Source organism: Humulus lupulus, chromosome 2, assembly GCF_963169125.1.
Source record: "Humulus lupulus chromosome 2, drHumLupu1.1, whole genome shotgun sequence".
Lineage (NCBI taxonomy): Eukaryota > Viridiplantae > Streptophyta > Magnoliopsida > Rosales > Cannabaceae > Humulus > Humulus lupulus.
The window spans coordinates 134,171,094-134,243,182 of NC_084794.1; the positions used below are offsets into that span (position 1 = coordinate 134,171,094).

The 72,089-nt window shown below is 39.9% G+C and overlaps 1 protein-coding gene and 1 long non-coding RNA gene across 2 annotated transcripts; both read right to left on the bottom strand.

Moving 5' to 3' along the window:
* Positions 1–33,980: 33,980 nt before the first annotated feature.
* On the bottom strand, positions 33,981–35,228 carry LOC133816312 (uncharacterized). Its single transcript, XM_062248871.1, has 2 exons — positions 34,872–35,228; positions 33,981–34,786 (listed from the first exon to the last, which is right to left on the bottom strand). Exons 1-2 carry the CDS (start codon positions 35,169–35,171, stop codon positions 34,496–34,498), a joined length of 591 nt encoding a protein of 196 aa, XP_062104855.1. The 5' UTR covers positions 35,172–35,228; the 3' UTR covers positions 33,981–34,495.
* A 4,585-nt stretch (positions 35,229–39,813) lies between these two features.
* LOC133818528 (uncharacterized) lies at positions 39,814–43,338 on the bottom strand. Its single transcript, XR_009885933.1, has 3 exons — positions 41,125–43,338; positions 40,313–41,030; positions 39,814–40,023 (listed from the first exon to the last, which is right to left on the bottom strand). It is a non-coding gene; the product is annotated as an uncharacterized LOC133818528 (long non-coding RNA).
* Between the last annotated feature and the right edge of the window lie 28,751 nt (positions 43,339–72,089).

Sequence of the window (72,089 nt, forward strand, 5' to 3'; positions counted from 1 at the left end):
CTAAAACTAATTCGTGTGCTTACAAATTCGTGAAGCCTGGGTAAAATCAGAATTTTTCTACTGCAACCTTCTGCGAAATTTCTGAAATGATGTGTCTATATAAACAACTCCACGGCAAAATTAAAACATCTATTTTGTGGTAAGTTACCTTGTTCTTATATTTTTTCTTGGTATGTCTTGCATCTAGAATAGATAATTAGTTTAGAACTTTCGAAACTCACTAAGACAATCTAGCAAAATCATATATTTTGTCTCAGATCTCCGCAGAATCATAGACAAATCTTAACATGGTAACAATTGTAAAACAGGAAAACATTTGCATCCATTGAAGATCAATAGTGATAGCTCTACACAATTCTACTTGGAGTGCAAAATAAATTACTGAACACTCACAAAATACCCTTCGATAGTTTCTATAACAGAGAACAACCAAACAATCACTTGTGGAGCACTAAGGATGAGGTCTAATGTTGCTTCAAGTAGTAACATTCTCATTTCTACAGTGAATGTTATTTCATACACATCAACATTATCTCTATATGAAACTCAAGAACTACCAAATTTCATTCAATTGGCAAATCAAATTACAAATTTGATTTTGGAGAAGGAACAACATGAATCAATTCCTGAACACATCATAATAGAAACTACAGTTATAACACATGCAATTTTTTATGGAATAAGAGAAAAATAGGTAAACAAAAAAAAAAGGTCTTACAACAACAATTGACCTTTATGCCATAAAAAACAATTTCCAATTCAGGTCCACAAATCTTGCAAAAAATAATATTAGTTGAAGTGTCTTGATTCAGAATGTACATGGTCATTTTAGGTTGCAAGATTTGGAAAGATATATATATTCCAAGTTAGAAAGTTCAATCGTGCCCACACATGTTCCTTGGACATATTCTTGGAGATCTCCTCGAAGCTTCAAGTAGTATGGTTGGGAATGTTGTGAAGACCAAGTTCACAGATCCAAAAAAAAAATTATAGACCTAAAGATATAGGTAAAGACATTTTGGACATATATGGAGTTTCCATGAGTTACCAAAAAGCGTGGAAATCTAAGGAAAAAGCAATTAATTTTTTGTACATGGGTCAAGTCAAGATTCTTACCTAGACATTCCACGATATTTGTACATTTTGAAGCAGAAAAATACAGGTACTGTAACAGATTTTGAAATCGATAGCTAAATAGATTCAAATATCTTTTTATGGCTATGGGACGATCAATTTTAGGTTGGAAACATTGCATTTCGATAATTTTTGTTGATGGGACATTCCTAACAGTTGCATTTGGGGGTACACTTCTCACAGCTTCAACACAGGATGCAAATAGACACATCTTCCCATTGACATTTGCTATAACAGATTCTGAAAACAATGATTCAAGGGAGTGGTTTTTAAGAAAATAAAATAATGTTATGGAGAAAGAGAAGAGTGGATAGTTTCAAATAGACATGAAAGCATAGAGAATGCTATCAAAAATGTATATCCAAATGTAACTCATGGAGTGTGCTCTTACCATCTTTTCTGCAACATATAGACCAAGTTTAGAACAGATGCAGAAGCAACCAACATTGAATTTCATGCAGCTGCAAAAACTTATAACATGGAAGATTTTGAGAAATACAGGAAGGACTTGGAAAGTTTACATGCAAGAATTTGCCATTTTCTGGCCAATGAGTTTAAATATGAAAAATGGGCAAGAATCTACTCCAAAAGTCATAGATATGCAGCTATGACTTTAAACATAGCTAAATCAATTAATGCGGCACTAAAAGAAATGAGAGAGCTTCCAGTAACCACATTACTTGACTTTCTTAGAAACCTCATTCAAAAATGGAGCTACAACAAAAAAAAAAGAGGCAAAAGAAACCTTTACAGACTTTCCAAGGAAACAAGAGGGATACTTAAAAAAAAAACTTTGTCAAGTCACTAAAAATGATTGTAAGTACAACTATTTTCATTTGTAAATAGCATTATATTAAAATACTTCCTTATTCATTATTTATTACTTCAATACATGTTGACCCAGCTAGCACACTCATTTAAAGTGTACATAGTGGTTTAACAACAAACACTGTAGACATTGCAAAGAAATCATCCACTTGTAAAAAGTTTGATTTGGATGAATTTCCTTGTGAACATGCATTGGCAGCCATTAGAAAGATGAACCTTCAATATAAAAAATATTGCTCATTTGCTCAGGATACCCTTTTTTAGCTTCTTGAACCTATTTCTTAGTTCAAGATACCTCTTACTAACTGGAATCAAAGAATTAGTAGATCTGTTCCGCCCAAAATGGGAATGGGCTAGGGTTATGAACTTATAATCGATAATCTTATGATTGAGTCAATTCCATGATTATAAGTTCATTCCATACCGGACCAAACCAGAATAGGGTTATATACATTCTAATTATGTTCTAATTATGAGAAGGGGACATTCGAGCGTATCTAAATAGATACTATGTTTACATATGGATCCCTACGTCGTTACATTCCATTTAGGATTAGGAATAGGCGTAATCAGACCTGCTTTCTACATATCTCTCGTTATTTGGGACCCTATTCACCTCTTTGGGCTTCTATTGAATTGAGAAATAGGTTTGATTGTCCATATTTTTTATATAATATATATAAATATAAGGCATCCTCTGGATAATTCAAATTGAAGCAAGTAGATGTCCAACTCGGGCCTATATGACATGACCGATCAATAGAAATACTCTAACACTTCGCCTTTGTCATATATTCCATATATTTCACAAAACAATCAATGTTGAACACCTCTAATGCTTCATTAAATCCATTGGGAGATCCATAAACATGGAGAGTCCCACCTGATGTTGAGGAAATTAAAGTACTACCTCCAAAGGGAAACAAAAAAAGTGGATGGCCAAGGAAAAATGGGTTCGTTTCAGCAAGATAAAGGTCTTATCATCTTAAATGTGTAAGGTGTGGAGAGCTTGGGCACAACTAGAAAACTTGCACAAACCATCCACTATTGAAAACAAAAAAACAAAAAAAAAAACAAAAACTTGAAGAGCTTTTTCTATTTAATGAGGAGTTTATAGATTGAAAATACTTATTATTTGAATTTTGTAACTTTGTATGTTTCAGAACAGTGGTTGGAACACTACTTATCACTATTACTTGTGATAAAACATTATGGAATTTTATTGATTTTATGGACTATTATTAGAACTTATTAAAAAAAATTGTATCAATATATGAGGATTAATGTTTAGGGAATTATCTGTAAATTTTTGTTACATATTTGTTACAGGTCTGTCTTAAATGAATATTGTTCATATGTTTTTTGATAAAATTTGTTACATAATGAAACATATATTATCATAAATATTAATGAACATTCAGCAATGCACAACCAAGCATGGAACAGACATTTCCAAGCACAAATACTTAGGAAATAATTTCATTTATTAATTTATGTTACAGGTTTGAAACATAAGTCTTTGATTTTCATTTTTAAGTTTCCAATCCATTAAAAATTATTAACTTTAAAGTTTGTAATGATTTGACACATATTTGAAACTCAAGTTATCGTGACTATTAATAAGATCATGTATGAGTATTCCCAATAACTGGTCACAGAGCCATTGGTAATCTTTATTTTCATGCATGAACAAGGTAAAAATTGAATTATTTGATGTGTTGAGTAATTTGATGGATTTCATGTTGTTTTACGAAGCCTGTTATTTTTTGTGTCTATTAGCAAATTTGGGTTATTTTATTGTGTTTTCTATGCAATTAGTTTTTATAAATGCTTTATTTGGTGTAAAACATGGTAAAAATTATTTACTAAACGTTTTTGGGTTGAAAAATTACACAAATTTTTTTTAAAATCATATTTTGGGCTATGGCCGCGACCACCAGGTTTCCTTGCCCGAGGCCAGCGTCAAGTGGACGCGGCCACCATAAACCCCTGGCCACAGCCAGAGCACAAAAACTACCGTCACGTGGCCACAGCCACCAACATTCATTGGCCACGGCCTGCGATAATTTTTTTCCTAAATTTTGAATGTATTTTTTAATGGGTCAATAAAAAAATATCATATTTTTTTATCATTTAAAAATATCTTTATTGAAATACGATATTTTTGTTGTTAGATATTTTCTATAAACATTCAAATTCAAATTTAAAAATAGGTGAACTAATTAACTTTATATCTTTTAAAATATGAAAATATTAGAATTAAGTTATCAGATATAAAAGATATTTTTTTAATACTTGATATTTATGAAATCTTTTATTTGAAAATAGTAATATCTGACAATTCTATAGATTTTATATTTAAATTATTTGAAATTTGAAAATTTGTTCACTAGATATTTGTATGGGTATTTAAATTTGTTTAATTGTTTAAGATATTTTTTCAAAAAGAGTTGATGATATTTGTTTCAAAATTTTATAATTGGTTAAATTTTTAAAAATATCACGTTTTTCAAACCAATTGATAAAATATTTTTTTAGTAAATGAGATTTAAATTTACTTTTGTTAATTGTTTATAAATCCTATTTAAATTAAATTAATATTTTTTGTAATGGCCTAAACTAAGTTGATTGTTGATAAATGAAATTTAAATTAACTTTTGTTAATTATTGATAAATTTCATTTAAATTGTCTTATTTATTTTTGTAAAAATTTAATTAATTCCAATTTTGGATAAATTCTAAAAAAATTAATTGTGGTATTTTTGCAAATGAAATAAATTGTGGTACTTTTGCATAAATTCGTAGACTTGCTCATATAGTAACATGATTAGGCCCATCCAATTATAACTTGTCTATTTGCACTATATGTGCTATTTTTGCAATTGAGCTTAGATACATCTAGTGGCACGTATGTTTGTTTAATGTATGGTATTTTGCTAAATAAAACATTCATAAAATGATAGGTTTTATTTGGGCCCATTAGAAAATGTAAAATTTAAATTCCTCTCTTGTGGGTGGTTCCACTTGTGAAGGCCCATTTGCTTTACATGACTATAGTGGGTCTAATCAATTATTAAAACAAAGGTTTAAATTCTTGTCTTTTTGACCTTGTATGGAAGTATGGGAGCCTTAGTAGTGGTGGACTCAACCCTCCTCCATACAACCACAATTGTTAAGGCCCATTTGCCTGAGTTGGACTTAATTGTATAGTTTCAATAAAATAGTTAAACCTAATATTGATTAGCAACAAATTAATTCTAATTTAATTGAATTTGTTTCAATGTGACAATTTAGAATTAATATTAAATTATAGGAGTTTGGTTTTAAAAATTTATTTTTTACAATTTTTTGGAGAACCATAGTCATTAATTTTTCGAAAAATTAATTGTTTACCAAGATTTTCGGAAACTATATTAATAAAAAGTAAGCGAGAATAATGATATGGGATTTAGAAGACGTAAACAAGGTTTTTTTACGTGGTTGGGGCGTTAATGAGCCTTAGTCCACGAAACAGTTTTATTAGAGCTTGGAAAGCCTTTAACAATGGAGTTTCTCTCTATGTTTTAGCAGAGTAACTGTATACAAGCAAAAAGGATCCCTTCTCCAGTGCTCTGTCACCTGTATTTATAGGCTCACAGGAGCACTGGGCTTGGGCCGGGCTGACCCGGGCCCAACAAGGATGTAAATACCCTTGGCTTCTCTGTCGAAAGCCCAATACAAAGGATAAAAATACAAAAGACTAAGAATGATCAAAGCCCACTAGGGCAGCCCAAGGCCTATATTTCGCCCGACAAAATGGGGCTTTTGGTCTGGGCATTCCGAGTTACGAGGCAGATTCAGGGGACAAAATCAGTCAGTCTCGAGGCAGCGCAGGTCTGAACCAGCGGCGTGCAATCCCGAGGTGGCCTTTTCCGTAGGGGAAAAGTGGGGACAACCCCCATGCATCCTAGGGCGGCTTCTGGGTCACGGATGCTTTTTTCTGCCAACCTTGAGGACTTGACCCAGGTTTGCTTACCTCTGTCCCTCTTCGTTTACTGTAGGCCCAGATCATCTACCAGACTTCGGGTCCGTTTGCGTGCACTTCGACCGTAACCCCAAATAGCTATACATCTCCCGGATGGTCGTCCTGGATCATCTTTCCTGGACACCATCCAGGTCTGGACCAACACTTGGGCCGTCGTTCCCGGTCTTTCCCTGCCAAGAGGGCTTGGGCTGGGCCCAAACCCAATTGCCTAGATATTGGGCCTGGACGACCATCCCGGGCCCAAGGCAGGAAATGGGGATAACATTTACCCCCCAAGCCTCCGCCTGGGACTGCAAGGTGGAGGCTTGTCTTGCTCCCGGATACTCCACGGTTGCCTTCCTAGTTCCTGCTCAGAATCGTGGGTCCGTGGCAACGGGCAGTGACGCTGGGCGCACGGGCCATTTACCAATGTCCGGGTCTGTTTACTAAAGTCCCGTTTCGCGGTGAGGGATACACGTGTCGCCAAGCGACTGCTGCAACGATTGCACTTGACCTCGAAAGGTCACCTAACCACCTCAAGGGTCACTAGGCCTAGGCTAGTGTGTCAGCACGGATTCCAAAGAGTCCCATCCGCATGGGGGTCCTTCATTAATGCTTCTGCGGTGAGGTGGACCATAGGATGGGGCGAATTTTGAAATTCCCCTTTTCTGGGACGTTGGATTGAAATGGTGAGGATCCAGCACTCAAGTGCTCATTGATGCCCCTACACGATCTTGGACCGTCCGATGAGGGATTTTCTATCCGCTGGATCAGAGACCAGGATTCGGGTCTCTATAAATACTCCTCCGACATTTATTTGAAACTTTTACACTCTCGAGCCATTCTAAGAACTGAGGATCTATTTATGTCTGATCTCGCCGACGACATCTTTCACCGCCTGCTCACTCTGTGTCTGTCCTATCGTTGAGTTGCTGAACCGTCTTCACCAGTTCAAGAACGAAGTTCTGCCGTCCTCACTGTTAGACAACCACCATCTTTCACGGCCAGCTATTTACAGTAAGTCTTCCTGTCCTTCTTGGTAGATACATGAACGTAGGCTATTTTTTTTGTTCATCTGCTTAGGCTACCAGAACTTGCTTTCGCTTAGGAATAGTGCTAGGAAGGCCACCTTGTCCAGATTCCTCCGGGTCCGAATGCTTCCTGGACAGACGGTGGAGCCTATTTAGTAGCCCATTTTTCGTTCCCGATCTGAGTCTCGTGGTTCTCTGGTGAACCCAGTCTTGATCCGGAGGGGACTCCAAGCAGTCCGTAGGAGGCCCCCCGTACCTTAACCGACTTTCTTGGGTTTTGGTATTGACTGCTTGGTTTCTTTTCTTTGCTCCCAAATCATTAGCCATGACGTCGGGTGTCACCCTTCATTCGGAGGAGGAAGTCGACAGGGCCCCCTTCGCCCTCCTCGAGTCCTGGACCCCCAAAGACAACAGATGGGAGATGGATACGGTGCCAAATCTGTTCCGGAACTACCAGATGATGTATGTCCTGGAGAATCGCCTAGGCAAAGAGTCCACTCCCGGGCTCTTCCACAACTGCCTGGCCAGGATAGAGGAGCGGGCGCACACTTCCGTGGAAGGGTTCGGGGCCTGGAGCGCTGGCCACATCAGTGCGAGTGCCACACTTCCGCTTCACGACTACTTCGTGCGGTTCCTAACATACGTGGGAATCACACCCTCCCAGCTTCTGCCTCAAGCCTACCGACTGCTTGCGGGATGACGTGTCTTCTGCGTCGTGAAGGAGATCGCAGAGCCGACCCCCGCGGAAATGTTGTACTTCTACAAGATGGAACCGTAGGTCAATGCTAAGGACAAGACCTTAGATGGCTTCTATAGACTGAAGTCGCGGGGTAGCTACCCCGCTCCCACAAGCTCCTAGAAGCACCCCACACTGGTTTATGACGTCCGGGTTCCTCGTGGAAAAGAACCCCACACTGCTGCTGGACTTCCAGCGAGTGGGTAAGTGCTTCCCCGACTCTTAGCAGGATTTTCTTTTTGTTTTCCTCTTTTTTTTTTTCTTTTTTTTTCTCATCATGCTACTTCAGGTGGCAGGACCTTTTGCTCAGACTCCTCTCACCCAGTTCATCTTGGACCGGAGGAGGTTTTACTCCGGGCTGAGTGCAGAAGACCTGGACATAGGAGGCTACGTCAATACGGACAACCTCCGACTGGTCGGGATGCTTGCGGCCCACCAGACTATCGTTGTCTCGAGCCTTCGGGGGATTCAGTGCGAGAAGAATTCCATCATAAAGGAGTAACTGGCCCTGGAGCACATCGGGGAGGGGGAGGCTGCGGCACGAGCGGACACGGCCAAGCGGAAGAAGGACTTGGCCCAGTCAGAGGTGGCCGCTTCAGAGGAGCTGGAAACCTTCTTCGAGGAGACCCTGCCGAAAATGGGTACCCCTGGGGCTAGCATATCAGGGCGAGGTAACTCACCTTTGATCTTAACTTATGCTCCCCAAGTTGGGGACTTAGCTAGGGATAGGCTAGCACTTCAAGGCCCCGCGTTCGGGGCTGACGGGGAGATGAGACCTTCGTCTCCCGTTCCCGTAAGCTCGGAAGTTCTCATGTTCTCGTCTGGGTTCCTTCAGTATGGGAATTTCTTGAACCTGGACGACATGGGGGATTGAGTCTACTTTTTCGCGTTAGATGAGTTAAATCACGCCCGGGGCTTAGATAAGGGTTCGTCCCGGGTCACTCTTAGTTTTGACTCCTATTTTCTCGTTTAATCGTACTAACTCTTTTTCATTTGCGTTTGTTGCAGGAGAATCCGACATGTCTACCCCCGTGGACGAGATGAGGTAACTCCTCGAAGTCCGGGCCACAGCAAAACAGGCTTCCCAGAGAAAACCAAAGGCGCAGAGCCCGGACCCATCCCGCAATAAGGAGACGCCAAGGGCGGATCCTCGACCCGACGAGGGTGCAAATGCCACGGTCCCTACCACGGCCGCCATCCCCGACCTTGCCCAACCCCCGGTGATCGATCTGGAGCTGGAACCCACGGTAAGCCAGAGTTCTGGGAAGAGGGCCTTGGACTTTGGCGCGGCGGAGGCCGAGACCGGGAACAAGAGGCCCCGGACGAGGCGGGCTGGCTCAGCCGGTGAGTCACACGGGGAAAGCCGCCTCCCCACGAAGGAGATTCCCGCATTACCAGCCCTCCCCATACATCCGGCACTACCCGAGGAGGGGGAAGTCGTCATGTGGGACGAGCAGTCCCGACTCATTTCCCGGACCTGGGAGAGTGGCCGGGAAAGGAGAGATGAGACGTACAAGGCCCTGATGATTCGTCGTCAGGTTGAGTTCGCTGAGCGCCCGGCGGTGTTTAGTGTCCCCCAGCCGATCGTGGATCGGCCAGCTACCGAGACATGCTTTCACCTTAAGCTAGGGTAGGACACGGCCCCTTTCGTGGCGGACTTGCTGGACCAGGTGGGGAACACCATGTCCAACCTCCAACTGAAACGGTATGCCACCATCGCCAACCCAGACATGTTGTTCATCTCCCAGGCCCTCCGCCATCAGGCCACCGCTGTAAGTTTTCTTCGTGTTTTTTCTTCCCCCTTTTTATTTGTTTGTAAGGATTCTTATAACTTTGCTCTATTCTAGGACGCTCTGTTGTCCCATTGGAATGTTGATCTGGTGGCCGAGGCGGCCATGAAGATGGAGACGCTCCAGTTGGAGCTGGAGGCGGCTGTGAATCAAAGGGAGGCTGCCAAGGAGGCCCTATCCAGGGAGATGGCCCAAGCTCGGGAGACCTTGAACAAAGCGGTTGCTCAGGCCGACGCAGACCGCACCGAGTTTGACCGAGTCAGGGCTGGGCTTAAAGAGGCCTTGTCCTGGAAAGAAATCGAGGATAACGAGAAGGTAGCCTTTCTGGAGACGGCTGCGGCTCAATCCGTTCGGGATGGGGAGAAGATCCAATGCTTGGAGGCCCGGGTCCGTGAGCTGGACAGCTCTCTTCGTGAAGAGATGATGGCGCATGAGGTGGCCCGCCGCGGAAAGGAGCAGGCGGATGACTTGATGCACGTCACCTTTGAGGAGGCCATTTACATGGCTTGGCGCAAGGATAAAAGCATGAACCTCCTGATCTTTCCCGACCCGGACTCGAAGAGGGCTGAATTCGAGGCCAAGGAGAAGGAAGACGCGGAGCTTCTGGAGGATGAAGCCTAGGCCCGGATCTTCACCTCGTCTTTTTTTTCTTTCATTTTTTTTTTATAATTTTGTAACTTTTTCGGGCGCGTACGTGCCCAAGAAAATGTATTATCTTGTTTATGTTATTTATGTTTAGTCTCGGTTCCAACGGCCTGGGCTAGACTATTTCTGACTTTAGCTTGTCAAATTGTCTCGATCCTACTCGCCTAATTTTCAACTTCGAAAACCTGATGGCTTGGGCCAACGAGGTTCAAACAGTAAGCTTCGAAACCTAGCTCCCTTACTCTACCAGTCACGGACCACAGCCCCGCCCTGGGGTGTAACGGATGCACTATACCCCCGGACATCGTTCGTCCGGGGCGGGATCGCCCGAGGCTCGGTCCTCTTTTAATTTATACCCCCGGACATCGTTCGTCCGGGGTGGGACCAGCCTGAGGCTCGGTCCTCTTTTGGTTTATACCCCCGGACATCGTTCGACCGGGGCGGGACCGACCCAAGGCTCGATCCTCTTTTAATTAATACCCCCGGACATCGTTCGTCCAGGGCGGGACCAGCCCGAGGCTCGGTCCTCTTTTAGTTTATAACCTCGGACATTATTCGTCCAGGGCAGGAACAGCCTGAGGGTCGGTCATCTTTTCATTTATACCCCCGGACATCATTCGTCCAGGGCGGGACCAGCCTGAGGCTCGGTCCTCTTTTAGTTTATACCCCCGGACATCGTTCGTTCGGTGCGGGACAAGCCTAAGTCTCGGTCCTCTTTTAATTTATATCCCCGGACATCGTTCATCTGGGGCGGGACCAGCCTGAGGCTCGGTCCTCTTTTAGTTTATACCCCCGAACATCGTTCATCCGGGGCGAGACTGACCCGAGGCTTGGTCCCACGGGGTTTGTATCTCCCGGACCTTGTCAGTCCGGGCTGGGACTAGCCTGAGGCTTGCACCCCGCTTGGTATTTGTTCGTACCCGGGATACCCCCCACAAGTGAGCAGAGACTGGTCTGGGGTCACTTGAGTAAAATTTTCATTGATTGATAACATTTCTCTATGGCGTTTTGCACACGCCATTTTTATTATTCAAGGGATCGCCCTGAGGCGTACATTATTTACAACGAAAATACAAAAATTGGACCACGCTCTCCTAACTACTAATAGTATTTACAGAGATGTTCCGCATTCCAGGCTCTTGGGAATTCCGAGCCATCGAGCCGCTTTAAGAGGTACGTCCCGGGGCACACTTCATGTTGGATCTCGTACGGCCCTTCCCAATTCGGGCCCAGAACCTCTACTCCTGGATCTTGAGTAGTAGGGAAGACTCTTCGCAGGACTAAGTCGCGGGTTTCGAACCTTCGGCTTTTTACTTTTGAGTTGAAATGCCATGCGATCTTGCCTTGGTACATCTTCAGCTGTACTTGCGACTCCTCCTGGATCTCCTCTATGAGATCTAGTGATTCCTGGAGTCAAGCATGGTTCTAGGCGGGGTCATATGTGTCTCTTCAGTGAGACGGGGTGGTCATTTCGATATGGATGAGGGTTTCGCATCCATAGACCATGGAGTAAGGAGTGTGCCTGGTGGATGTCCTCTCGGTGATCTGGTAAGCCCACAACACGCAGGGCAGCTCTTGCAGGCCTAGAGTTTTTTCTTTAGCATCTGTTTCAAGATTTTGTTGACGGCTTCCGCCTACCCGTTTGCTTGGGGCCTGGTGACCGCGGAGAAGCTTTTGGCGATGCCATGTCTCTCACAAACATTTCTGAAGTGGACGCTATCGAACTGCTTCCCATTATTGGATACAATTTTGTAGGGGAGGTCGTATCGACACACTATATTGTTGATGAATAATCCAGGGCCTTCTTCAAAGTGATCGTGTTCATGGGCTCCGCCTCAACCCACTTGGTATAGTAGTCCACGACCACGATGGCGTATTTCACTCCTCCTTTCCCGGTCGAGAGCGATCCAACCAGATCGATCCCCCACACCGCGAAAGGCCAGGGGCTTGTCATTAAGGTTATCTCTGTCAGCGGGGCCTGCGGGACCTTCGCGTATCTTTGGCACTGTTCGTACTTGCAGACGTAGTCAATACAGTCTTTCTTCATGGTCGGCCAGAAATATCGTTGGTACAGGATCTTTTTGGACAGACTGGGTCCGGCTGTATGATCTCTGCAGAAGCCTTCGTGCACTTCGTGCATGATGGCGCTTAGTTCTGTCCCGGACACACACCTGAGGTAAGGCATGGACAACCCCCGGATGTAGAGCTCCCCATCCATCATCCATACCTGTGGACCTAGTACTAAAGCTTCCTGGCTGCGGTCCTGTCTGCGGGCACCTCACCGGTTGTCTGATAGCGGATAAGAGGTCCCATCCAAGATGTCGAGTGGTCAACGGCGTTGACCACAGAGGCTTGGATGCTTGGGGTAGGGAGATGTTTAACGGGGACTAGCCCGGCCAGCTCTACTTCGGCTTCGGTGGCTAGCTTTGCTAGTGTGTCCGTGAACACATTTTGCTCTCTGGGGATCTGGCGGATGGAGTGCTTTTTGAACGCCTGCAGCATCTCTCTCGTCTGAGTCACATAAGCCGCCATTCTCTCTCCTTTGGTTTGATATTCCCCTGAGACTTGCCTGACGACCAGTTGGGAATCGCTGTTGATCTCCAGGTTCATGGCCCCTACCTCCAGGGCCAGGCGCAACCCGACCAGCATGGCTTCGTGCTCAGCTTCGTTGTTCGATGCCTTGAACTGGAAACACAGGGCGTTTTGCAACTGGTGCCCCTGGGGTGATACCAAGATGATCCTGGCTCCAGCCCCATTCTCATGTGAGGCCCCGTCCACGAACACCTTCCATACGGGCGCCGCAGGATCGTCTTCCCGGGATATCCCAGAACACTCCACGAGGAAGTCGGCTAGGGCTTGCCCCTTGATGGAGACCCTAGGAATGTACGCTATATCAAACTGACTTAGTTCCATGGCCCACTTTAGGAGTCTTCCCGATGACTCGGGCTTCTGCAACACTTGCCGCAAAGGGTGGTTGGTTAGGACTTTTATGGCGTGGGACTGGAAGTAAGGCCGGAGTTTTTGGGATGCCATCAGCAGGCAAAAAGCCATCTTTTCGATTAGCGGATATCAAGACTCAACACCCAATAATCGTTTACTCACGTAGTATACCGGGAGCTGAGTCCTTTCCTCCTCCCGTACTAATGCGGCGCTGATCACGTGCTTGGTCACTGCCAGATAGAGGTATAGAGGCTCCCCGTCCACCGGATTTTCCAGGATCGGCGCTTGGGCCAGGTGCTCTTTCATCTTTCGAAAATCTTCTTTGCATTCGACTGACCATTCGAACCGTTGGCTTCCTCGAAGGACGTTGAAGAATGGGATGCACTTGTCCATGTCTTTGGAGACGAAACGGCTTAGGGCAGCTATCCGCCCGGTCAGACTTTGCATGTCCTTATGCTTCCAGGGAGAGGGCATATCAACCAGTACCTTGATCTTATCCAGATTGGCTTCTATTCCCCAGAATCTCACTATGAAGCCCAGGAACTTCCCGGAGGCCATGCCGAAAGTGCATTTTTTGGGATTCAGCTTCATCCCATACTTCCGAATGACTGCGAAAGCTTCGGCCAGGTCGTCCGAATGCTTCCCGGATGTCTTGGACTTGACCAGCATATCGTCGATATAGACTTCCATATTTCGCCCCAGCTGGGCTCGGAACATTCGATTGACGAGCCATTGATAGGTTGCCCCGGCGTTTTTCAGCCCGAAGGGCATGACGATGTAGCAGTATATCCCCTTGTCGGTTTGGAAACTGGTGTGTTCCTGATCTACCACATGCATGGAATTCTGATTGTAGCCAGAGTAAGCATCCATGAAGCTTAAGATCTCGTACCCGGATGTCGCATCCACCATTTGGTCGATCGTGGGAAGCCGAAAACAATCCTTCGGACAAGCCTTGTTGAGATCTATGAAATCGATGCATGTTCTCCACGTCCTATTCGGTTTCGGCACCAGAACGGGGTTGGCCAGCCACACGGGGTATACAGCCTTGCGTATGAAGTTGATTGATGATAGCTTCTCTACCTCCAGCTTGAGGGCCTCGGCCCTCTCTGTTCCCAAGGGCCTTCATTTTTTAAGGACCGGTGTCGCGTTCGAGTTGACATTCAACGCATGGCAGATGATGTTGCGGTCGATCCCTGTCATATCAGAGTGAGACCAGGGCAGAATATCCTGGTTTTCCTTAACTTGGGCGATTATGGCGGCCCGGACATCTGCCGGCAGATTTTTCCCAACCTGGATGACCCTAGTTGGATCGTTGTCACTGACGTACACCTCCTCAATCTCTTCCATGGGCTCTAAGATGCGGTCGTCTCCTATCCTCGGGTCCAGTTCATGTTCTTCCCGGATCACTCTCTCAGCAGGGGGAGGAACCGGGTCGATGAAGTCCTCAAAAGGGTTCGTCCTGGACCATGTATATTGGTCGGGCGGACATGTGGTAGCACTTCCGGGCGCTCTTCTGATCTCCCCGAACAGACCCCACCCATCCGTTGTCGCAGGGGAACTTCATGCAAAGATGACAGATGGAGGTGATAGCCCCAAACTTGACTAATACGGGTCGGCCGAAAATGACATTGTATGCAATGGGGCAATCCACCACTACGAAGGTCCAGAACTTGAACAAGTGTTGCAACTCACTCCCCAATGTTATGGGCAACTGGATCTTCCCCATGGGGATTAACGCGTCTCCATAGAAGTCATAGATCTAGGTTGGGCACGATGCCAGATCCGCTTCAGTCAAGCCAATCACGGTGATGGCGGGCATGAACAAGATGTTGACGGAGCTCCCATCGTCTAACAGCATGCGGGACACCAACTTGTTGGCGATCTGCGCATCTATGACCAGCAGGTCATGGTGCGGGAAATGGACGTTGCGGGCGTCGTCCTCCGTGAAGGTGATAGGGAGGTTCATCAGTTTCGGGCGCTGAGTCAAGGCCTGGACCAGGGCGTACACCTCCTGATCGTGGTCGAGCTCACTTAGGTAGCGCTTTTGATCATTCCTGGACGGCCCTCCCAGGTGAGGTCCGCCACGTGTCCGTCCACGCGTAAGGGTGCCGTCCCGGATGGGTAAGGCATTCCTAGGCCGGGTGTTTGCGCGACGGGGGCCCCCTGAGGGGTTTGCGTCGTCGAACCCTATGCATACCCTCCCGGAGACGAATATGCTCTGGGCACATCCTGGACCGCGGGTTGTCCGGGACATGCTGACAGGCCCGGGACTCCCACGGGCATCCTGACCCACTGGTGGAGATGTCCCAGCTTGATGAGATTCTCGATCTCATCCTTGAGCTGCCGGCACTCTTATGTCGTGTGGCCCACATCCTTATGGTAGGTGCACCGTTTGTTGGTATCCCTCGGATTTCTCCCCCCTTTGAACATGGGGCTAGGCTTCTGGTAGTGAACCGCCCTTTCTGTGGCTAGGAAGATGTTCTCCCTGGTGTCCACCAGATTGGGGTATTCTGAATATTGGGGCTCGTAGCCCCATTTTCCTTTCTTAGCTGGCTCATTCCGGTTTTGGCCTTTTTCCAGATATCTTCCCCAAGGAGGGGTTTACGCTCGCCTCTGTTACTCCTTCCTGCGACTGCTGGGCCCCGATGACGGAAACGCTGTGACCCGCTGGTGTGGCTCCATATTCGGAAAGGGGGTGGACTGGACTGGGGCATACCCTGAAGAGGCAGGACTGTACACCGTAGGGGTGTAGGTAACCCCGGGCGTAACGGCCGAATCCGAGGCAATCGGGGGAGTGACGTAGGGCTGCACCGAGAACTGCACCCCATACCCTGGGAACGCCTGGGCACGGGGCTGAGGCACCGAAGGCCATCCGAAAGCCTGGATCTGAGCCTCCTCCCAGTTGATAAATCCTTGGGCCCTCCTTATCAATTCTTCAAAGGTGGCTATCTTGTTACGCTGCATGTCATCCCAGAGAGAGGACCAAGCCTGGATCCTTGACTGCAATGCCACTAGGCGCTTCCCATCGTCCACCTTAGTCTTGGAGGCCTCTTCAGTGAAACGTTTGATGTAGGTCCTCAGTGTCTCCGCGGGGTGCTGTTTAATATTGGCAAGGGCGCTGATTTGCATATCCATCCTCATGGCGGCCACAAACTGCTTACGAAACTCCGACTGCAGCCCTGACCAGGATTGGATGGATCCCGGCTTAAGTCTTTTCCACCACTCCTCGGCGGGACCACCTAGAGTGATTGAAAAACAGAGGCACTTGCCGTCATCACTAACGTGGGCCATGGTCATAAGCCGGTTGTACCGGGACAGATGATCCCTAGGATCGGTGCTCCCGGTATAAGTAATGAGGCTCAGCATCTTGAACCCCTTGGGGAGCACAACGTCCAGGATGTGCCTCGCACAGGGCTCTTTGTCCTCCTCGTCGGAGTCGGTATCCGCTCCTTCTTGCTTGCGGACCAGACAGTCCGTGACCTTTTTCAAAGCGGCCAGCTGCTCCATGACCTGCCTGGTCGTGCCATCCTCTAGGGGGATTCTTTCGTTTCTCCTGTCGTTGATGTTGTTGCTAAGGTCGCTACCTCTGGGGAGGATCTTTTCCTTACGGGCCCACTCTTTCCGAGCATTCAGCCCGTCGCGTAGGTCCACCCGGGACATGTCGTCCCCTGAACTGAGGGCGTGATGCTTTTCGCTACGTGGACGTTCCCGGCTATTTTTGTTCATTGAGGCAATGGGGTGCAAAGACCTTTCCCGCCTGTCTCGCCCTGGGGCATGCCAGGGCCGAGCATCCCGCGGCCGCGTCCCCTATGGATTGGTTAGGTGCCCCTGTCCTGGGACGGGGCACACCTTCTCTTTCCTAGGGAGCGGCCGAGAATGGGCCCCGGCTTTCGTGACGGGGGTGTTTTTCTCTCGGGTCTTTCCCCCGGCCTTCTTTTTCTCCCGGCCCAGGTTTTCTGGGACTGGCTCAGGAGATTGCTCCAAGGGAGGGTCTGGCCTCACGTCTTCGGGGGCTCCGACTCCGGCTTGCGGAGTGGGCTGTTGCGCTCCCAGAAGCGGGCCAGCTGGGAGATTGGTCGTTGGACCCTGCACGGCTATGAATGCCTGCAGGGTTTGGAGGGACTCTTGCATCCGCCGAGATGCCTCTGCCTGCTCAGCAATCCTGGCCTCCTGGTCCAGGACTTGCTGCCTCAGTCTAGTCACCTCCAGGTCCTGTTGGTTGGGATCTCAGGATCCGCAGCTTCGTCGTGGTATTCCCCCTCGTTCCCTTCCTCTTCATAATATTCCTCCTCGTTCTCTTCCTCTTCATAATCTGTTCCACCCTCATAGTCTTGTGATTTGTCAAGGTGAGACGTCTGAGGAGGAGCGTTCTCAGGCGGATGCTGAGGAAGAGGCTGGGAAGGCAGCGGCTCTCCATTGCCATGCTCTGGATTAGTAGGGTTGAAAGTCATGTGTCTTGTATTCACCATTGTAGTAGAGGTTTGGTGTTAGCACTAGCTTTCTCAGGCTCTCAATGAAAGCACCAAAATGTTTACCGAGATTTTCGGAAACCATATTAATAAAAAGTAAGCGAGACTAATGATATGGGATTTAGAAGACGTAAACAAGGTTTTTTTACGTGGTTGGGGCGTTAATGAGCCTTAGTCCACGAGACAGTTTTATTAGAGCTTGGAAAGCCTTTAATAATGGAGTTTCTCTCTATGTTTTAGTAGAGTAACTGTATACAAGCAAAAAGGATCTCTTCTCCAATGCTCTGTCACCTGTATTTATAGGCTCGCAGGAGCACTGGGCTTGGGCCAGGCTGACCCGGGCCCAACAAGGATGTAAATACCCTTGGCTTCTATGTCGGGAGCCCAATACAAAGGATAAAAATACAAAAGACTAAGAATGATCAAAGCCCACAGGGGTAGCCCAAGGCCTATATTTTTCCCGACAAAATGGGGCTTTTGGTCTGGGCATTCTGAGTTACGAGGCAGATTCAGGGGACAAAATCAGTCAATGTCGTGGCAGCGCAGGTCTGAACCAGCGACGTGCAATCCGCAGGGGAAAAGTGGGGACAACCCCCACGCGTCCTGGGGCGGCTTCAGGTTCACGGATGCTTTTTTCTGCCAACCTTGAGGACTTGACCCGGGTTTTCTTACCTCTGTCCCTCGTCATTTACCGTAGGCCCGGATCATCTACCAGGCTCTGGGACCGTTTGCGTGCACTTCGAGTGTAACGCCAAATAGCTATACATCTCCCAGATGGTCGTCCTGTATCATCTTTCCTAGACACCGTCCGGGTCTGGACCCACACTTGGGCTGTCGTTCCCAGTCTTTCCCTGCCAAGCGGGCCTGGGTTTGAGCCAAACCCAATTGCCCAAATAGTGGTCCTAGATGACCGTCCCGGGCCTGAGGCAGGAAATGGGGATAACATTAATAATAAAAATACTATTTTTAATTAAATAATGAGGTTATTTTAAGAAGTATATTCAGTCTCCACTATTAGTTTAACAAGGTCAATAGCTTAATGGGGCCTCCAGAAGCTTTGATTCGTCCCCCTACGAAAGGTGTTCATTAGTTATTTTGACAAGGTTAGATTTCGAAAGATAGATAATTATAGGTCAATTTCTACTAGACTCACCCTACACTGACTACTAAGACTAATTCTATGATTATTGAAACCGTTGGTCTAGCTCATAAAATAAAATAAAAAAATTTCTTATTTTGATCAACTAGTAGGTTGTTAATAATGGTGTCCATTATTAATTGAGTTTACTACTCTAGTTAACTAATGATATTTTATTTTTACTCTTGCCAACCAGGACAACAATATCATAGAATAGTTAAAAACCTAAAGAAATAGACATATGATTTTTTTGGTATTTTTCCATATCTTACATATTTATGGTATATGTTGTGTAACGACCCAAAATTACTAATAAGGCTTAAGGTCCTTGATTAGTGTGTTGGGAGGGAATAATTAGTTTATGCGTGATTTAAATGGATAAATGCATGATTATGTGATAAGCATGCTTATATGATTATATGGATATATGAGATGCATGATTATGAGTATTAGTATGCTTGTAGGCCCTGCTTAGCTTATAAGGGCCTATTTTTAATTTTGGCCCGTTGTGGGCATAAACATGAATATTTGTGATAAAATGTTGAGACCACATTATTATGTGGATATATTTGCAGCTGGTGACTCGAGGCGATCCTAGTGAGCAGTTTAGCAAAAAAGTCACGGTGGGGATTTATACCCAGCTCGGGGGAGCCTGGGGGTATTTCTGGGAATTTGGGAAATATATTGGGACTATTTGACATTGAGTAAAATAATTGGTGATTAGTTAAGTGACAAGGTTTAAGCGGTAGTTATTAGGGACACTCGAGGAATTAGCAGGAATTGGGAACAAATGACCAATTAATGCCCTTGGAAAGTTTAAAGGCTTAGGTTTTAATGGGAGGGCAAAATGGTCTTTTGGATGGTTAAAGAGAATAAGTGTTGTTCTGCCATTTATCCTTAGTGGGATTTGTAGAAAATAGTAGAAACTGAAGGAAAGAAAGAAAGAAGAAAAACAGGGACTCTTTACTCTCCCACACGATTTCCTCTCCCTTCACCATTTCTTCTGAAATTTGAAGCTGTAACTCAGAGGAGGCTCAGGCTAGAGCTAGGACCTTGGTTCTTGAGGTAAATCAAGAGGGTTAGCTGGAGTTAATTCTCAAATTAAGGTAAGGTTTAATGTTATTTTGAGATTTCTGAGTTTTGGTGAGTTTGAATTCTAAATTTGGATTTTTAAATGGAAGTTAAGGGGTTTGATCTTGAGGAATTGAGGAGCTATAGGCTGGAAGGTCACTAAGGGCAATTTAGGGTCAGATTCTCCATTGAAGGTAAGGATTTCTAAACTTGATCATTTGAATTTCTGGGTAGTTTCTGGTTTTTCTGATGAAGTTCTTGAGCTTCAAGCTTAATTCTTATTTTCTATGGTTGATGGTGCATGTGGCCAAATTTGATGTTGTTGGGCTATGTGGGATGAGATGTAGTGGATGGTAGGCTTAATTTGGAGTATGGTTGAGATTTGGAGGGATTTTAGGGAGTTTTGGCTCGGGGAAATTCGAAGGAGAAAACTCAGGGTGTTCTGGTGCTGTTAGTAGCACTATAGCGCTAGCTTTAGGGCGCTACAACGCTAGGCCTGGCTTTTCTCGGCGTTTTTGCTTCTATTTTTAGCGCTGTAGCGCCCACCTTGTGGCGTTGTAGCTCTACCCTGCCTCTAGAATAGGGTTTTGGGTATTTTTCTTAAGGTTTTCGCTTGGGGGCTTTGGGATCGATTCCACCACCCCGTTTGGTGGAATTGGGCTTCCCGGGGGGTCGGGAATGGTCCCGAGGTTAAGTTTTGGAATTGAATGTTAATGAGGGTTCCATGTTATGTTTGTGAATAGGTGTACGCTAGGTCTCGGACGGGATTGTGCTTGAGGATCATTTCAGCTAACCAAAGCGTTCGGAATGAAAGGTAAGAAACTGCACCCGATTTTGTGATTGTGTTGGGACTAAGGGTTCCCTATATTTATATGTGATGTCATGAGATGGTATTATGCCATGGGGACATGTAATAAACGACCTAGTGTCGGAATCAATATTTGCGCACAAGACGCGGCTCAGCCACTGGTAGCTGAGGTTGAGTACATAATCACTGAGCTCGGCCTAAGCGAACCAGAGCCAGTGGGATAATCAGAGGGTGCGGCCTAAGGGCTCCGACCCTGGATTTGGGTGTGATATGTTTATTGTTGTCTAAACTGATGATTGTGATGAGTTTGTTATCTGAATAACTGATTAATGACTTGTAGATTGGTACCATTGTTTATGTGAGCAGTATGATCTGTTGTATATCTTATTGATGATTTATGAATTATCTGTCTGTTGGTTGTCGCTTATGCTATGCATTATAGTGTTCTTGCTGGGCCTTGGCTCACGGGTGCTACGTAGTGCAGGTAAAGGCAAGGGTAAGGTGGACCAGTCCTTATTTGGAGAGCTTTGAGGCTGAATCTACATAGTCAGCTGATCGGCCGCCACAGTTGAGGAGTGGTACAGGACAGAATAACCTTAAATGTTTATTTTGCCCTTAGAGAGGCCAGTAGTTGTATATAATCAGGAATTTTTGTAAATTATCTTATAAACTCTATTTCTTTTGGGATCCCATGTACGAAATGTTTATTTAAATGAAATGTATCTTTTATGACCAAAATTTTTTAACCCTAGTTCAATTATAGTTTCAGTAACACGTTTCTAATTGAATGACTTGATTAGCAAGTCTTGCACCTTTATAAACACAAAGTGTAACGGTCCTGGCTAACCAGGGCGTTACATGTTGTGTTATTTCTTGAAATTAGAGTGAATAGAAGTTTTATTGAGAAAATGTGATTGATTTTTATTTTATTGATTATATGTAGTATTATTATGGTTGTGTCTACTCCCATCCTTTCTCAACTTTCTATGGAGAAATTCACTGGAGAAAACTTCCTTAAGCGGAAGCAGAATATCAACATAATGTTGATTGGTGACAACGCCAAGTTCGTCATGATTGTGGAATCCCTAGAAGTTCGAGCTGAATGAGCTACTAAAACTGTTAGAGATAAATACTAGTACTGGCAGGCGGCTAATAACAAGCCATGGTACTACATGTTGGCTAGTATGGTCGACACTCTCAAGACAAAGTTGGAGAATGTCGAGATGGCCTTCGAAATCATGGATCGACTCCAAGACATGATTGGGGAAAAGTCTGTGCAAACTCATTTTGAGGCCACCAAAAAGTATGACAATGCTCAGATGGCACCATCTCAGCATGTTCGTGATCACCTGATCAAGATGACCAATTACCTTCAAGAAGTTGAATTGCACGGAGCAACAATAGATGAGGAGACTTAAGTTGGCTTAATCCTCAATAGTCTCTCTCCCTAGGTTTCCTAGAATTCACCATCAACTATGTGATAAATAAACTCAACTATGGTCTGACGCAGCTCATGAACAAGCTTCAGACTTTCGAGTCAATCATGGGTGGACCAAGTATGGGAGTAGAAAAGAAAACTACTGCTACTGTTATTCCAGCTAAGGCTGAAGCAAACCTAGCTTCATATTCAAAAGCTGGAAACAAGAGGAAAGGTGGGAAAAACACCAACCCCGAGCCTGCACAGGCTGCAAAGACGAGTGCACAACCAAGTGCACAAACGCCTAAGGGGAAGAAAAAGGAAAACAAGAAAGGTAAAGGTAAGTGCTTTCATTGCAATGAGAAGGGGCATTGGAAATAGGATTGCCCCAAGTTTCTAGCAGCGAAAAACAAAGGTAATGATTATAGTTCATTTATCTTAGAATACATGTGTTTTAGAGAATGATAAATATATTTGTATTATTTATTATAGATCTACTAACCATGTTTGTAACTCTTTACAGCTTCTTGAATCGTGAGAGGAAGTGGACGAAGGCGGCTTAAAGCTTAGAGTTGGGAATGGAGCGTTCGTTGCGGTCCAAGCTAGAGGAAGAGCTCACCGGAAGTTTGGAAATAAATATTTGAAAGATGTATTTTTTTTATTCCGGATTTTAGTAGAATTTAATTTCAGCTTCCATGTTGCAATTAGAACAATTTTTTATGGCTTTCACAAGTTCTAATATATCTATTTCTTTCAATGGATCACAATTGTGTATGGCATGTTTGGAAAACGGGCTTTATCTTCTGCGACCTAACAAACCCCTCGTGCTTAACAATGATTTATTCAAAGTAGCTAAACATAGGACCAATAAACGTCAAAAGACTGATAACGATAACCTGACGTATTTATGGCACTTAAGACTAGGTAAGGTTGGCTATGATAGAATTCAAAGACTTACAAAAGACAGGCCCTTAAGGGAACTCACCTTAGGTGAATTACCTGTCTGTGAATCTTACTTGGACTTGTTCATTCAGATGTTTGTGGACCTTTGAATGTACAAGCCAGGGGTGGTTTTGAGTATTTTTTTTCACTTTCATTGACGATTACTCTAGATACTCATGTCTTTACCTAATGCATAGGAAATCAAAAACATTTTCAAAGTTTATGGAATTCCTAGCTATGGCTCAGAACCAATTAGGTAAAACTTTAAAGATCTTGCGATCTGATAGGGGTGTAGAATAGTTGGATATGCAGCTCCAAGATCATTTAACTAAACTTGGGATTTTTTCACAACTTACTGCCCCGGGTACTCTGCAACAAAATGGTGAGCAGAACGCCGAAATAAAACTTTATTGGAAATGGTTAGATGCATGCTTAGTTACTCAACTCTGCCAACTTCATTTTGGGGACATGCAATTGAAACTGTAAACGACATTCTAAATGTCGTACCATCCAAATCATTCCCCAAAACACCTTTACAATGTTGGAATGGTCGTGAACCTAGTTTACGTCATTATAGAATTTGGGGGTGTCCCACCCACGTCCTGAGGAAAAAGGAAGAAAAGCTAGAACCGTGAACCGCGCGAACCGAAGTTTGCATGTTTGTTGGCTATCCTAAAGGCACTCGAGGTGGAATTTTCTATTGTCATTTAGAAAATAAAGTGTTTACTTCTATGAATGCTACTTTCTGGAAAAAGACTATGTCAAAAAACTTCAAACCGCACAGCAAAGTAGTTTTAGAGGAGATGGTTGAAGAATTGACTCCAACCAATGTTCCATCATCATCAACGAAAGTTGATGATGAAATTCCCACTCTTCATATCCAACCGACGCAAGTCGATTTAAATGAAGAAAGAACCACTATTCCTGAGCAAATTGTCACAGAGCCTCATCGTAGGGTTTCTAGGAACCCAGTTCGCTATGGTTTTGAAGGTGAAACCAATATGGTTGTTGGTGATAGTGGTAACGATGATATGTTGTCTTTCAAACAAGCAATGGCTAGCCTTGAAAAGGAACTATGGCTCGATGCCATGAAAGAATAAATGGAGTCCAAGTACTCAAATTCCGTCTGGGATCTTGTGGAAGCACCTAGTGACTTTAGGGCCATTGGGTGCAAGTGGATCTACAAGAAGAAACGAGGTGTTGATGGAAATATTATAACTTATAAAACATGATTAGTGGCAAGCTGTTATACCCAAAGAGAAGGCATGGAATATGAGGAAACTTTTAGTTCGGTAGCCATGCTAAAGTCCATTCGCATCCTCCCTATTTATTGTAACCGCTCTTGACTATGAGATTTGGCAAATGGACGTCAAGAAAACTTTTCTCAATGGGAAGCTTGACGAAGTCATTTATATGGATCAGCCAAAAGGATTTAAAGTAGCTAGACAAGAAGGAAAAGTTTGCAAGGTGAATGGTCCATTTATGGACTTAAGCAAGCTTCTTGCTCCTGGAACCTTAGGTTTGATGAGATAATCAAAACCTATGGCTTTGAACAAAATATTGATGAGCCTTGTGTTTACAAACTGAAGGCAAATCAAATAGTTGTATTCCTGGTTCTTTAAGTAGATGATATCTTACTCATTGGAAACAATGTTATGAAATTATCAAATGTGAAGAATTGGTTGAGCTCTCAATTCCAGATGAAGGATTTGGGTAAAGCAAGTTATGTTCTAGGTATCCAGATCATTAGGGATAGAAAGAACAAAATCTTAGCTCTATCTTAAGCAGCTTACATTGATAAAGTGCTTGAACATTTCTCAATGAAAAATTCCAAGAAAGGACGTCTACCGTCCCACCATGAAATTCATCTTTCAAAGAAGCAGTCTCCCAAGACTCCTGAAGAGGAAAATACAATGAGGAAAGTTCCTTACGAATCTGCAATTGGAGGTCTGATGTATGTTATGTTGTGTACTAGACCAGATATCTGCTACGGAGTGGGAGTAGTGAGCAGGTATCAATCAAACCCAGGACTGGAACATTGGATAGCAGTTAAGCATATCCTGAAGTATTTAAGACTGACTGGGGATTATATGTTAGTCTACAAGGGGTGTGTTGTAAACCATGTAGGCTACACCGATTCAGATTTTTAGACTGATGTTGATGATAGGAAGTCTACTTCTGGAATGGTGTTTACTCTTGGGGTGGAGCTGTGATATGGAGAAGCGTAAAGCAGTCTGCGATCTCAGAGGTTGAGTACATAGATGCGCCTGAAGCAACTAAGGAAATAGTTTGGCTAAAGAAGATAAACTGCTTGCATTGTTTTGTGACAACACGGGTGCGATAGCCAACTCGAAAGAACCTCGAAGTCACAAGAGGAGTAAGAATATAGAAAGGAAGTATCACATAATTTGAGAATATGTGGCTAGGGGAGATGTGAAGGTTATTGTTTCCCAAAATATTTTCATGGTGATGTGGCATGTTTAAGAGGCACATGAGCGGCACGTGATAATTATTAATGAAAGCTTGGTCGACTGACGACCAGAGTGTTAAAAGGAAATTAAAGTTGCTCGATAGGTGCAAGGAATATGCTGAGCAATAGGAAAAGAAAGGGTGCAGAGGCATACGGCCAGAGTTTCTCGTGGAACCAAGACAAACGCTCAAAAATGGTTATTATTTAAATGTAAATATCTTTGTTTATGTTATTATTTTTGTTATGCTTGTAATTCAAGTTAAGGACGGCCCATAGGCCAATATGTACATCCATGAGCCTATAAATAGGACTCACAGTATTCATTTATTTCAAGCACAATCTTTGGTATTTAGAGAGAAATCATGCTTTTATACGTAGTACTTGTATCTAGTTGTAAGACTTGTGAAACTCAGTGCACCCTTGTTCAGTAATCGCAAGTTTTGGGGTTTTACATCAATAAAAACACTAAGTGGATGTAGGTTATTACCAATCTTTGGAGCCGAACCACTATAAAATACTTGTGTCGTTTACATTCTTGCATTCAGTTTTATAATTATTATCATTTTTCATGATTCCGTGTCGTTGACTAAATCAAGGGTCAACATTTTGGTGCTTTCGTTGAGAGTCGAACTCAAGAATTCAAAGAAAACAATGGCTAAGAACTCCAGGAGAGTGGGTCAAGCTAGACATACGTCAAAAAATTTGCCAAATCCACCTCCTCCACCAGATGTAGCGGAGGACGAGCCAAAGGTGGAATTGGAAGAGGAGGAGATGGACGCTGGAACTTTTCGAACAGCTTTGGGAGTGTTGCAAGACGAGTTAGCTACTCTAAAAGCGAACCAAGAGAACATGTTTGAAACTATGGTAATGCAACAGATGGAGATCGACTGACAACGTCGAGAATTGAACGAGGACATGGATCATCGACAGACAAACGCAATAGCGGCAGTAGAGGTGGCCATTCAGTTGGCTTGAGGACAGCCACGTGCTCCACCTGCACCAACCTCTTAGCCAGATCTATCACCAAATCCTCATCCTCCTCAAAATCTGTAATCAAATTACCCTCAATGTCCTCCAAATCCATAAGACCCAAGGAGTCCACAGCTGCCAGAGCAACATCCAATTGCTCAGTAGGAAATGCAAACTCAGAATCCTACTAGAAATAATGAACAACAACAACCCTCTCTTTCTTGTCGAGGTAATACGCAGCAGCACAGACTGAATAGGGATGAGTAGTGTCCCAGAAGCCCTAGATGTCAAGTAGCTAAAGAACAGAACCCTCGTAACAGGGGACAACGTTCCTCAGGAAGCAAGAGGTAGGTGGACTCAGGCTCTACGGTTTGACACCCCCCACGACAGAGCAATGTCCGGGAACCCAACGACCGACGCAGGCCTCCTCCTGTTTACTAAGATGGACTAGGGAGAAGAGAGGGGGACAGTGTGTACAGCAAGTCGCGTACTCATAAGTCGTAGTTCAGAGATGCCCATGATTACAATGAAGGGGACTGCGGTTATAATAGGAGAAACAGTTGTCGACAACAGGAGGAAAGGAATGGGTAGCAAACCCTCCTCCGATGGACAACCGACCAACAAGCCAGAACGCTGGGGGGAGCCTAGACAATCCAACGTCTTTGACCAACTAGGTGCAAGCGAGAAGAGACGAAGGGATGAGGACCTAAGGGAAGTACTTAATTTCCAAAGGGAATGGCATAATGAGTATGTCCCACCTCTAGCGGCCGCTCCTACCCCTGCTATACCAAACGTTGTTCAGGGTCAAATAGATGCCTTGAATCAGGCAGTGCAATAACTGGTTGGGAGTAAAATGTCCCATATTGAATATGATCAGATAAAGGGAACCCCGTTGATCAACAAAATTGTTGTTGCAGAAATTCCAAGCAAATTCAAAATGCCAGTAGTACCCAACTTTACTGAAAGAGAAGAATTGGTATATAACGTGAAGAATTTTCAAACACAAATGGACATCAAGAAAGTATCTGAAGATGCTCGATGCAGGATCTTTCCTGCTACTTTATCTGATGCTGCCCAAGAATGATACTTCAAATTTCCATTGGCCAGCATAATTTCATGGGAGATGTTCATAAAAGAGTTCTACGAACAGTTTTAGACTGGTCAGATACATCTGACAGAAGCCAATTAGCTAGTAGATATCAGACAAAAGGAAGGAGAGCCTCTCAAAGAGTATATACAAAGATTTATACAAGCCACTGCTCGGGCCAAGACTGTTTGGGATGAAGGAAAGAAGATGGCGATCACAACTAGAGTGCAATGCCAATCTCCCCTTTGGAGCAACCTTCAGAAAAATGGAATCAAAAGTACTCAAGAATTCTTGGATCGAGTAGACAAGTATATCAAGCTGGAGGAGGCTATCGCCAATGAAGAAAAGTCTCCAAAGGCTGACCAGGGCAAGAAGGAAGAGTCGACCAAAGCCGCCAGTGGGTTTAGCAATCCCAATGGCAAAGGTAATAATAAGAACAGAGGAAAAAGGGAAAATACTGAGCAGACGACATCTGATAACAAACGCCCTAAGAAAACTAGATACGAGCTGAGGTTCACTAACTACACGGCCCTGGTTAACAGCATAGCAAAAGTGTATCAGGCCAGCCATACCACATTCCCTTTTAGGCGACAAGCCCCAATCAAAAAGGACATATCCAAGAGGTACACAACCAAGTTCTGAGACAATATGTACGAGCAGGGGGAAACTCCCAGCAAGGGGCTAATGGAGGCAATAAGCAGGCACCTGTACGCCAGCGCTCGCCTCCTCTACGGCCAGCCCCGGTCGTTGGAACTTTGCTAACTATCTACGGAGGACTGCAAATATTTGGTGACAGTGGTAAGGCAAGGGAGAGATATGACATAACCCTACATCATGAACAGGGCATAGATATGCTAAACGTAGAGGAGCAAACTCCCAAAAAAGCTCTAACAGAGGAAGAGGTAATAACTTTCTCTGAGCTGGACACACTGCATGTCTGATTTGCCCACTCAGATCCTTTAGTCATGGACGTTTAAATTGCAAACATTATGGTAAAATGAGTGTTGGTAGATACTGGAAGCTCGGTAAACATTCTATACAAGTCTTAACTGGAAAGAATGAAACTTTCAGTGCAAGACTTAGAACCATGCAACCAAACCATCTACGGTTTCTCTGGTGAGGGATTATCATCAACATGGTCGATAAGACTTCTGGTCACAACAGGAATGACACCCATGAATAGGGCATTACTCACTACTTTTATAGTAGTTGATTTCTGATCGCCAAAATGTTGCACGCAAGTATACGCGGTCTAATCAAGTAATATATGATAAGTAAAGTGTTGATCCCACGAAGACTGCTATTAATTACCAATAATTAACCTCTAATTCTAATTGATTTGAATAATAATTTCAGATTGATAAATAAGATAACTATTACTAAAAAATTAAGAAAACCACTAAGCACTTAAAGAAATGCAGAGATGAAATTTGATTTAATTCAAATAGATGCAAAAGTTAGGGCTTTAGTTTCATCAACAATCCACTTATGATTTCTAATCAATTCTCAAGATTTCTTAATTCTATTGTGGTAGCAGATTACAATTATAAATTATAGTCTTGTTAGAATCTATAATTCTCTACAATATACTATTTCCTACGTCTCTGTGGTAAATCAATATATTGCGGGCTTTAAACACATAATCCCTAAACTACACAATTCATAAAAGTACTTTCGTCTAATATAAAATTGTGATTTTTTATCTATAGCATAATTATCCTTCTCTTTTCAGAGTTTAGGTTAAAATCATATAAACATGTAAATGATGATCAAACATTCACAAGCATTAAGCATATGATAAATAATCCACAGAAGAAGAAAGAAATTCAGGAAAATTTCATTAAGATATCAAAAGTTTCAAGAAGAATCCACTAAAACCCTAATAACAAGATTAGTTCAAAGCTGACATAATGACATCAATCAAATTAAATATAAACATGAAATCCAGTAAGAAATTACAGAAGAAAATAAGAATTCAAACTCTAGGTCTTCAATGTTTTCCTTCTGCCTCTAATGACTTCTCCCCACTTCTAATTATGAATAGAATTAGAATAATTAACTCCAAAAACGTATTTAAACAAAAACCCTAAAAAATCTAACAAATTCGACAATTCTGAAAGTCACGCTCAGCCACATGCGTCGCGGCCCTAGCATCCAAGCGCCGTGGCGCGCATCTATGCCCAGTGCATCCCCTCTCTGACTTCGTGAAGCGCCGTGGCGCGTCCCTCAGGCACCGCGGCCCTTCAAAATTCCAGAATTAAGGCCCTCTCTGTTTCTCCCTTGCGTCGCAGCTCTCCATTCAAGCGCCGCGGCCCCTCTAATTCTTCCAAAATCTTGATTCCAAACTCCAAATCTACCAATTATCTCCACAAATGAGTCTTCAACTTTCTTCTTGTCAACTTTTAGCACAAATTTCCCAATTTTAGCTGATTTTTCAGTCATTTCCCAAACTTCAAATTTTCTTCAACTATTTCCTGCAAACATACCAAAACAAGCATAATACCGCATAACACTCCACCAAAATGACTCAAACTTACCCTAAACACATGTTAAAACTATGCTAAAAACGGACTCATCAATTTCCCATCCGCGTATAACGTCGTTATCAGAAGACCCATCCTAGTAGATCTGCGAGCAGTATATTCAGTCTAGCATTTGGCCACAAAGTTTCCAACCGATGCAGGAGTTGGGTATGTGTTGGGAAATCAGCGAGAGGCCAAAGAATGTTACAAATCCTTGATCACAAAGGAAAGGAGGTGCGGATCGGGGAGCGGAGCAGAAAAAAGGTTGCTAGTGGTAAATGAGTCACAAGCCCAATTAGGTGAACGAGTCACCAAATAGGGTGTTGCCCAAAGTGAGGATACAGACTTAGATCCTTGCTTTGGGGATTTTGAGGAAAGCATTGGACCCGTGGACGACCTCGTGGAGGTCCAACTAGAAGAAAAAGAACCGAACAGAGTTGTGAAAGTTGGTAAAAACTTAGAGACAACAATCAAAGAAAATCTGGTATAGTTTTTTAGGAAGAACCGGGAGGTCTTTGCCTGGTCGAATAAAGACATGGCTGGAATCGACCCGACAGTTATCATCCATGCCCTGAACATAGACAAAAACCACCCATTATTACAACAAAAAAAGGCTACTCAACAAAGACATGTCCAAGGCCTTAAAGGAAGAAGCCGAGAAGTTAAAGGAAAATGGATTCATCAAGGTAGCGTTTTATCCATCATGAGTCTCTAATCCCGTACTAGTACCTAAACCAAATGGTAAATGGAGGATGTGCACGGATTTCACAGACCTTAATAAAGCCTGCCTGAAAGATTGTTTCCCACTTCTATAGACCGACCAGTTGGTCGATGCCACATCAGGGCATGAAATCTTATCATTCATGGATGCATACTTCAGCTACAATCAGATTAGTATGCTTCCACCTAATGAAGAACACACTAGCTTTCGAACAGATATAGGGCTTTACTATTACAAAGTAATGCCCTTCAGTTTGAAAAATGCTGGTGTGACTTACCAAAGACTGTAAACCACATGTTCAAAGACCAGATCAGCAATAACATGGAGGTTTACATTGATGATATGTTGTTAATGTCAAAAAGAGTTGGTGAGCACATTAAGGACCTACAGGAATGCTTCAACATCTTGAACAAATATCAGATGAAGCTTAATCCTCTTAAGTGTTCCTTTGGAGTTGGATCAGGAAAAATTTTGGGATTCATAGTAAACTCACGAGGAATCAAAGCTAGTCTCGAAAAGATTCGAGCATTGATCGAGATGCAGTCACCAGCCAAAGTTAAGGATGTACAAAGCTTGACAGGGAGAATTGCGGCTCTGAGTAGATTTATATCTAAGTTTACAGAAAAGTGCATCCCATTTTATAATCTACTAAGAGGAAACAAAATGTTCAAATGTACAAAAGAGTGCGAACAAGATTTTCAGGCAGTTAAGGACCATATGTCGCGACCGCCCATTTTGTTCAAGCCAGTTGAAGGAGAAACTTTGTACATCTACTTAGCAATAACAGAGTATGCTGCCAGTGCTGTTTTAATTAGGGAGGAAGACAACATTCAAAAGGCAGTATACTACATAAGTAAAAGGATAGTAGGAGCAGAATTACGCTATCCGACTATAGAGAAATTGTCTTACTGCTTATTACTAGCGTCAAGAAACTGCAACCTTACTTTCAGGCTCATCCTATAGTAGTTTTTACCGACCAGCCACTCAGCAAGCCTTGCAAAAACCAGAAGCCACTGTTCGACTACTAAAATGGGGAGTTGAATTAGGGCAGTTAAAATTTCTTATGCACCACGAGCAGCCATAAAGGGACAAGCTTTAGCAGACTTTGTAGCTGAATTCACCGGAGTCCCAACCAGCGAGCCGACTATAGAGCCTGAAGCTCAAGACCAATCTCCCGCCTGGAGACTGTTCATAGATGGATCATCTAATGAGCATAACCTAGGGCATAGTTGATTTTAATTACCCCAGAAGGGCACTGGTTTCACTGCGCCATAAGATGTAACTTACTGCCTCCAACAATAAACTGAATACGAAGCATTGCTCGCAGGGTTGAGACTAGCCAAAGATGTAAATGTGAAATCACTAGATATATAAAGAGACACTCAGCTAGTTGTTAATCAGATCATCGGAGAATATCAAGCCAGGGGTCTTAAGATGGTTGCGTACCTAAACAAGGCAAAAGACTTTCTAGCACAATTTGAAAAGTATACTCTACAGTAAGTACCTCGCGACCAGAACTCCAACACCGATGCTTTAGCAAAACTAGCAAGCGCCAAGGACATCAACACTTTGACTATTATACCAGTCAAACAATTGTCAGCTCCCAACATTCAAATAGAAGAATCCTCCCTAGTAATACAAGTGTTCGACACATGGATGACTCCCTTCATTCAATATCTCGAACAGGGATGGTTACCCTGCAGACAGGAATAAGGCGAGGACACTACAAAGGCAATCATCTTGCTTTATCTTGCTCGATGGAATTCTATATCAACAAGGTTATTCAATGCCTTTGTTGAGATTCATTTCCAAGGAAAAAGCTAAAGAAATGATGTGATAAGTACATAAAGGGTTATGTGGAGATCATGCTGGGGGCAAAGTTTGTCAAAAAAAATTCTCCGACAAGGGTATTTCTGGCCTACTATGATCAAGAATTCTATGAAATTTGTTAAAAAGTGTGATAAATGCCAAAGATTCTCCAAGATACCTAGAGCAACCCCAAATGAGCTTAAACAAATGCAAAGCATGTGGCCATTCGCAGTTTGGGGAATAGACTTGATCGGATCTTTGCCCACAGGAAAAGGGAATGTCAAGTATGCAGTAGTTGTTGTCGACTACTTTACTAAGTTGGCAGAAGCATAACCGCTCGCGACAATCACGACCAAGAAAGTACTGGATTTCATTGTCAAAAACATTGTAAGTCGATAAGGATTGATAAATAATATTGTATCAGATAATGGCACACAATTTGATAGCAACCTATTTACCGATTTCTGTGAGCGACATGGCATAACGAAGAGCTTTTAATCAGTTGCCCATCCACAATCCAACGGACCGGTAGAAGTTTTCAACAAAACTCTGAAGGACACGTTGATGAAAAAGCTCAAAGAGGCAAAGGGAGCAAGGCCAAACCAATTTCCCAAAGTGCTCTAGTCATATAGAACACCACACCAAACAACAACAGGCCATACGCCATTTTCTTTAGCATATGGATATGAGGCCATGTTACCAGTTGAGTTAGATTCAGTTTCGCATAGAAGGATAACATACAATCAGAATACGAATAACCAATTATTAATGGAGTCTCTGGACATGGTTAATGAAAGGCACGAACAATCCCAACTATGAGTTGCAGCTTACCAACAAAAGGTCTCTCGATATTTTAATTCTAAAGTACGCAAAAGAAAGTTTGACGAGGAGACTTGGTACTTAGAAGGGTTTTTCTCAACACTCGCGATCAGGTTGCTGGAATGCTTGGACCACACTAGGAAGGTCCATATAAAATTGAAGAAATTACAAGCACATACAAACTTGCTCGCTTAAATGGAAATCTCGTTCCTCGCAATTGGAATGGAGAACACCTATGCAAGTATTATCAATGAGCATTACTTTTTAAAGATTTGGCTTGTATTAATTTTAATTTTTACATGTTTTTGAACAAGGGTTGGCCAGTTAGACGACTGATCACTTATAAGTGTAAGATCAACTTTTGATCACTCATACAGACACAAATTTTTGTCTATTTTTTACGAGAAATAAAAGGAATTGTGTGCAGCCAGTTATTCTTGCTAATTATTGTATTTATTACAAGTATTTTCTCATTATGTGTGTTGTTTTGCTATATTATCATTGATTGTTTATAAGTACATGAGCAATAATGTTTGAACAGGTATTGGTCAATGGCAAGTGACCGAGAACCTTAGAATCCTCGATCACTTGGGGAGCATATAAGATACTAAGTGAGCAAAGCATATCATAAACATATGTAAACACACGAGCAAAATAAGGGAAAGCATACTATGACACTTAGAGTATTTTTCCAAATTGATGCTCGGATGTAATTAGAAATATTATAAGTAAATAAAACTGCCTTAGACAGCAAATTGTCTTAACACCACGTACAGTCTGTCCGGGTGTTCTAGTTACATATAAAATTTTATTGTGCAGCTGCAGAGGGGTCCTGGTGAGGATGTTGGTCGACTGTTGTTCCAGCTTCTGCTACTTTAGTTATGTCAATGCCTGTCGTTAAGGAAAATTCAGGAGCCGGGCCAGCAGCGCGCCGGGCAAGTTCAGCTTGTTTTACCTGCTTGGGAAGGTAATCAAAATTCGCACCTTGATTGTTCTTCTAGAACATGTAAAAGCAGTTGAAGGTGGCTTCTTGGAACCTCTCCAAATTACTAGTGTTCTGTTCTTTGAGCAGTTTAACCCGATCCTTCAGTCTGTTGGCCTCTTTCATGCTTGCAACCAGCTCTTCTTGCATTTTGACTGCCTCCTTTAGTTGGTCTCAGAGGATTCCTTGAATTTTTCCTTGGTAGCAACAGCCTTAGCTAGATCTTCTTTGTTGTTCTTGAACTCCTCAGTCAAAACAGCGGCTTTGTCTTCAAATTCTTTGACTTTGTCCTCAACTGCTTTGATTTTGTCCTCAACTATTTTGATTCTGTCTTCAGTTGTCTTAACTTTGGCCTCCAACGCCCTGGCGTTGGACTCCCATGCTTTGATCTCCTCAGCATGTTTCGAGTCAATCTTCTCAACATGGTGCCAACCATTGTTCACAGTCAGAAGACCCTGTGAATAGGAAAGAAATGAAGTTGTTAGAGCTAATAAAAGGAAATGTTGTTCAATTAAAATAAGATAAAGAAAAGAAACTTACGCTGACTACTTCATTGAACCCAGGAGCAAGGACCTGATCAAGTCTCATTGATGGGAGAGAAGCAAAGGCCTCTTGGTTGTGGTGGTGTCTGGCTACATATTGGACTTTATCAATTGTTGAGCAAGAAGCGTTGCTCAACAATTCAGCCACCAAAGATCCTCCTGCCTGTTCGGTGGAGGACTTAGTGTGAGGAGGAGGGGGAGGAGGAGTGGCTGTCCTTGAAGGAGTAGGAACTGGAAGGTCTTCTGGTCGAGCATTTTTTCTCAGAGTTTCCCCACTGGCATCTCCAGCACTTTTCATGCTTGATTTCTTTGAGCTTGCAGGTTTGCCCCCAGAGGCATAAATGTCGAACACAGTGTTGCCTTGCATGACTATAAGAAAAATAAGAACGAGCAGACATGTCAAAAAATAAGGAAACTAATAAAAATAAATTCTATGTACTAGACCCGGACTACAATTACTGGTCACTACATTATCTAAGGAACTACAGCTACAATCACTATCTGCCTCGAAAAAGTCCAAGCTAAAGCTACTGGTCAGAAATTTAAAGTTGTCGTCCCTATTGAATAGATGATAAGGGATGGGCGATGTATATAAGAGTGAAAAAATTGCACCGTTCTCGTCGGAGGATTCAAATGCATTTCTAGTATATTCAGGCAATTTTTGTTTTCCTCTCACATGTTAAGGGAGATATTGGTTGGTCGGGCATTGGGGTTGGGCTCTTGATTGGTCACTCCTGTTGGATGATGCCTTGGGGTTGTGAAACATCATGTTGCTAATCAGGGTTTTCTTGTTCCTCAGTAACATCTCTGGTGGCACTCCCCGCGGTCGATTTCGAGGGTCTAAAAGAATGACCAACCTCAAATTTCTTTCTGTGACTAACTCCTTGACGCTTTTTTCTATATGTGTCATGCTGGTCAAGGCTACAACTCTTATCTCCATTTCTGGAGTGGGTTCTAGTCAATACCATGGACCTGACACAGTATAAACTGACTATAGACAAAAAAAATAAAAAGTGACTAGAAGAATGCCGAACAGAGACTAAAGAGTTTACCTCTTCGTGTGAAGGCCATGTTATCTGCGACCAGGTCGGTGGTAAGAAAGTACTCTTGGAAGTATTTCCCAACATTGGATTTGTAGGTGATATCACTTGGGAATATGCAACCAGATTCCTGGAAGAACCTCGTGTTACTATAGTTGGGGTTGGATTTGAGATCGAGTTGGTAATTGATCTCATGAGGGGTGAGCATAGGCCACTTTTTATGGCTGTACAAGATATAGAGTGTTGAAAGCACTTTATATCCATTGGGGTTATTTGAAATGGGGCAACCTCGAAATAATTGGCTACCCCTCGGAAGAAGTCATGCAAGGGCAGAATTTCCCCCGCTTCTATGTGATACCTTGACCAAGCACTAAACCTCCGGTCGAGTGTAGGCTTGTATAGAATAATCCCAGGAAGTCCATACTTCTTGGAATACTTTGCCACCATCGTGGTCGATATGACACTTGGAGGGGATATGTACCAGGGCACCTCTGCTCCTGAGCCTTCGTGTTGACGAGCCTTTGTTGGATTTCTAGTGGTGCCACCCTCAAGGGTTGAGGGTCATTCGAAGGACCCTCGGTATTAGTTGTTGGCTGGCTGGTAGGTGAGTTTGTGGGTTTTCTTTTTCTATGGGCAATATGTTTGACACGACCCATGTTTGGTTTTGTCTTTGTAAAATTCTGAGGAAGGTTGGTCTTAGGAATTGGGGGTGGTGCCAAAGGCTCTAGAAAGGGCAAAGAAGGTTATTCCTGATCCTCGAACAACAGAGCAAGGAGATCACTATCTATTGGTATCTCACCTCCCCAAGGATCGTGCATGAATATTTGAGAAGAACAAAGGGGGAGTGAGAATCTACGACCAATAGAGAAAGAAGAACAAAAAGAAACAAAAAAGGATAATGTTACTCAGGGATAAAAGTTAGGCTTTTATCCGATCAGCAACATCTTGGTAAAAAAAACACGAAAAAACGGATCTAAATGTGAATGTGAAAAGTTTTTTCGGAAAAACTTTTCAACTTCGTAAATAGGCGGGAAAACCCCAGTTTTTTCGAAATACCAAAAATCGAATTTTTACTTCAATGTTGTGCCCATATCAGTGACAATATTCCTAAAATATCTTTCCTAAACATCATTATGTACCATAAATTACCTAAAATCCCTATTTTATCCCATAAAATCCTATGCATTATACCCAAAACCGATTACCCTCAAGAAGATTCAAAACCCATTTACGAAAACAGGCAAATCACAGCCAAAATGTAGGAAAATTGCTACAAAGTTAGGAGGATGGGTTCGAAAACTTACATAGAGTAAGGATTGTTGAATATCACAAAGAATTTTCTCGAAGACGCCTTAGATCGTATGGAAATGTCTGAAGTTCTTGAAGGTTTTTCTAAATGTTCTTGAAGAGAGAGAGAATGGTCATGTAAAAGTGAAATGAAGGAAGAAGAGGGGTATTTATATTGGTCAGGGGTATCTGATACATAATGATGAGGTTTGAGAGATTTTGCATGGGAAATAGCAATAACCGTCAAATCATGCCTAGGAAACCAAAAAGGTCATGATTACTTACCTTATCGAGAAGTAAGTACAGACAGATGTGACGGATCAGCACGATTACTGGTCGAGTAAGTTTATTAAATGATGTTTGCATTAAAATAAACTTAGGGGAAAATGTTTCCCAAAATATTTGCATGGTGACGTGGCATGTTCAAAAAGCACATGAGCGACACCTGATTAATATTAATGAAAGCTTGGTTGACTGATGACCGGAGTGTCAAGAGGAAATTGAAGTTGCTCGATAGGCGCAAGGAATAAGCTGAGCAGTAGGAAAAGAAAGGGTGCAAAGGCATACGACCAGAGCTGCTCATTGAACCGAGTCAAACACTCAGAAAGGGTTATAAGTTATATATTTCCGAGATATTTAACTATTTGAAATGTAAATATCTTTATTTATGTTATTATTTTTGTTATGCTTGTAACACAAGTTAAGGACGGCTCATAGGTCCATATTTACATCCACGAGCCTATAAATAGGCCTCATATTATTTATTTATTTCAGACACAATTTTTGGTATTCAGAGAGAAATAGTGCTTTTATACGCAGTACTTGTATCTAGCTTTAAGACTTGTGAAACTCAGTGCACCCTTGTTCATTAATCGCAAGTTTTGGGGTATTACATCAATAAAAACACTAAGTAGACGTAAGTTATTACCAATCTCTGGGGCTAAACCACTATAAAATACTTGTGTCATTTACATTCTTGCATTCAGTTCTATAATTATTATCATTTTTCGTGACTTCGTGTCATTGAGTAAATTGAGGGTCAACAGTTATGAATATTGCATCTAAAGACAATCTTGCGGATTCATCGACAAAGACACTACCAAAAGCTATATTTGATAAGCACGTCAAGGAAATGGGATTAGTAGAATTAAGGCATTAGTTTCAATTAGTGCAAGTGGGAGTTTGTTGGGGTTTTATGCCCTAATTAAAACTCATTTTCTTTGTAATCCCATTTTATTATCAATAAAAGAAATAGAAATCATTTTTGGCTTGGTCAATCACTTTGCTCACATGTTTTATTTTCATGATTCTTTGTTTAATATATACTTCTATTAAATCCTGAGCATATAGCTAATCATATTTATAGTGACGTAATCACAATGGAATATAAATATGATTATATGTTCAAAAATAAGTTAGTCCTAAGATTAGTCAGTGCACATGATTTACACTGATTTATCAATCTACGATATAATCTACTTACATCTTGTAGTGTTATGTTCTTTCCAGAATATTAGCAAAGTAGATAGGATCAGATATATTTGTTACATCAAACTGGAGAGATATTGACAGTAGATAGGATAAGTAAACATACTATTATTATCTATTCTAGTCATATCATATAGTTGACCATAGGTCAATTCAATCTCAATTTTGAGTTGTTAGTATTCTAACTAATTGTATTATTTGAGTTCTTTGACTTGTTCATTACTAGCTACGGACTAGTCCATACTTACATCTTGGGAACTCAGTAGTATAATAGAGTTGGAGTGTTAAACATAGATATGGTCATCTACAACTTCTGATGAAAAAGCAAAATAATGGTTTCCTTTTAGTTTGGTTCGAGGTGCAAAATGATAGAGATCTCATTTCCGTATTTAATATTAGTTTACTGAAATATCATTTACAAGGAACTAAGTGTTTTAAGGATAAAATACAATGAGGGGTAAAACGACATTTTAGTCCCATCTCATTGTAGACCGTCTATAGAGGATTAAGTAATTATGGTTGTAATAATGGATAATTAATAATGTATCTATATTACTCATAGAGCATTCTATGAATTGAAGAGTGCAATTTTGAGTCTTTAGTGGGGTCACGAGGAATTAATAAGTTAGTAAATTTATTTATTAAATTTATGATAACTTATTGGAGCTTGATTTCATAGGCCAATGGTCCCCACTGTACCTTCGATAAAAAAAATCTAGATAGTCTCAATTAATTAATTTTATTATCAATTAGAATCATCAAAGTTGACCAGGTCGATTTTGGATAATTTCACAGAGTTATGCAATTTAGAGAATAAAAGACATTTTAAGGCAGATTTATTAATTAAGATAAATTGGTGTCTAAATTAATATGTTTAAATCAAGGATCAAATTATAAAAAATAAATTTTATAAAGGATTTACATAATTATTTAATTAATTAATCAATAGAAAATAATACGGGTCTTGATTTTAAGTCCAACAAGCTTATAATTAAATGGAAAACTTCACGAGCCTAAAGCCCATGATAATTTCGACCTAATGGCTGATATTACCTATTATTTTATTGATTTTTTAATTTAAATAAGTGACCTAATTGAGCATTTAAAAGAAATGCTAAGTGAGAGTTGAAATCAGAAGATCTACTTTTGATGCATTAAGGTTTTAGACTCTCTCTACAGCAAAAGTCCTTTTCTAAGCCTCAATATTCTATTCTCTTATTCTCTTTGTATTTATCTCATGTGTTGAGAATTGCCCACTCTAGTCTAGGTGTTTCTAAGGATACTTTGGAAGACTGTGAAGAAATTTGAAGATCAATTCAGTTTTTTAGTGATACCCTGCGACAGAAATGATACAAGAGTTAGAGAAACTGATGGAATGAATTATTTATTCTGCTGCATATAATGTAAGTGTTCTTATCATTATCTCTGTTTAAATTCAATTATAGAAACATGTTCTAGGTTTTCTTATATTAATTTGTTTAATATATGATTTACATGAAATTAAATTAGATCATGTATAAGTATTCCCAATAATATTAACAAAATATAAACATTTATAAAGTATAAAATAAAATTAACAAAACAATAAAACAATTAAATTAATATTCAGATAAGCATGAAATACCTTTGTTTCTTCAATATCATTCCAAGTAGTATCCTCATTCTTATTTGTTGCATCATTTTTGTCATCTTCAATTATCGTATCTCCAGCAGCATCTTATTGCATTGGTTGAATGCACTCATCAAAACTTGGGTAAAACTTTCATTCTCAAAAATCTTGTCATTCTTCTTTAAAACAACACCACCACCAGAAGCATCACCAACATCATCCTTCCTCCCAAATAAACCATTCACATCAGCCTCATTGCCACTCATTCCACCATAACAGTCAGCTCTCACAAAACCACCATAAACATGATCAATATCATCATTAATAACACATGATTTCTGCCTCAGCTCACCTAAGATTTCCATGACAGCCGTGTATCTTCTATCTTGATCATTTTTCAAATTAACCAACATCTCCATCAATGCGTCATGTCTAGATTCACTAGTAGACTTTAACATTACAATTTCCTTAGACATATTGTTACACTTCTTTTGACAGTCATCCGAAATAATTTTAAGATCAGAAAAGTCAAATGTCACACAAGGAACATAAGATGATGAAGGAGCCTCACTTGTTGGTTTCTTTGGAGGAGCAACAAAATCATCTTCTTCAACGTCAACAACATTAAAATCCTTGTCACACTAGAAAAAACCTTCAAGCTTGAATGGAAAAAACCTTCAAGCTTGAAGGCATTATTCTCTTCATCAGTGGGTAAAACATTAACAATTTCGATCTGCAAATAACAAAATAGTAACATCAATTTACAAAAAAAAAAAAAAAAAGCATTAAATAATATCATAAATAAATCGAAACAAAAAAAAAATTACCTTATGTAATGAAAACACATTCCTCTCAAGCTCCTTATGAGATGGAATTGCATCAGATGACCAATTTATAATCGTAGGCAGACCACAACTAACCTTCTCACAATAAAGTTCCCACTAAACTAGGAATTGATTCATAAATGAAAACTTGGAAAGCAAATGACAATCCATTCAACTTATAGGCTGGGTAAAAACATTTTCTAGTAATAATAACTTCATTTTCCCTTAAAGCATCTCTCAATGATGAGAGATTCACAATAAAAATATCCTTACCCCATAGAAAATGATTAAACCCACCACTACACAAAGATACAAGACATATTTTTCAATGTTCTTCTCTTTTTGCAAGCATACAAAAAGTTAGTGATGAGGTTAAGTACAACCATCCTAACAGCCTCATCATCATTATCAAAATTGGCAGCCTTAAACCTTTCTTCAACAATTATTCTTGAAATGCCCCTTGTATGGTCACCAAAAAATTTAGAATACATTCCAATAGGATTACTGTTCTTAATTCCACCCTATCAATCTAACCAAACACATTTAACCCAGTAAATAACCCAAATTCACCCAATGAAATCCTAATCAGCTTTCAACAAACTTTAAATTGCATTTCATTTAATTTTGGATGGTTAACTTCCGTCAACAATACACGGTGAACCAGTTTAGCTTAGCTTGATTAGCATAGGATTTAATGTTTAGAAAATGACCAAAACAAGTCTTACTAAACAAATCCTTTAGGGGCTCAATCAATTTTTTAGAGATCACATTGATCTTCTCAAAAGAAGAATAAAAATTGACTCTTGCTCTATAATGATCTTGATGTTTGATAAAACACTCCATAAGTTGCATAGAATAATGTACAACCCACATTAACAAACTTGTAACATAATTTTACAGAGCAATAAAATATATCACCAAAATTGTAACATATAATCCACATCTACATAATATTAGATCAAGGACATTAACAACCCTATAATATATATTTACAAAAACATAACACATGTTAGCAATATCTAAACAAATATAACCTGGTATGTATAGAATAGAACCATTATCTTCAACTAAAATAAACAAAAATTGTAACAGCTATTAAAAGAGCAATAAAACATGTAAAAATCCCTTAAACATACTGAACTTATATTCTATAAAATCACTATGTACATAACTCATAACAGAACATCAACAAAATTGAAAACATATTTCAAGCAGATGGGACCTATAAAGTATAAACTACAAACTTAGGACCTGTAACATATATTTACATAAAACAAACACATGTTTACAACATCGGTAACAACGTTAACAACCTTGTAACGTATCGTTACATAAACATAACACATATTAACAACATCTAAACAAACAGTCCATGGTATGTATATAATAAAACCATTATTTTCCAACTTGAGCAATTAAATTTTAAAAAATGAAACAAATTTTAACAGAGCAATAAAACATGTAAACAATTCTGAAGCACAATGTACATATATTATATACAATAATAACAAGCAAATTTGGGCAAATAATTAAAAATATTATAACATATAACCATAAAAACCATCTTCAAAACAAAATCACATGAAAAAAATTAAATGAAACAACAAAAAATACCTTCCGTTTAGCCAGTGAACTAGCATTCTTCTTCAAATTTTTATTGTTAGTCTTGCACTTTACTCGACTAAAGCCTCCAATCGTTAGTTTCTTTGTTTTCTTTACACTTGCTTTGCTCTTAGACAATGGAGCAGATTTTCTCGTCAATGGTTTCTCCTTAGACTCAGCACTCTCGTGCATGTCGGCCTCCTTCAACTCATTTAAACCAGCAACATCACCATTGTTCACATCAGGAACAGAAGAATACGATGATTCCTTCATAATAGATTTGCCTTTAGACAATGGAGAAGGTTTACTCTTCAATGCTTTCCCTTTAGACTCGGCAGACTCTTGATTCTCGGCTTCATTCGAGTCACCTAAGTCAGCAACCGCACCACCCTTTCAATAATCAATGGCAAACTTATTTGAAAGAGAGAAGAAACTCAAAGAACTCTAGAAACTTGAATAATTAAGTTTTCTAACGAAGACTCTATAAAGTGAAAAATGGCACATGAAGAGTTAAGAAAGAAAAGAAACTCAAATATTAAAAAAAAAAAAGTAAACAAGTGAAGGAGAAATGCTTTGGAAAAGTAAAGAAAGAGAAAGAGACAAAAAAGATACTATAATCTCCTATAAGTATTTTAATCTAAATTGTTTTAAAATAATAAGCCTTGATTACTCTAAATTTGATATAAAATTCCGTATAAAAAAGTAAGAAATTGTAGATTACAAATTTTTTTTTTGCTTTCTACATTGTAATCCGTAATTTTCTCAATATAAAATATGGACATCATTAAGGTCCATTTATTAGCGGGCCCGCCGAAGACTTAGTAGCCACTTATGCCGCGACTTGGATGCCAGAATGGGTGGAGAGATTTGCCCCTAATGTTCCCACAATGAGCCCATCCTTCTTATCAGCACCCGTGAGTTTTCAAGGAAATCAACTCAATTTTTCGCGAGGAGAAGAGAATGCCACGTCGAGAAGGAGAGTTCATCCTCGTGAGAAAGTTCTAAGTGAGCGTGCCCTGGACATTTTTATAAGTTAGATAGCTGGCCACTTTCACTGACCACTCTGACACAGTACACAGTGGATAGCCACTATCGCCTTCAACGTATTGACATGCAGAAAATGACGGACACTCTCTGTTCACACATAACATTAAGTAGAGGAAGGGCAACCACAAAATGACGTTTGTCCTTATTGTCACGGTTGTACATATTTACGGGGGTATGATTGTAATTGAATATGTAACATGGACCATATAAAAGGAGAGAGAATTCCCCTCAAAAGGGATTCGGTCTTTTAAACTCGCCTATAGACATAGTGAAAAATCATCTTCTTTCTCTCTACTGTTTTATTGATTTACTGCTTCAAAGTCTCCCCAATTCTCTTTATCAACTCACATCTTCTAATCCCAAAAAACAAGTATGTATAATTGATGGTGCAATATCTAACTTCTTGAATCAAGAAATTAATCTACTAGAACGAAAGAGACAATTAAAGCAAAGTAAAATCACACATAGAATTTTACAAACTTCATCTGCACTGGAACAAATTCCAGCCGACTAGTGCTTGGATCGGGTAAGATGTAATTTTCACTAACAAATCCAATGTTAAGTACAATGACTAGTTCCGAAATGAAATTAACATCTTAACACTACTAAAATTACAGATTACCCTAAAAACTTGAATAACCACTCAAGAACAGTTTCCAAATCCCTTGGAACTTATGAACCGAATCCCTCGATTCAAAAATGCTCAAGATCCCCTCGAGCACGCTAGTTGAATCCCTCTACTAGCCAGATCCGAACTCCCTTCGAATCAGATCAGAACTACCCACAGCTCTGCAACAAGCTTCACCTTCAACAATGGTGAACCTGCAAAAAACACAAGAAAGAAAGAAGAAACAAAGAGAGAAAAACAAGATTCTGTTTTCTCAACAAAAATGAACAACTAACAGAAGAAGAGTTAGTTTGTTAGGAACATATTATTATATTTATAGCAACCTTAACCACTAACTAATAAACAAAACAAACCAGCTAAAAAGATTTAACATGTTTCCAATTAAAATTGACAATAGCTGACGTGTACTCATTAATCTGCAGCACCCAGTAGATGTAACTGGAGACTAATAAGTACGAACAGAGACAACATATGCAAAATTCAATTCAAAGACTGAACAACAAACTCTGTAGATGAAACAACACAGACATATTTTGACAATCATATCTAAAAGGCTGTTACAATAATAATACTCAGATGATTAACGATTGTCACGCATTAAAACTTGGCCATTAGTTAGCATAATTATATATTTACTATCATAATTTTTGAAATATTGATTCCCCTTAACAATTTCCAATAAGTATTTGTATCCTTTTTATTTGAAAATTTCTCATAATTAAATCATTCTTTTTAAATCAAAATAATTAATTATTTTTAACTAGCCTATAACGTTTTCTTTTTGTTTAAAAAAAAAACTAGCTTGTTATGTTTTTTTTTAGGATTTATATATTTTTTGACTCTGTATTTTTTCTGATTACATGTTTAGACTCTATTTTAAGAAATTGAATTTTGAATCATATATTTTGTAAAATGGCTCAAATAGACACCTAACCTCAATTTTGATGAAGAAAAAATTGAATATAACAACACCGTTTTTAAACTGAATGATTTTATTGTTGTTCTGAATTGTTAGTTTGGTGAATTATTTGTGATTTCAGTTGAGAAAACTTTGACCAAAATCGGGTTTAGGGTTCTATTTGAACCATTTTACAAAGCATAGGGTCCAAAAATAATTTATCAGAACACAGGATCAAAATAGGTAATGACACAAAACACAGGATCTAAAAAAATTTAAAACCTTATATATAAATATATATCAATTAATTAAATTAAAAGTTATAGTCTATAATTTCATTCGTGATAGATAACTCCCTCAAGAGTCAACTCAACTCAACTCAATTATATAATTATTATTTCAATATATAATTAATTTAGTTATTATATTTAAAAATAAAATTTTATTTATAAAAATTAAAATTTCAAAATAGAAATTCAAACTAACTATATAAGCAAATGAGATTGTAAGTGGGTGTTGACTGTCTTATTCGCTGACAACTTAATATGAAAGATTAAAAGAAAAATGAGGAATGAACACAAGATTGTATGTGGTTCAGGCTGTAACAGAGCCCTAGTCCACGAGTCTGTATTATCTAGTGAGCTTGAAGCTTGTAGTAGCAAGCTTCAATAGTGGTTCTCAGACAAAGTGTATATTGCACTGAGTTACGGCGTTTATCTCTCTCTAAAAAATCGAACACTTTACAAGGAGATACCCCAACCCTATTTATATAGGCTGAAATCATTAATGTTAATCACCTCTCATTAATATCAGATTCCCCCCATCTTGGGGTATTAATGTTAAGTTAATACACAAAGGGTTGTGCTAAAATAAATACTATGGCCCACGCAGATTCTACGGGGCCCATTATAGAAAGTTACACACCAACTTTATAGGGAACATATCTGTGACTGTCAGGGTTCGGCACACATTTTCCCATCTCAGGCGATTTTGTGGGTAATGCAGATTGTCGAGTGTACGAACTCAGCACCACTGATCGAGGCTCACCATAAGTTGTCAGACGATCGCCTAGTGGCCCACATTTGCAGTGACTGACATCTGGCGGCTATCCCAGGTCTGAGGATCAAAATCATAAATTTGGGGGATGAGTGAGTGAAGAGAGCTCCTCTGGACGTGGCCTCACCTAGAGAGATCCCTGCCCTGAGGATGGACCTCGAGGAGTGACCTCACTTAGAGACATCCACGACTTATTTGCTGGCCCAGGTGGCATCACTTGGAGGTACCCTAGCCTCGAGGACAAACCTCATGGTGTGGCCTACCTCGGAGACGTCCACGACTCACTCGAACCTAGTTTCCTAGAGAGGTTGCACTCCGAGCACCTCATGACTTGCCTCGTAACTAATCCCCATTGATTACCACGTCTCAGAAGGTGAAAATACAGACAACAATAGGTAATCATAAAAATTATATATATTATATAATAAAAATATGTATTTAACGAATGGTTTAATTTTTTTTATAACTTTAACAAATCTTACAAATATACTTTTAAAAATTAATTAAAAAAGGGAAAATTACAAGAAACACGAATTTTCAGGGAAAATTTTCAAATTTACGATGGTTCATTTTTTCTTTCAGTTTTATGATACCTCACTTATTTTTTCATTTATACGATTTCAACTTAAATCCACCTGACCTCTGCAAAGATCTCTCATTCTTCCTCAAGCCATCGAATCTTCAACCACCATCATACACTTCTGTTATCGCCGCATCTGTTTTTCCGACTCAGAACAGGAGACAAGAATTCTCCAAGGTGATCCACTCAACGTTGGGGTGGAATCAGCTTCGACATTTTCTGAGTGAGAGAGCTTTAATGGTTGTTGACTCGAACTTGGATTTCGACTGAGACGAAAGTGTGGATATTCAAGTATTTTTGTTTCATTTTTCTTGAATCAATAAACGTTGCTGGCAATGGTAAACAATACCTCTATCAAGACTCGCTGCACATCACGGAAAGTGTATCAAATTGTTTTTCAAGCATAGTGACAGCTGCCCAAAGTGTATAGATAAAAAACTTCAAGAATCATCAACCATAAAAGAAGCCTAGGGCAAGACCATTGGCGTAACTAGTTGTTGTACCCTGATTTTAACACGAGATCACTCACTCAGCTAGAGTACAACTGGCAAGTAAATATGTGGAAATATAACCAAGTAGAATATCTGATTATTAACCATGTGAGCAGCTCGAGATTCGTAATGGCCAGACCTAATATTAGGCGTCCAGAATTCATTATGAGCTAAGAGTAAGATAGTTGTCAAACACGAGCTCGGAGTCAGATAGCTGTCAAAGCATGAGCTCGGGTGAGATATGCAACTCGTGATGAATTAGACATAACGCATACTGAAGGATCCCAAGAGTCGGGGATTCTTTATACGCTCATTAATGACCAGGCTGTATCATATTTATGTCATTTATTACCCGAGATAGCAGGAACGTATTTATTATGCTATCAGATCATATCCCAATGTATATGAGAATAATCTGTATTAATTATATATCATATGTATAATTACGCGTTTTATTTACACGGTTACCTAAACCTGTTCATGGGATTCCCCGATAAATACTGGGAATATTGGACAGGAAATGGGACCATTATTCTGTATTACCGAAACTCTGCCAAAGTAGAGAGAGAAACAACAATAATATTGACTCATGGACTAGGTGGATTTTAACTACTGAACCATTATTAGATGGTTAATTTGTATGTAATGATTATATCAATGGACGCTTTATTATTATAAAGTACTCAGTAAATGAAATGTCTACAATTACAAGAGTTTTGTCTCATATTTATAGTGGAGTAATCATGAGATTAATAAATTAAGATTATTTCATTAAAGAGTTTAATTAATAATCTCAAATTTATTGGAGCTTGGAATCATAGGTCCCCACAGCGGCTCTATCAACACTGTTCAAGGCAAGAGTTGATATAAAGAGAAAATTGTGAAAAAACATATTTAAGTATAAATTTGTTCTTTGGGCCAAATATGCAATTATGTGATAATAGTAATTAATTAATTAATTATAAATTAGTTGTAACTAACAAAATTAATTAATATATAATTTTTCGAAATTATATTAAATAATTAATTAATTATAATTTTAAAAATTATAATAAAATTAATATTTAATTTTTAAAATTAGTATTAATTAAAATCAGTTTTAATTAATTGGTAGAATTAATTAAATATCTTCATTTGAGTGGGAGATAATAATCTGATAAGTTCAAATTAGATTTGAATTGAAAATATTGATATTTATTCAAATAATTAATTATATTTGATAGTTAGTTAAAAAGATAATTAATTAAAATTTGAATTAATTATCATATTGTTGGATTTTATATGATAAGGTAGTTTGAATAAATAATTAAATAATTGTGGAAAAATCAAATATCCATAAAATATAGGGTGCTACACGACACACAAAGTCTCTGGACTGTGTGTGGCGTGAGCCACATATTTTTCAGGGATAGATTTTTCACTTTTATTTAATTAATTAATGGAAAATTCAAAAGTTAGTTTTTTGATATTTTCATCAATGAGATAATTAATTAATTAAAAGATAAATTGTAAATTGGTTACAAATTTATTTTTTAAAATTTAAGTATTTTCTATTTAAGTTAGACTTATCAGAAAATAAAGAAGACCCTTTTTTATTTGCTTTAAAGAAAAGAACGATACTTTTCTGTCTCTCCCTGAAAAAGATAAAGAACCAATCTCAAGCTTATTCTCTTGATCTCATGTGTTTAGCACATCAAGTTGAATTAGAAATTTATCATCATTTATTCTCCAAGTGCCCACACACTTCTTGAGGTGTAGAGAACATTGTGGAAGATCTTGGTGTGAGTACCTGGGAGCAGCTTGGATAGGAAGTTCGTTCAAATTACAAAAAGATGGCAAGGACAATTGATAGGCATCAAGAGGTATGTTTTCTATTCTTTTCTTGCTTATGATTAATGTATGTACATTAATGGATCCGCATATTTAAAAGTAGTTTAAATATGTTACAAAATTTTTGTTGTACACTAGGCCAACCCACCACCATTCTGATGCGCATTAGGAAACTCGTTCCTAACATCTGGATGTTTAGCAACGTCCAGGAAAACAACCGATGGGTCAGGGAGATACTGGGAGTTCGGCATCATTACCATCGAACCCTAACCCAGGCTATCTAACTGCCATCGAGATGGAAAACATGCAGTTGAGGAGGCATCTCGCTAGAGCAAACAGGCATATTGATGAGGTTTTGGCTCAGTTACCCCCTCTTGCAACCGACGTTAATGTCGAAAAGAGGCAAAATGGGTCTCATAAGTCCCACAGGAATAACCGGTCTAAACCGAGTCGATCTGTCAGAACCGCCACTCCAATTTCTATGCCTTCAGGGCGACACCACCAAAATGTTCAACCCACTGACCATCACAGGGGTCATCAACATGTCAGTCGATCGGTCAGGACTGCGACCCCAAGTTCGGTGCCTTCTTCACAGATCCCCAGAAACGCCCATGACAATCCACGAGGAGGGGTTGGGACAGGCTCACGTAGGCACAACGCTCCAAAAAATCCCTCTGTGCCACGATCGGAGTGCCAGGCATAGATACCTTGGGACGTTGGAGTAGAACAGAGATGGACTAATTTAGTCCGTCCTGATGGAACGAGGATAGCCTCACCAATAAGGCATCCTTCGTCACTTGTAAGACATCCGACACCACCTTGTCCTCAACGAGATATTCCAACTTATGGGGACAGCAGGAGAAATCCTCCCCCATCCACGAATAATTCTGCCCCACGAACGCATGTTGAGAATCTAGGCCCTCGATCTCAACCGCGAGCTGTAAGCTTCGCAAACAGAAGTTATTGGATAGAAAGCCATCATGGTGGCAAGTCCGAGAGTGACCTAAGACATCATTTGAGTACAACACAAAGTCCTCGGTATAATCCACAACCCGACTTGCGCGATCATCTGAACTCACAAAGAAGGTATCAAGCCCTGGATGAAGATAATAGTTATACTCGACATGAGGGAGGTCCGTCCATAGTACGCGACAACAAGAATGCCCCACCTAACCAAGCTCGAGCTTGGAGGGACAATAACCCATCAAACGCGTATGATTGGATGGGATCTTTTGAACAGCCCCAGCTAACCTAAGGACTCGGAACCAAACCCTTGAGAGACTAACTCTAATGGAAGAACAAATGAAGAGACTCTTGTCCGTGAAGGAAAAGGATGATTGTGACTCAGATGAAGAGCTTGAGCCTTTTGCTCCAAACATTCCACAACAACATATTCTATAGGTTTTAGGATGCCACAAATGTCAAAGTTTGATGGAGATGGAGATTCGTCCTATCACCTCAGAATGTTTAACAACATGATGATGGCCCACAATGTCGCGCTCAATCTAAGGGGTATCCTGTTCCTTGCAACTTTGTTCGGGCCTGCCAGGTAGTGGTTTAAATAATACAAAAGGCATTTCATAAGCTTGTGGAAGAAATTTTCTTCCGATTTCAAAAAAGCATTTCGAGCTTCACAGGCAGCTCGGGTTGAGGCTGATTCTTTGCCCAATGTGAAGCAGCAACCTGGTGAGATGCTGAAGGCATACCTAAGCAGATTTTCCAACGTTGCTGCGTGAGCTAGGGATGTTGATGACAACTCTAAGCTCATGGCGATGAGGACTCAAGAATCCTCATCGGGGGTGACCTGTGGTAGGAACTCCAAAGAAAAGGAGTTAAGAGCGTAGACAAACTCTTGGCCTGAGCTCAAGAATGGATAAACCTGGAGGAGGCATGAGCTTCTGTCGCAGGAACCAACCAGACCCCTATCCAACCCGTTTGAGCAGCAACGGATGCTGCAGTTATGGCTCAAATCGTTGTACAGAATAACCGAGGGGGGAAAACAAAAAGAAGGGGAGTGGTGAAGGCGACCAGAGCGGGTCGAAGAAAATCAAGTCCGTGGAGAAGTTCAAACCTATCTACGCTACTTCTACCGACCTAATACACCCGGGAGCACATTTTTCTGGCAAATTCTAATTGCCTTCCATGGAAGAAGCCAGAACCATTGAGGAACCAGAGGGCGAAGAGAGATCCCTCAAAATTCTACTGATTCCATAATGACATTGGTCATAACACTGATGATTGTCGACAGCTGAAGGATGAAATTGAAACTCTCATCAGAACCGGACTGTTGTCCCAGTACGCCCGAAATTGGGTGATTCCTAATTAGCCCACCAGGCAGAATCCTCAATCAGTCCCTGAAGCTCCAATAGACCAATCCGGAGCTCAGGTTAATCATGCCGAACCTCCTCCGATAGTGGGGGGAGATATAACATTTCTAGCAGGTGATCAGCTCGCTGCTAGGGAATGTTATAGAATTTCTATGAAGGGAAAATCACAACCCGAGCAGCAAGCGATGGTCATAAATGATGGAGGTGAGGAGGCACAGGAAGTAGAAGTTACTTGTGAGACGGAAGAACCTCAACAGGAAGAAGATAGTGAGGTTGCCCAACGCAACGACATTGACTCGCGGGTAGGCGAAGACAGATCAGAGGTCAAATCCATAGAAGAGCTCGAGGAAGTAAACATGGATCCCAAAGAAGCTTCAAGAGTCGTAAAGATTGGACATAATCTTGACGACAAAAGAAAGACAGAGCTGGTCGATTTTTTACAGAAAAACCTAGACGTCTTCGCTTGGTCACATGAGGATATGGTGGGAATTAGTCTGAATATAATAATGCACACTTTAAATTTGGACAAGAATGTGCCTGCAAAATCCCAAAAACAGAGACTTTTGGGAACAGTCCGAGTTGAAGCCCTTGAGGAAGAAGTAACTCGGTTACTAAAATGCGGGTTTATCTGGGAGGCAAAATACCCAATCTGGGTGGCCAATCCTTTGTTGGTCCCGAAGCCGAACAGGAAGTGGAGAACCTGTATCGACTTCTCCGACCTAAACAAAGCTTGTCCTAAGGGTTATTTCCCACTGCATAGGATTGACCAGTTGGTAGATGCCATGGCAAGTCACGAGCTCATGTCTTTCATGGAAGTGTACTCTAGATATAGCTAGATTGCGATGAACCCTACAGACCAAGAGCATACTAGTTTCATGATCGAGCATAACATATATTGTTACAAAGTTATGCCATTCGGATTGAAGAATGTCGTGGCTACATACCAACGCTTGGTCAACAAAATGTTCGCTAACCATATCAGGAGAAATATGGAGGTGTATGTCGATTACATGTTTGTCAAGTTGAAGACTGCCAATAGCCATGTATCCAATCTGGAAGAATATTTTGAAATATTAAGGAGATATGACATGAAGCTGAATCCCCATAAATGCACTTTCGGGGTGGCATCTGGAGAGTTTCTAGGGTTCATAGTCAACACTAGGGGAATAGAGGCGAATCCCAAAAAAATCAGATCGTTGTTCAAAATTCCTTCACCTAAGTTGCAAAAAGAATTTCAAAGCCTTACTGGAAGGGTGGTAGGTTTGAATTGCTTCGTTTCCAAATCCACTGACAAGTGTCTGCCATTCTACAACTTTCTCAGAGGAAACAAGAAATTTGAGTGGACCGAGGAGTGCGAACAGGAATTCACGGCCTAAAAATGCATCTGGCCAAGCCCCTGGTATTATCTAAACCAATACCTAGAGAGTCTCTGTTCCTTTATCTGGCTGTGATAGAGAATGCGGTCAGTGCCGTGTTATTTCGAGAAGAAGATCGTTCTTAGAATCTAGTGTATTATGTAAGCAAGAGGCTTCTCGGAGTTGAGTCACGATACCCACTAATAGAGAAGTTGGAATTCTGTCTGATATTGGTTTCCATAAAGCTCTGGCCATACTTCCAGTCCCATTCTATCAACATCTTAACTGACCAACCTTTAAGGTAGGTTTTGCATAAACCTGAAATGTCGGGACTTCTTTTAAAATGGGCCATCAAACTTAGCCAGTTTGAGATATTGTACATGCCACGGACTTCAATCAAGAGTCAGGCCCTTGCTGATTTTATGGCTAAATGCACCAGTTTTCAAGACGAGATCATGAGGGAGACAGCGCAGGAATTATGGAAAATCTTCGTTGGTGGATCGTCGAACGAGAACAGATCAAGAGCTGGGATAATTTTAATCTCTCCCAAGGGACATTGATTCCATACAGCTCTAAGATTCAGATTTGGGGCATCCAACAACGAAGAAGAATATGAGGCCTTACTGGTAGGGCTAAGGGTGGCAAGAGAACTGAAGGCGAGAGCCATCCAACGCTATAGTGATTCCCATCTCGTGGTACATCAAGTATTGGGGGGGTATAAAGCTCGAGGCATCAAGATGGTAGCCTACCTAGCTAAGGTAAAGGGGGAACTATCTGAATTTGAGTACAACTCTGTTGAACAGATACCCCGCGAGCAGAATTCTAACGATGATGCTTTGGCACGACTTGATACCACAAAAGAGGTTGAAACATTAAATATAGTACCAGTGGAGTTCTTGGAAAGCCCAAGTGTAATGGGAGAAGCAATGGAGGTCGGAACGATTGACATAAGACCGACCTGGATGACTCCTAGAATGGAATATCTCGCAACTGGAAAGTTACCCGATGACAGAAAAAACGCGAGAAAAATACTCTATCAAGCGCCAGGGTATGTAATAGTCAATGGAACTTTATATCGGCGTGATCATTTATTGCCTCTTCTACGATGTGTTCTGCCCGAGGAAGCCAAAACCATTTTGCAAGAAATACATGAAGGTTTTTGTGGAGATCATGCTGGGGGGAAAAACCTGGCGCTGAAGGTACTAAGACAGGGCTATTTTTGGTCCACATTAACGAAATATTCGATCTCGTATGTTCATAAGTGCGACAAATGCTAGTGTTTCACCATAGTTGCCCGAGCTGCTCTAGTCGAGCTAACAATGATTTCCTTCCCATGGCCACTTGCATCATGGGGAATCGACCTGATAGGTTCCCTAGCTATAGGAAAAGGAGGATTTTGATATGCAGTGGTGGCGATCGATTACTTCACGAAGTGGGTAGAAGCAGAACCTCTGGCAACCATCACCTCAAAGAGAGTCCTGGATTTCGTGGTGAAAAGTATCATCTGTCAATTTTGACTCCCTAAGAAGATCGTGTCAGACAATGGGATGCAGTTCGATAGTGATCTCTTCACAAACTTTTGTGAAAGATACGACATAACGAAGAGTTTCTTGTCAGTAGCATACCCACAAGCCAACGGGCAGGTCGAGGCTGTAAATAAGACCCTTAAGGCGAGCCTATAAATGAGTATGTCCTGAACAGCTCCCGCAAGTACTTTGGGCCTACCGAACTTCTCATAGGACCTCCACGGGGCATACTCCTTTTTTCCTAACTTTCGAAAGCGAGTCCATGTTTCCAATTGAAGCAATGGAAACTACTCACAGGAAAAGGACGTTTGATCAAGAAAAAAATAATAGGCTACTTAACACATCTCTCGATCTGATCGAAGAAAAACGAGAGGAATCGCAATTACAGCTCGCCCATTATCAACAAAAGATCACTCGCTATTTCAATTCAAAAGTCAAGGGGCGTAGACTTGGATTAGGTGACCTGGTTCTCCGAAAGGTCCTTTTGGTGAATAAAGACCCTAAGGATGGTGTGTTGGGCCTGAACTGGGAAGGACCATACCAGATCATAGAGGTCTTATGCGAAGGAACTTTTAAGCTAGCTCGACTGAATGGGGAAGTAGTCCCATGGACCTGGAATGCTCTTCACATGAAAAAGTATTATCAATAGTACTACCATCAATGTAAGGCTTGTTTATAAAACTCATTTCAATTAAATAACAGATGGATTATTAAATAACCATTTCTTAGTTTTATTATTGCGAGCTCGTGTTCTCATAATTGTAAAAGCAACCAGGAAAGTTTATACATTCTGGTTACTTCGGGGGCACATAACCGAGGTCAGTGAGTTTTTTGAAACAATTAAGCCTACTCGGATAAGATTAAAAACTTAGAAGCTTGGAAAAATTGATTATTCAACGGCTTTTTAAAGCTCGAGTTTTCAATAAACCTAGTGCAAACTAAGTTTAAATCATCTAAAACCCTGGATATAACTAGGTTCAAAGCTTAGAAGCTTGGAGAAATTGATTATTCAACAGCTCTTTAAAGCCCGAGTCTGAGGCTTGATTCTTAACATGTATAATGTTATTGAGCTTATTAAAAACCTTGGATATAACCATGTCCAAGGCCCGATTCTTAACAGGTATGACGCAAATAATCGAGCAAAATCTTGGATACAACCAAGATTGATATAATCTATCTCGATCTAAAGTCGATCCTTAAGATTTCGAATGTGCAAGAGTCTAAGGATTTATAAACATGAGAAAATAATAAAGGAAAGACAAATAGATCACAAGTTAGATGTATATTCCAACTAAGAAAAAATCTCGTCACATGAAAGAGTAAAAACCTCGAGCTAAGCCCGAAGGCAATAGTTTTAATCCCAAGGGATTGTTAGAATATGATAATGATTACAAAAGAAAATGTTAAATAAAGTCATTGGGTTCTGTTAGCTCGCCCCGCTGAAGTAACCTCCTCACCATCTCCCTCAGCTGCTCCAGAAGCCTCGCCAGTTTCAGAGGGTTCTTGTGAAAACTGAATCTTGATTTTAGCAAGATACAGATCCCACAGCCCAGGCTCCATGAAGGAGAAGTTCCCGTCTAGGTTGAAAGCACAACAATGGTAAAGCATCTCCTCCATTGTTGACGATGACAATGCCGCTTCCTCCTTGGCTTTAACTTCGACCTCGATTAGCTTCGCTTTGAGTTCATCATTTTCGCCCTGAAGCTGTTCAGCATGATGGCTCGCCTCTGCGACCTGAGCCTAAGAGGCGGACAATGCGGTCTTTGCAGATTGCTCGCCCTCTTAAGAAGAGATAAGAGCAGCCTTAGCAACCCTGAGCAACTTTTAGGGTGGCTTTGGTGGTCTTCTCACTCTCCTGAGCAGCATTCACGGTGACTTTGGCAGTGGCAAGCTCGGCTCGAAGCTCTTCGTTCTGGCCTTAGCACGAGCTATGCTTTGGTATTGGGCCAGGATGAACTGCAGAATAACGAAACAAGTCAATAAAAAAATATGAAGAACACATAGTAAATTAAAAAGAATCAGAAGTGGGAAAAGGACTCACGGTGAGGTTCATCCTTATAGCAGACTCGAGGACATCCTCCAAGCTGCGCTCCTCTATGGCCCTTAGATCCCTAGCACTAGCTTTATATGCATGGCCCACCATGTGACTTGCTGTCTCATACACAATACCCCGAAAGGCCTCAGGGATCTTGTCCAGATCGTGTGGCTCAACCGGTATCCGGATGATAGGGGCCTCAGTTTGAATTACTTGGGGGTGTGAGGGAGGCATATGTCGAGGAAAGGGAGGAGGAACTTGTCGAACGGTGACAGTTGTCACCAGAGCTGGCTCTCGAGTAGAGCTCGCATCTTTACCCTTAGAGGGGGATTTTGTAGTACCCCCCGTTTTAGGGGTGGCCTTCTTCGCCACCCTGGGCCTTTTCACGATGGGACCAGTTCCGGACCTTCCAGCCTGAAAGGCACTCCTTAAATCAGGAGCTCTTGTCGATTCCATCTCTTCACTGGAAAAGAACAAAAAGGAGTTAATTCACAGGAGTAATGTTTCAAAGGTAAATATATACATATATATATATATAAGAACAAGGATCCTACCCTCCGGGCTAGGGGGAATCTATTACGATCAGCTCGGGTGTATGGACCGGGTTAGGCGCGACCTCCAACTCTTAGATTAATGGAGGGGAAGGGGAATCTAAGACTACAATCTCTTAGATCCTAGGGGGTTCAGGTCCTTCTTCGGGGCTGGATTCATCTACGTACCACCTGAACCCAGGAGAAAATGCACCCTGGAGTAGAGAAGGCCAAGTCCTACGGTTAGTCCCATATTCTTCGAAGATAGAGGATCTAAAGTTTAGCGTGTTATCAACTACAACGGCGCCTCTGGGATAGCTGTGATCATAGCATTTTTAGAGAATATATTATATATTGTCTCAATGGAAATGGTAAAACCAAAATACAACTCTATGCAAAAATACAACAGACAAGATAATATTGATTAAAGAAATATTACAACTCAATTGCTCAAAATACAAGTAAATAGAAAAATATAGAAGAAGAAGATTACAAACTCAAGAAAATAATAATACAAGTAAGTAAGATCAACAAGATCAAAAGAATGAAAATAAAACCAATAAAAAGAACAAACTCTCACACTACCAAAGTGTAGAGTAGTGGGGATCACCAACTTGAACAAGGTTCAAAAGCTTTGTCCAAAAGCTTAATTCCTCCTATTATCTAAGCACCAAGGGATCTCTCTAGGAAATAGCTCTCTAAAATTATCAAGCCTCTATGGTGTATCATACAAGGAGCATTAGGCTCCTATTTATAGAGTTTGAGATACCCATTTGAATTTCAAATTCCACCAACTCCCATGGCTGTTACCAATGTTTAATTGGATGTTTATGGAATTAAAATGGAGATTTGGGAGTTACTTGGGATGTTAGGACCGTTCAAATTGGAAAAAACTGAAAAAACAAGTTGGTTGTCAGCCTCACTAACCGCGGCCAGGACTATCAGTGGCCGCAGCCACTGGCCTCTGTCCCCCAGGCTGCGGCCAGAGAATGTCAATGGCCGCGCCCACAAGCTATTTTCAGCACAAAAAAGTCATTTTCCCAAAACGTTTCAAAACATCCCAAATCATTTCCCACATGATTTTGTAACCTCCAAACAACTAATGAGAGTTAAAAATATGTCTCCAACAACCATATTTCATCATGGCTTTATGAAATCCAATCTCACATGTGTAACATACAATCTACACATTATTGGGTAATATTTGGAAATTACAAATTTGTGACTGAATTTGTAACACCAAATATGTTACATATTTGGATATTCACAAATATCTAAATCTTGTAACTCATTATTATATGTTACAATATGTGACGCTCTTTGTCACATTTATTTAATCTAAAACATTATATTATAAAGTAATATAACAAGCATATCACCAAACGATCCACGCATTGGAGGAGGGTCACGTTTAGGTCTGAATCAATGGGATGGCGGCTAACGAGTTGGTTAGGATTAAAACATGTTAACCTAAAGCTGGAGCAGCGTGATCTAACTCTCTAAAGGGGTATGGGTTACCTTGGCTGGAGGGGCTGGTTGCTGCCCTCGACGTAGCTCGGTCAGGATCGGGCCCCTGTTTAACTTCGGGAGCCTATCTTTTTTCCATGAAGGGTATCACGGTCTCTTCCTTGTCAGTGTCCTCAGCGGTTGGCAAGGCCTCTTGAGAGGAGGGGAGCTCGAGGATAACCGGGAGCGAAGCTTGGGTCCTCAGAGCTAGTGTCTGACCCTCATTGATCAATTCACACGCCAACTTCATGGCATAATTCATGACCTGGCAATAATCTTTTTTCCTGGGAGGAAGACTGGACAAAGTCTAGTACTGACCCTCGAGGGTCACATATTTGCCCGTCCTTACGAATATAGCTGCACAATGAACAAAATCAGTCAGAACATGTGTAAAAAAAAGGTATTTACAATGAAAGGGACAAAATTCACGTGTTGAGTTTACAAAGATATAGAACTTACGAGGACGGTCGAAGTACCGATATTCACAATTCTTGAATCCATTCGACATAAAGAATATATCTTTATAGTCATTTGGATGGCTGGGGACTCGATGACAGAGGCAGAATTTGGAAACCGCGTAAGGTAGTAGAACCCATCACCTCACCTGTAACGCCCTAGGTAGCCAAGACCGTTACACTGTGTATTTATAAAAGTGTGGGACTTGCTAATCAAGTCATTTAGTTTAAAACGCGTCTTTGACATCTGTCATGAACTAGGGTTAAAAGGTTTTGGTCATAAAATATATCTTTCATATAAGTAAACATTTTACACAAGGGATCCCAAAAGAAACAATGTTTGAAAGTCAATTTACAAAATTTCCAGAGTACAAAACAACCACTAGCCACTCTAAGGGCAAAACCAACGTTTATGGTTATCTTGTTCATGTCTCCCCTCAACCGTGGCGGTCGAGCAGCTGGTCATGTACATTTACTCTCAGAGCTCTCCGATTCATGGCTGATTAAGTTTGCCCTTGCCTTTACTTACACCACGTAGCACCCGTGAGCCAAGGCCCAACAAGAAAACATAACATTATAGTACAAATAATAACAACAATTGAATAATTCTTAAAGTATCTTCATACACTTAGCATATCACACTAATTACATAGCCCGTAAACATAAGCATAGAATCAACCAACCAACACTTAGCTATTCAACACAACAAGTCCTCCAATCAATAATAACAATCAAATCACATGATAATCAGGGTCGACACACTTAGGTCGCACCCTCTGTTTACCCCACTGATTATGGTCTGCTTAAACCGAGCCAAGTGCATAATAAGCTGTCCTCAGCTACCAATGGCTGAGCCGTGCCCTGTGTGCCAATGTAAACTCCGGCACTCTTAGGATGTTTGTTTATTATTTAAATGGCATAAGACCATCCTTTATAAAGCATACAAAATAGGGAACCCTTGGTCCCATTATAAATCCACAACCGGGTGCTATTTTCTTACCTTTAGTTTCCAAGTGTACTGGTTACGTGAGATGTCTCTTGAGCACGATCCGTTTCCCGAGCCCCTAGCTTATACCTAGTCACAACCAAGATAAGGGATACCATTAATAATTGTAAAAGGGCTTCTAGATAAGGTTCTAGTCTCCGGAACATCGAATTCCACCAAACACGGTAGTAGATTCGATCCCAAGCACCCTAGGTTAAATTCCCATGCTTAACCCAAATTTCCTTAAGGGTTGCGGCCCAAGCTTCCTATACTGCGGCATGGCCCCAAACAGAGGTTCATCCTCGCCCAGAACCAAACACGAGTTGCGGCCCTACAAGCCCCATGCCACGACCCGCCCTCCATCTTCAACACTCATCAACCTCAGAGGGTCGTGGCACTCCAAGAACTATGCCGCGGCTCGACAGAACCCAGAAAAACTACCATTTTTTACTCTCAAACCTCACTCAAAACCATCCAAAACTATCCCAATTCCACAACTCAATTATCACAAAACTTCTACACGATTCCAGCAACACAACCCAACAAAAACTTAGCCTAGAAACTCACCAAAATCCCTCTTCAATCTCTGAAACTCAAAAGCTTAAAAACATCAAAACCAGTCAAGAAAACACTAAGATTCATTCATTAAATCATAAATTTGAGCTTACCTTCTCTGGTGAACCAACTCTCTAAAAGATTTCTGAGCCAACTCCCAAGTTTTAAGCTTCAATTCAGTCCTTCAATGTCAAAACCCATAAACACCTCAAAACTCAGCCATAAACACAAAATTTAACCACCATGCATAAAGCTTATGACTTACCTTAATTCTTGATTGAATCCTCAGCTAATTCTTGAGCTAATCTCCTAGATTACAGCTCCAATTCTCTGAATCTCAGCCAAGTTTTTCTTAAGTTTCTTGTGGTTTTCTTTGAGAGAGATAGAGAAGAGGAGGAAAGGTCGGTTCTTAATGTTTCCACAGTGTTCTGTGTTTTACTTAGTCTATCCTTAGGTAATTAAGTCAATCCCGAGGCTCGGGGTACCGGAAACGCCCCCGAGGGAAAAATGGTAAAATTCCCCAGTATTCCCACCTAAGCTTCCTAACCTCAAATATATCTCCAATTATATATTTCTATAACCCGATAACCCAAATAACCATCCAATACCCGAAATACCCCTTGACTTGCCCCAAGTCAAGTATTAAGTCCCGTTGTGACTTTCCCGCTAGCTAGCTCCCTAGGATCGCCTCAAGTCGCATGCTGTCGATTTACCCACATAATAATGTGGCTCTCACAACTATAGCACATAATCACATTTACATTCATATAACAATACAAGCATGCTTATCATAAAATCATGCATTAAACTTAATAAATTTACACATAACCCAATTATGCCCTCCAGGCCCTCTAATCAAGGCCCTTAATCCATATTAGTGATTTTGGGTCGTTACATCGCCCTTTCTAGTCGGGGCTCGTTTTGAGGCAGATGAAAAATAAAATATCTGTTGGAGTGGGGACATCCCACTCATGCCTCAGAAACAGATATTTTATCCCCTCCAAAAGTTTGTAGGAATTTGGGGGGAGCAGGAAGGGAGCCAATTTCACGTAGTTTTAAAAATCTGCGAAGTATTGGTCCAGAGGGAGGGAAGCACCAGCCTTCAGGTGCTCATCACTCCAAGCCCCAAAGTCATCTTGGAAGAGGGCATAAATTCTTTCCCCTTCAAACGCAGGTCGGGCTCCCATTTCGATGTTGTGACTCGGCATAATTTTGTTCACCTTTTCTTGAGTCATTATCTTTGAGACTATACGCTCAGCCTCGAAGAATGCGTTGGGGACGACGGTAACTTCTCTCTCCACCACCGAACCAAATTGTGGGATAGGAGATTTAGAGGCGACCTGCTTCCCTTTGTCTTTGTGTTGAGTGGATGAGCTCGCGGTATTCTTCTTAGGAAGTGCCATCAAATCGCCTGACGACAAAGCGGCCTAGTTAGTAGGCGACCTAAGATGATCTATAACTGTGGTCATGGAGGTACGAAGGACGAAATGGATTACTTTCACTATACGAGCTAATGTTTGTCCTGGCCTCATCGCATGATACCATGCGATATCCTAGGCTACGCGCCTTGGTTTCTCAAAATCCCCAGATACTTCGGGATCCGCGTGTCAGAAATGTCAGGCCCATTACTTTTCTTTGGAAAGTGGTTTAGTGCAAAACCTCCTAAGGAATCGTAACCCTTAAGCTACGTGGTATTAAACCTAGAAACCATGTGGTTTCTATACCCCAAACAGGTATTCTTTTAACCGATTTGCCATTAGGGCTACCCCAGATTAACCCAGAAATTTGCCCAGTTTTATGAATGTCTTATTTCTGAAATATGTTTGGGTTCACTCATGGAGCCTAAACCGAAAAATATTTCCTATTAGCACTTAGAAATAGACTAATGATAACGAACAATGAATATTATTGAAAAAAAAATCTCATTGGATAATGAAGAATAAAAAAACCTTTTCAAACCAGCGGATAAAATACTTACATGATATATGTTCGATCCATAGAGGGTGTAGATACGGCCATAGGAAGCTCCTGGAAAGCTTCTGAAGGTCTGGGATACGATGAAAAGTTTGGGGATTCTAGAGAAGAAGAAAGGAAGCTTGAGAGTTTGAAAAGGGAGATGTTTTGAAGACAAAGGTGGTGAAGTCTGAGGACTGATCACCCTATTTACACGTAAACTACGGAAATTAATCTGGATCATCCAATTAGGTTAGTGTAACAACCCGGATTTTCAAGACTCGATAATGCAAAAATATAATGTTTTCATTTAAAAAAAATGTTTCAAAAACCCGCATAAAAAAACTTTTTAAAAAGTCGTATGGCCATACTTAACATTTAATTACAACATATTTTATAAAGAGTAGAGTGAGCCTAGTTTAGGAAAATTACACAACATTTCCAAAAATAAAACGGCTTCCCAAAAGGTCGATCCACATGTACATTTGCAAGGTAGACTTCAGCACTCACTACTCTGCCTTGCCCTTGTTCTTACCTACAACAGGAAACAACTAGGTAAGCGAAAACGCTTAGTAAGTTCAACTGTAAAACAAAAGCATGCAGAGAATTAGGGTTCTAGATCCATCCGGACCCTACACAATTAATTTCAAGAACGCAAAAGCGCCCTGGAAAACTTATGGTCATGCCTGATAACCAATGACAAATTATTTCATATAAACAAATAAATTCCTACACTCAGAAAATCCCAGAACAAGCAGATATATTATATCACAACTATATCTTATCAACAAATAAATACCTGCACTCAGAAAATCCCAGAGCAAGCAGATATAATATATCACAATATAATTCGAGACCAACACTCGACAATTTCCAGAAATTCGGGCGTAACACGCCCTACAGCATAAATGCTAATCTGTAAGAGAGAACCGAGTCTCAACACTAAGATCTAGCCAATAAATATCCCCATCAAGGGTAACCATCGTTTTATCTAGGGCATCGCTACTTATCCAAGAGTAAATCCCTCACAAGGGTAACCATCAAGCTACCTAGGGCATCACTACATATCCAAGAGTGTAATCGAATTTACACAGTTTTACAGAGACTTCTATGTTAATCAGTGGTTTTGGTGAGCAGTTGCCCCTAGGGTGTTCCGCCTCACTCAAACTAGGCAACCCCTAGTATCTCTAGGCACTCTCACTAAATGACCAATATTCACGGCTGCTATCTGGGAATAACTTATCAGAGCACTTGCTCGGGTTCTAACTGTTCACTGATTAAGTAAGCATGAGGGCCCCTAGGTCCCATTCATTTTGTTGCCCCTAGGTTTAACAAGCAATCTTCACCTCTTGGCCACTCGTCGCGGTAATGAACCGGACATAATAAAATCAAGCAGTGTGACGGGGATCAGCCATCTAGGATATGACGGATATCTACCGATCATATTTTCTAAATCAGCATTCACTAAACTAACGTCTCTAAGAAACTTTCTACGACAGTGTATATATGTGCATGTGTCCCTATACTAACATACAATACAATAGTTGTTTCATATTGCAGCCACACAATATAAGTTGAGTTACTTGGAGTCCTTCTCATAGGATTTCACCCTCCAATATATAGTCCAGTTATGCTTTAGCCAATACTGTAGTTATCCATACAGTATACTCATTAATTATGGCACTCATAATTCATTATTATTATTTTGGGCAGTTTGGTCATTTTAATAAAAATCATTTGTAAGGATTAATGATCCTTATTTGGTTTTAAACCCATTAAGGAAATTCATACAAAAACATTTGAGACTAAACCCTAAGTTTCGGGAAGACCTATCCTAGGGTCTCGATACCTAGGCTGGGGTATCACAATCCCCTAAAAATCTTATTCTTTAAATGCATCTCTATTAACCCGTACTTTCAACAAGCCGGTTAAATATATGGAAGATTTTAGCCAATTTTATCCAGAAAATACTAATTAAATTCCTCAATTAAATTTTCCTTTTATTTTTCTTAAGGTTTTAATCTCTTAAAACCATTTTAAGAAAATTTCCTAATTTGTCTTAATTAGGAAAACCGTTAAAATTTTCTCATCTTGACTAGTTAATCTTTCCGAAGTCAAATAATCAAGTTTACTTACTAGAAAAATAATTCACTCAATTATTTTCTCAAAATATAGGGTTTTAAACCCTCTTTTAATTTATTAACTTATTAATAAATTAATTCTTTTGTTTTTAAAAAGAATAAAAAAATCTTTCATAAAAATAATTCACACTAAACTCAAAGTGGTATTTTAGGTCAAAATATATTTTCAAGACATACCAAGTTTTTATCTTGCAATAAGCAAACTTTCACTTTTTACCTTAAGTTCCAAAATCTCATTTTTACACTAGGTGTGAAAACCCTATTTTTCACATTTTTAACTACATACTTTGTTAGGTCATAACTTGAAATTTACTTACCCAATTGTTGCCAAAATTTCCCAGTTCCATTTTTGGTATGTCATTTAGGTTTTTGTAAAATCTTAGGTCAAAAGGAGCATTTTTTATTAGTGAAATTATTTTCCAACAATGAGGTAAAAATGACCTTATTTTCAAGCCCTTAATTTTTCCAAACTTTGACACTTAATAACTTTCAAACCGTTCAGTATTTTTTTACCAAATTTTACAGTGGAGTACTAAGTTATGCCAATAATATGTCCACCAAAGTTTAGAAAAAACTGGGTTCATTATCCCTATACAGTGGCTGTCCAAACTTGGTCCCGAAATTAAGAATACGAAAAAACAGTTTTTTACCTAAACTTTGAAATAGCATAACTCACTCATTTTTAAACATTTTTTAGTGTTTCAAAAGCTCAATTTTATGTACTCAATCTCAAAAACATCAAAGTACAATTAAATTTTACAAAATCAATATACAGTTGATGTTTGACCCCTTGGAAGTCACAGCTCAAAACATGTATTTTGTTTTAGGGTTCTCACCAAAACCCTTAGGGATTTTGGTTCCTATTTTCAAAAATCAACACACATGCATCATAAAAATTATAAAAAAACTAATATAACCTTATTAAATCATCAATAAGAAACTTTAAGCATCAAATATACAAAATAATGCTTAAAAATAAAAACCATACAATAACAACCATAAAAAGTAAATTTACCTCTTTGTTGTTCTTGCTTAAGGTTTGGATCTTCCTATTAGCTTTGGTTCCTTCAAAAACCTTTCAAAACCTTAACCAACTCCCCCCAACAACATAGATGATTAGCTATTTGAAAATCTATGGTTAAAACTTTACAAAAGTCTAGTTTATTGAAACTTTACCTTAGGGAAAACCCTTCCTAGACCAAAGCTTAAATGCTTCCAAGCCTCCTTAGTGTTCTTGAGGTTGAAGATGGAGAGAAAACTTGATAGAGATTTTTTTAAATAAGATGAGAGTGATTGTGAGAGAGAGAGGGTCGGATTTTTTTTTTGGGGGGGGGGGGGGGGGGGGGGGGAGTTAGAAGGGTTTAGACTACTCTAAAATATCCTAAAACACGTGAGTATTTTTACTACCAACTTGCCCTTATCCCTAATATTTAAAATGGGATTTAAGACTTAATTAATTTTGTTCACGCCATTTAAAACCCCACATGGCCGGCCACCTCTTCATATATATGCATTTATATTTCTTTTTTAATTTTTATTGTTTTTTTTTATAAATGTGAATCAATATTTCCTAAGAAGAAAAATCCAAATTGACTTTCTATAACCTTTTTCACTCTTATTAAGTTTTAAAAACAAAACTTAACACATAAAAATAAAATAAAATGTCTCTCACATTTAATTTAATTAATCACACAATAAAATTTAACCTAAGGTCCATTCATGGAATAAAATTCCCCATTTTGGTAAAATTAAGCATTTAACACAAAATGTCCTAAAATTTCCATTTTCTCTTAGGTTTATTATTTTTTACCAAACTTTAATTTTTATGGATGTATTTTATGCCCAAAATATATTTGCCATAATTTTTCATTTTATTTTCCGAGATTTTTACCCGATCAAGGTTTTCGTGTCGGTCCAAGACCGAAAGTCTTATCTTGAATTTTCAGTCACAAAATTCATAATTTGGCTAGCAATAACTCATGGAAATAAATTCCAAACAAAATATAATATTATTTAAAATAATATTCTTAATTCGGGGAAAACAATCCTAACCCGAGTCATATTAAGGTACCCGAAAACGCAAGACGTTACAGTTAGCTCGGGATCCAAGGGCCAAGATTAAATAGACCAGATGGTGGCAAAAAGTTGACAGGACAGTTATTTTAGTCCTCGAAACCCAAACAAACGCCAATCGCAGAAAGCCACGTGTCCAGTACTTAAGTAATAGGCAGACACGATTTTATGTGACAGAAGTCTAAAAGCCCCTACTGTGTATGTTAGAAAGTGACAGCATCAAACACAAGCAGGAGCTTGGGGGGGAAATGTTGTACCCTTATTTTAACACAAGTTCACTCACTCAGCTAGGGTACAGCTAGCAGGTAAATACGTGGAAAGATAACCAAGTAGAATATCTAATTTTTAGCAATGTGAGCAACTCGAGATTCATAATGGCCAGACCTAATATTAGGCGTCCAGAATTCGTTACAAGCTAAGAGTAAGATAGTTGTCAAACACCAGCTCGGAGTCAGATAGCTGTCAAAGCATGAACTCGGGTGAGATATGAAGCTCGTGATGAATTAGACACAACGCATATTGAAGGATCCCAAGAGTCGGGGATTCTTTATATGCTTATTAATGACCAGGTTGTATTGTATTTCTGTCATTTATTACCCAAGATAGCAGGAACGTATTTATTATGTTATCAAATCATATCCCAATGTATATGGGAATAATCTGTATTAATTATATATCATATGTATAATTACGCGGTTTGTTTACACGGTTACCCAAACCTGTTCATGGGATTCCCCTATAAATACTGGGAATATTGGACAGGAAAGGGGACCATTATTCTGTATTACCGAAACTCTGTCAATGTAGAGAGAGAAACAACAATAATATTGACTCGTTGACTAGGTGTATTTTAACCACTAAACCACGTAAAAGTTCTATGTTTTTGAGCGAGTTCTAGTTATTTCATTACGGTTTAATATTAAGTGCTAATCTACCCTTTTTATTTCTTAATATACTGTTGGCGAAAAACCGCGTCAACACTAGTATTGGTTGTTGAAGCTAAAGCAATTGTCATAGTTCTTCTCTATGGGTGTCTTAAAGTTCATCGGTGGTGGGCATCTCATCACCTTCAACCTCATCACATTGTTTGGGTCCTAAGTCAAAAATGTATATCCGTTCATGAATCATGATGAAGGTGTAGAGCCAAGATTAGTAAAAGGCTTTTACTTCAAGAATGTGTGCAATGTATATAAATATTTATACACATGTTAGCTTGAGGTGGCCAAAAACATTTTCTTGGTTGGTGATCCTACGTGTTATCTCCTTTATATAAATATATATACGATATAATTAAAGCAATAACTCTCTACCTTATAAAGTTGTTCTATTGTTGTGTTAATATATAATTGTTGTTACAAAAAAACATGTTTGTATGCAACGAGTTGACTTCTAGTTGTTGTCAATTTGTTAATTTTTAGTTATTTTTTAATATGTTAGTATGCAGTGGGCTAATGCTTTAGTTATTGTCCAATTGTTGTTTTTTAATGTGCGAGTAGACAGTGTGTTAATGTTTAGTTGTTTTTTAAAATGTAATGGGTTGCACTGTGTTGTTGTGAGGTTATTGTTCTTGTGTTGTTTAGATTTTATGTATAGTTATTTTCATGTTAATTTTTAGTTGTTTAAGTTTATATATAATTGTTCTGACGTTGTGTTGATGTATATTTGTTGTTTAGTTGTTTTCAAATATATTTTGATTATTTTTTTTAAATGTTAGCATGCAATGGGTTAATTTTAGTTATTGTTTTTAGTTGTTTCATTGACACCGTATTTTTGTAAATATAAAACTTTAAAAAAACTTATTTTCCGAAAACTTAAGGTAGTATTTTTTTAAATAAAAAATCAGGGACGATAAAAGTAAAAAAAACACCCAAAAAGGTATATTTTTGAAAAACCCCATTAAAAAATACGGTAGATTAAATATTTAATAATTATATTAATATAAATTCAAATATTATAAAATATATGGTTATTTTAATAATATTTCATTAATGTTTTTTTTCCAATTTATATAAGTTAAATTTAAATTTGATCTTTTCTAAATTTTCAAATTGTATATTTTTTTTTAAAATTTGATGTGATTAATACTAATATTTTTTTAAAAAATATATCTAATTGTTGTTATCCAATAAAATATTTGATAATTAATAGAAATTTAATTAATAAACACCATTGTAAAACCCTTAATTCGCTAACTTTAATTTACACAAAATATTTTAAAGTTATTAAGGAAAATCAGTAGCATGTCCATATTGATTCATGATTTAATTATCAAAATGATTCAGCTGATTTTCTAGTGTGAAAATATCCTTTAAGTGTGAATGCATTTTTTTTACCTTATTTATCACATATCAACATTATTTGGTAAAAATATGTATTTCAATGATCTTGAGATTATTTTCAGGGATTATGTTTATTCTGGAATAAAGAATGTGTCGAAAATGAACATGGTCAAAAGAAATGACCATGTTCACTCTGCAAGATAAAACTGATTACATTGCTGACTCATCAGTTTCCTTTTCTGTCGACACATAATTCATTTGGCTGGCTGATTTCCTAAATCAAAGGAATTTGCAAGTTGATTTCAAAGATATCATAAAATGATGGTCTTGGACGATTTCCTTGCTTATAAATATCTTTCCAAGGCCTTTGGAATTTTTATCTCTTCCATTTTGAATATTTGTACACATTGTGTTATTTTGAAGAGTGTTTTTATTTGTAGAGATTAAGTTTGTTCACCTTAATCTTTGTGAGAGTACTGAGTGTACTTGTGGATATCTATCTAGTCTATTGTAAAGAGATAGTGTCTATTGTGAATGTATTCATAAAGATCTTCGGGAGAGGATTCTGTCTAAGTCTCACTTCGGGAGGAAGTGTGCACTCGCTATTCTTTGAAGGGAGTTCAAGAGAATTAGCATTTCATCAAAACCAAATTCGTAGAGAATAGTACAACAAGATTGTGGCAATAGTTTAAGAGGGAGTCTTACATTGTTTAAGTCAATGCTTTTGTACACATTGTTTCTTTACTAATTGGTTTATTCTCTGGGCGTGGCCCCATGGATGTAGGTTATCTAAAAAGATTTCTGAACCACGTAAAAATTCTCGTGTGTTCAACTTTTACCTGTTTTTCTATTTCTATTTAAACAGTTTCATAAGTAGTGTGAACAAAACTGAAATCTGTCTAAACAACTTAATAATTATTCCGCATTTAATTAAGTTGTTTATTTTAAATCACTTGGTAATATTAAAATACAGAATTTCAATTGGTATCAGAGCGGGTCACTAAACTCTTAGTGCGATCATGCATTTTTCCGTTTGTTTTGTGCCTTGTGAAATGTCTTTCTTTGCAGAAGGTGGATCTGTAACTCGCCCTCCGTTGCTGAATGATACAAACTATCCATATTGGAAGGTTAGGATGAGAGCCTTTATTAAATCTCAAGAAGAAAAGGCGTGGAGATCAATCTTAACCGGTTGGACACCTCCATCTTAATCAAATGATGTAACAAAGGTAAAATCTGAACTTAACTGGACCGATGCTGAAGATAAATTGTCTAGTTATAACAACAAAGCCTTGCATGCTATCTTTAATGGAGTTGGTGAAGGATACATAAAATTAATATCCTCTTGTGAATCTGCCAAAGAAGCTTAGGAAATCCTTCAAACTCAATTTGAAGGTACTGCTAATGTAAAGCGTTCTAGGCTTGTTATGCTTACTACAAGATTTGAAAATCTAAGAATGACAGAAACTCTCTCACAGATTTCTATGAAAGACTATCTAATTTAGCTAATGAATATTTTGCTTTGGGTGAAAAATTGGAAAATAATGTGTTAGTTCGAAAAATTGTTAGAGTGCTTCCTAACAGGTTTCAAACAAAGCTCACAGCAATTGAGGAGGCAAAAGATCTCGACACAATGAAAGTAGAGGAATTGATGGGTTCATTGCGAACATTTGAACTCAATCAGCAAATTCATCAAAAAGAAAAATCAAGTGCTCCCAAAGAAAAATCAGTTGCTCTCAAATCATCAAAGATGAAAGATTCAGATGAAAATGATGGTGAAGACGAAATGGCATTGTTGACCAAAAATTTTCAAAAATACATGAAAAAGATTGGTAACAAAAAATCCACGTTCAAATCTTCCAAAGACAATCATTTTTCTAAACCTTTTGACAATAGTAATAAAAGAGGTGTGCAATGCAAGAAATGTGAAGGATTTGGTCATATTCAATCTGAATGTGCCAATACACTGAAGAAAAGTAAAAAGGTAATGGTAGCTACTTGGAGTGATCAAGACATTGAAAGTAGCGATGAAGAAGATAACCCAAACCTTGCCTTAACCTCTGTTGTTTCTGGATTAACTATAAATTCACAGGTTTATAAAAGGCTTGTTTGTCTGAACAACATAGCTCAGGAAGAAAACTCTGAAAGTGAATCCAGTGAGTTTGATCAAGATGAGGACTCTTTGAAAGAATCATACAAAGATATGTATGATCAATGGTTAAAGTTTTGTTCTGATAATCGCTTAATGGCATACAATAACAAATCCTTATAGAAAAAGAATGATGAACTTGAAAACATTGTGAAGAATCTAGAGGATAAAGTTATTGCCAAAGATTGTGAAATTAAGAGATTATCAAATGAAATTAATCACATGGTAAAAGGTGTTAAAATGCTTAATCCAAATTCTAGGATCTTGGATGATGTTCTTGGTGCAGGACAAAAAGCTGGTAATTTTTCTAGATTAGGATCTGATGGTTTTAAATCGAAAGGAAAAACCATTTTTGTGAAATCTGGCATTCATTCTGGGTCAACCACTAACGTCTCTGTAGGTACATCCCAGACAGGCGATGCTACAAAAGTATAATCTGTTTCCACATCTGTTAAACAGACCAATTTTTGAAAAAGAAATAAAATAGATCGGTTCATTCCAATTTTCATTTTTGTGGAGTGGAAGGGCACATCCGGCCCAGTTGTTTTACTATGATGAATTTTTTCAAAAACAATTATTTCAATCATTATAGTAAAACAAAACAGGTTGTGAAAAAACCATCAAAAAGTGTTTGGATTGTAAAAGGAAGAACAAATTATCTTGCAGCTTTTACTTGTCATAAATCTCGTGCCTCTAACTCTTGGTATTTTGATAGATGATGTTCTAGACATATGATAGGTGATGCAAATATTCTCACAAATTTCAAATCTTTGAAATGTGGTGTTGTAACTTTTGGTGATGGTATGTCAGGTAATACTGTTGGAAAAGTTACCCTAAGTCTTGATGGATTATCAACATTGAGAAATGTTTTGCTTGTTGAGGGCCTTAAGGCTAATTTAATTAGTGTAAGTCAAATTTGTGATCAAGGCTTCTGAGTAAATTTTTCTCATGATGATTGCAATGTTATTGA

What these genes read in the sequence shown, in the direction of transcription:
- LOC133816312 (XM_062248871.1), bottom strand. Translation starts at nt 35,171, where the DNA reads ATGAAAAGTGCTGGAGATGCCAGTGGGGAAACTCTGAGAAAAAATGCT. An exon ending in GGTTCAATGAAGTAGTCAGC is followed by an intron (nt 34,787 to 34,871) that starts GTAAGTTTCTTT and finishes TCCTATTCACAG; the next exon opens with GGTCTTCTGACTGTGAACAA.